This window comes from Sorex araneus, chromosome X (genome assembly GCF_027595985.1).
Source record: "Sorex araneus isolate mSorAra2 chromosome X, mSorAra2.pri, whole genome shotgun sequence".
NCBI lineage: Eukaryota > Metazoa > Chordata > Mammalia > Eulipotyphla > Soricidae > Sorex > Sorex araneus.
The window spans coordinates 291,185,638-291,257,726 of record NC_073313.1 but is presented as its reverse complement, the minus strand read 5'-3'; the positions used below and the strand labels follow the sequence as shown (position 1 = coordinate 291,257,726).

At 42.7% G+C, this 72,089-nt stretch overlaps 1 protein-coding gene across 4 annotated transcripts; it reads left to right on the top strand.

Annotated features, from left to right (window-relative positions):
* The first annotated feature begins 21,363 nt into the window (after positions 1–21,363).
* SOCS5 (suppressor of cytokine signaling 5) lies at positions 21,364–70,917 on the top strand. Of its 4 annotated transcripts, none has more exons than XM_055121417.1 (3): positions 21,364–21,531; positions 44,347–44,459; positions 66,667–70,917. In XM_055121417.1, the coding sequence occupies exon 3, from the start codon at positions 66,679–66,681 to the stop codon at positions 68,281–68,283; it is 1,605 nt and encodes a 534-aa protein (XP_054977392.1). In that variant the 5' UTR covers positions 21,364–21,531; positions 44,347–44,459; positions 66,667–66,678; the 3' UTR covers positions 68,284–70,917. The 4 variants fall into 4 exon arrangements, with proteins under 4 accessions (XP_054977392.1, XP_054977394.1, XP_054977391.1 ...); XM_055121416.1 differs by lacking the exon at positions 21,364–21,531 and adding an exon at positions 21,599–21,793; XM_055121419.1 differs by lacking the exon at positions 44,347–44,459.
* Positions 70,918–72,089: the final 1,172 nt, after the last annotated feature.

Genomic DNA, 72,089 nt, shown 5'->3' with positions numbered 1-72,089 from the left:
TTATGCCCACAAACTGCTTCCGGGCACATCAATGTCCTTGGTCCAAGGACTACAAATGAATCTCAAAATGGATTAGCTCCTTACAGAGATGTCTCCAGACCCCGATTATCTACAATTTTAGGAACACACGGCCACTTTTGTGGCTGTGCAACCTCTCATGATATTCATAATAAATAACAGAAAATAAATTATCTAGCATCTGCCTGTGGGGCAGGCCTGAATGGTGGTGGGAAAATTCAAAATAATGGTGGTGGGAAGGTGTAATGGTGGTGGGATTGATGTTGAAATATTGAATGTAATCAATGTTAACAACCTTTTAAGAATAAAATTTTAAAATTAAAAAAAATAAACACTTAGAGGCTGGAGAGTGAATATAGTAATAAGGTAGCTTGCCTCACATGTGGCTGAGCCAGCTTTGATACACTCCAGATGGTCCGTAGTCTCACCAGCCACGACCCCTGAACAGAGGCAGGAGTAAGCCCTGAGCACAACCAGGTATGACTCAAAACCCCCAAATAAGTAAATATTTACAACCCACCAAAGTTGAGGTGGAAGAACAGAGTAAGCTAGAAGTATGAGTCTATACTAACACAAGAGATTCTGGTGTCAATAAAATCTCCAAGATTAAAAAAAAAATGACCCAAGGATTATTTTGACTATCAAGGATATAGTGTTTAAAGCCATAAACAAACTACAAGGGTTAAAGCACTTGCCTTGTTTGAGACTGACCTGGGTACAATTCCCAGCAGCACCTTATAAGGCCCCACAGGCCCCCTCAGGAATGATCCCTGAATCCAAATCTAGGAGTAAACCCTAAGCACAGCCAATTATGGTCGCCAAGAACTACAGATAGTCAAGAATACAAGCCGTCTAAATTATGTGTTTTTCTCTCTATATAACAACATAAATATTTATATAAACATAACTTAAAAGAACATACAATACAAAAGAATAACGAAAGAGACAAAAATATTTTACTTTCTTCCAAATATTTAAAGAGCAAATAAGCCATCACACACAAAAAGGAGTGTGATGAGAAAATCATGGCAATTTATGTTTTTGACCCAAAAAGACCCAGGAAACACCATCCAAATGTGCTTTCGGAGGTCAGAACACTGGCAGTCTGTCCTAAAAGGTTTCCATCTACTGTCAGCATTTCCTGATCCACACTCCTTAAACAATTATTGGGCCATTCCCCCATCAAACAACAGCAGAAACAACAAGGCAAATCAGTTAAAAATTTTTTTTTAATTTTTAAGTTCATTGTGTTTTGTTTTGCTTATTTTATTAACAGCTCCAAAGAGGTACATGGTTGCTGACAAGTGACTCTACCCTCTAGTTCTGGGGGTTATTCTGACTGGCTTCCTGGGGATGTGAGCTTTATATATTTGTACTGGGAGGTAAAAAATACTCTTTTCCAGCTTCGAAGAAAATATCTAGGAGCTTGAAAGAGGGCACAGGATATTGTTCAAAGGACCAGCAGCCTTTCTCAGTAAAACATCCCCAAGGAGAAAAACCTGGGGCCAGAAGCGACTGATGTAGGGGAAAGTCCAAAAACAGCAGCCAGAGTCATTTTGTGGAGGCCACTTCCAAGAAAACAGATCTACAATGGACAAGACGTACTTAGGCTTCGTTCTAATAAACATCCCAGAGACACAGATTAAACTAATGGTTGCCTTACCACTTCTGGGTCCTGAGAGTTTTTGAAAAGTATCATCATTTGTTTTAAACTTTCTGCCCCCTACCCCATGCTCTTGAGTGGACAGGAAATTCAGCAGGGGTCATTTGTCCAGTTTCTGTGTGCGCTAACCCAGGGCTCTGGCAGGACTGAAACTTCTTAACAAGCACCAGAACATCTGGAGGCCTTTCCCATGTAATTCCACCAGAGTGAGACCCAATCTGCATGGTCCCTTGGGACTGAGCCCGCTGTTCTTTTCTGAAAATGAGAAACTCAGGGAAGGGGGAGGGGGAGGAGAAAAGGAAGAAGGAAAAGGGAAAAAAAAAAAACAAACCCTGCTTCCCTGCCCCAAATTGAGTAAAAATATTTCCAAGAAGCCCAGCGTCATCAGTGAAAAAAACAGAATCTTTCAAGTCTGGGAAACACTACCTTCTTCAAATTCCCTTCCCAGTGAGTTCACCTTAAATTAAACATGGAATTCCAGCTATCCTTCTCTCCTGAGGTGAAGACGCACAAAATCAGATGAGTGAGAAAAAGGAAAAAATACAAAGAACACCCATTGCTGTTTCAAAAGCGTTTCTCACCAAATTGAGTTCATTTTAAGTGAGTTGAGGGGACTGAAATCCGGAATAGTGATGGAGGCATGCCACAGTTCCTTGGCAGGGCTGGCTTTTTCTGCCCTAGTACAGGGCTTCTTTCCTAATTTCCAGCCTCTGTCCTATTCCAGATTGCCCTGGTTAATTGGCACTGAAATCTCTGCACCTAGAGTTTTAGATATATTTGGAAATTTCTTGAAGCACGCTGATCCCATCAGGGCTTGGGTTATTTGTGACAAGAAGAGTAACTCCACCCTGGGGGATATCCAGCTAGATGAGCTATTCCAAGAAAAAGCTTTTTGTGTGCCACTCTTCCTGGCTCTCAACGTTTACACACAGGAGAAATCAGGTTCCTGAGAGTGTAAGAGAGTCCCCAAAAGACCATCCTGAGGGTGTCTGCAGAGGAAGGCAAGCAAGACTCCCATGGGCCTATCCACCCTGAAAGCACAAACGTTAGGATGACCTTGGGGAGCCTGATTCCTCCTGCTGCAGTGTTGTGTGTGTAGGCTGGGTGATTCTGAGGAGGCAGGGTAATGAGCTCTTTGTGTTGTTAAGTCTTGGGTCTTTCTTGGCACCAGCTGGTAAGATTCTGCCCGTCTATCTTTGCAAGTCCAGGAGGGGAGGGAAAGAAGGGAGTGGGGTGGTATCTAATTTTAAGAGTAGTCATTACTGTTTCACTGTGCAGATGACATCTTCCAACGGGTAAGGCAGGGGTGTCGGAGATTAGTGAGATGCCGTGTGTATCAGAAGCATTCCCTAGTACTTCCTCAGGTTCTTTCTTCAAATGATGAATTGCAAGAGAACCAGATGTTCTGTCGTGCTTTATAATTCAGGCAAACAATACAGAGATTGGCTAGCATGGTTTGACATGATTGGCCGCCTTTTTTTTTTTTTCAAGTCACTCTGGCAGAAAAATCATTAAGCTATTGTGAGAGTTGCATTGGTCCTTCCAAAATTTTTCTGTCTAGTCCATGAATCAGCAGCAAAATAGTCAAGGGATCACATGAATGCCCAGACTGGGAACAAAGCTCCATCATTCCCTTTCTGATAGATTAAAGTGAAAGTCAGTGTTCAATAACGCTTAACACTCCGGGTGCCCACAGATTACTCAGTAGGAGAATAAGGACTATGTTAAGCAAACAGGGACCTTGGAACACTTTTTTTTCCTTGTACTGGGAGGATGGTGAAGGTAGGGAGAGAAAAACTAAATCTCTATGTAAAAGCTAAAAGAAAATTATTGCCATTTGGGCCCTCTTGTCACGGGACACTTTCATTTCCTGATGCCTTTGCCTCTTCTCTGTCTTTGTTTGCAAGTCAGGTTGCCTCAGAAAGCCACCTCTGGTCACTCTCTCCTAGCACCCTTTGCCTAACCCCCCCTCCCCACTTCCTGCCTTTACAGATTTTATGAGCAGTAGAAGTTTTTGCCTTTTCAGATTGCTCAAACCTCCCTCTCTCAAAGATTGTGAACCCAAATCCACCAACACTCTGAATGGTTTGTTTCTAGCAAAATACACTCCACAATATTCCCCTGTCACTTTCTCTGCATATCTCCTTTCCAAGACTCCCCGATTTCAAGTGTTCCCATGAAGAAAAAGATAACACTCTTCCATGCAGAGTAGATAGCCTTCCATGGCAAGTATCATTCTCAATCGGGAAAAACTGAAAGCCTTCCCTCTAAGATCGGGCACAAGGCAAGGTTGCCTGCTTTCACCACTCCTATTCAATATAGTACTGGAAGTCCTGGCCATAGCAGTTAGACAGGAAAAAGATATCAAGGGCATACAGATAGGAAAGGAAAAGGTCAAGTTATCACTATTTGCAGATGATATGATACTATACTTGAAAAACGCTAAAGACTCTATAGAAATGCTCTTAGAAACAATAAGTTGATATAGTAAAGTGGCAGGCTACAAAATCAACACCCAAAAGTCCATGGCTTTCTTATACACAAATAATGAAAGAGAAGAAAGAGACATTTTAAAAAAAATCCCATTCACGGAGCCCTGGCGACACTGAGCAGCAACTAACACGGCTCCGGGATTCGGGACTGGGACACATCCAAGCCGCTAGGCCGCTAGTGCACCCGCTCGACCTTTTCTAAAACCTGAAAACATACAATCTTTTAATGGAAAACTAATTATCAAACGCTTCCTTAGTAGGGTTATCTTGTTTGGGGGTATAACTCCCACAACAATAGTGAGTTTTGTGTTGAAATATGGAACGTAATCAAGGTGAAGAGAAAATGAAGTGAAATTCATCAGTTATACAGTTGGGGTGGGGGGCGGGGGGTATACCGGGGATTTTGGTGATGGAATATGGGCACTGGTGAAGGGATGATGTTTGAATATGGTATAACTGAGACATAAACCTGAGAACTTTGTAACTTTCCACATGGTGATAAATAAATAAATAAATAAATAAAACAAAAAAAAGATGTGATAAAGGAAAATAAAAATAAATAAATAAAATAAAATTGGAACATCAAAAAAAAATCCCATTCACAATAGTACCTCAGAAAATCAAGTACCTTGGAATCAGCTTGACCAAAGAAGTGAAGAACCTATAAGGAAAATTACAAAACACCACTTCAAGAAATAAAGGAGGACACTAGGAAATGGAGACACATCCTCTGCTCATGGATAGGGAGAATCAACATTATCAAAATGGCAATACTGCCCAAAGCACTATACAAATTTAATGCAGTCCCTATCAGGATACCCATGACATTTTTTAAAGAAATAGACAAAACACTCCTGAAATTTATATGGAACAATAAACCCCCATGAATAGCTGAAGCAATGCTTGGAAAAAAGAAGATGGGTGGCATCACCTTCCCCAACTTCAAACTCTACTACAAAGCAGTAGTAATTAAAACATCATGGTATTGGGATAAAAACAGACCTGCAGACCAATGGAACAGAGTTGAATATCCTGTCACAGACCCCCAGATATACGGCCACTTAATCTTTGACAAAGGAGCAAAAAAATGCAAAGTGGAACAAGGAAAGCCTCTTCAACAAGTGGTGCTGGGAAAACTGGATAGCTACCTGCAAAAAATGAACTCTGACCTCTGTCTAATGACAGGCACAAAAGTCAGATCAGATCAAAGTGTATTCAAGACCTCAATATCAGACATGAGTCTATAAAGTACATAGAGGAAAATGTAGGCAGAACTCTCCATGACATTGAAGCTAAAAGCATCTTTAAGGACGAAACAGCACTGACCATGCAAGTGGAAGCAAACATAAACAAATGGGACTACATCAAACTAAGAAGCTTCTGCACTTCAAAAGAAACAGTGACCAAAATACAGAAAGAGCCCACAGAATGGGAAAGAATATTTACCCAATACCCATCTGACAAGGGATTAATATCCAGGATATCCAAGACACTAGTAGTAGAATTGTATAAGAAAAAACCCTCCAACCCCATCAAAAAATGGGGAGAAGAAATGAACAGAAGGTTCCTCAAAAAAGAAATACAAATGGCCAAAAGGCACATGAAAAAATGCTCCACATCGCTAGTCATCAGGGAGATGCAAATCAAAACAACAATGAGATATCATCTCACACCACAGAGACTGGCACACATTCAAAGGAACAAAAGCAACCAGTGCTGGCATGGATGTGGGGGAAAAGGGATGCTCCTTCACTGTTGGTGGGAATGCCGACTGGTCCAGCCTTTCTGGAAAACAATATGGACAGTCCTTCAAAAACTAGAAATTGAGCTTCCATATGACCCCACAATACCATTTCTGGGAATATATCCCGAGGATGCAAAAGAGCACAGTAGAAATGACGTCTGTACCTATGTATCGATTGCAGCACTGTTCACAATAGCCAAAATCTGGAAACAGCCCGAGTGCCCTAAAACAGATGACTGGTTAAAGAAACTTTGGTACATCTACACAATGGAATACTATGCAGCTGTTAGGAGAGATGAAGTCATGAAATTTGCTTACAAATGGATAGACATGGAGAGTATCATGCTAAGTGAAATGATTCAGAAAGAGAGGGACAGACATAGAAGAACTACACTCATTTGTGGAGTATAGAATAACATCACATGAGGCTGCAGTAGTTACAAGGGCCAGGGGGATTGCCCCATAGCTGGAAGACAGCTTCATGAGCAGAGGGGAGAAGACAGATGTAATAGAGAAGCGATCACTAAGAAAATGATAGCTGGAGGAACCAGTTGGGATGGGAGATGCATGCTGAAAGTAGATAATGGACCAAACATGATGACCTCTTAGTGTCTATGTTGCAAGCTATAATGCCCAAAAGTAGAGAGAGAGTATGAGGAATATGGGGGTATACCCAGGATATTGGTGGTGAGAAATGTGCACTATTGGAAGGATGGTTGTTTGATCATTGTGAGATTGTAACCCACACATGAAAGTTTGTAACTATCTCAATGGTGATTCAATAAAATTTAAAAAATTTAAAAAAAAAAAGAGTTGCTGGCCTTTGCAAAAGTTTCATTTTATTTCCACTCATCTAATCCCGGACAGAGCAGGCAGGATATTAGAATCAGACGAGTGTTTTGGACAATATCAATTCTTTTTCTTTTTTTTTTTTTTTGCTTTTTGGGTCACACCTGGCAATGCGCAGGGGTTACTTCTGGCTCTCCACTCAGGAATTACTCCTGGCAGTGCTCAGGGGACCATATGGGATGCTGGGAATCGAATCCGGGTTGGCTTCGTGCAAGGCAAACACCCCACCCATTGTACTATTGTTCCAGTTCCCGATATCAAATCTAAATATTGTTTATCTGTTGGTGATCCTTTGAGGCACTCCAAACTGCTCAAGGGGAGTGTGAGGGGATTTTAAGTTTTAAAACGAGTTTTAAGTGAGCTCTGATTCTTTCAGTGTCAGTGACCTTGAACAGTGCTTCTTGCTAACTTTCCACTTGGTAGAAGGTGCTTCCTAAAGATGAAGTCAGAGCAATAATAGATGAAGTCAAATCATGATTAAAATTCTTGCTGGCTGCTGTTTTCGCCAGTAGAAGTCTGTGTTTCCACTTGTTGGACATCAAAATGTTGGATAATGTGTGAAAATGGCCAGATTTCTTTTTTGATATTACAAACTCATATAGTGATCTTTAAAAATTTGTATTGTTTAAGGTTCAAACATTCAAGAAATAAAAGCAATCGAATTTTTATTTATTTGAAATGGTAATAGTATTTCAAATTACTAGTAATAGTAATATTACATAGATAGAAAATCTAAGGTGTGACTTGACAATCACATGATTTCTGCCTCCAAAAATGGGTCCTTCTTAATTTATGCCTGTATATTCGCCCCAAACCATGCTTTCAACATACTTCTAACTTTGAACAACTTCTTTCTTGTCCCAGCCATTTTGATTGATTGCTACTTTGCAGAAATTTATAGAAGATTGACTTGAAGGAAAATGTTTCCAAACTTAGTACATTATAATTTATTACTTGGAGGAAAAGCACTCAAAGTTGCAACATCTCCTACAAGTACTTTTAAAAAAATTTTCTAGATATGGCAAATAAAAATTTATGAGGTGTTATTTCACAAGGAGAAAAGGCATTTTGGTGAGAACTCTTTTGTGGTTAAAATAAGAAATTACAAGTGTAAAGAGCTGAGCTTTGGTGGAAATCATCTCACTTAACTGAGCAAATTAAATCCACCAAATTCTAGAATGACCAAAATGTGTGCTTATTATTTAGTTCATAGTATGGAATTCTTGTTTTTCTAGAGATTATTTGTGTGTTCTCATATTTGTAACACCTGCTACTTAATCACAGGTTGTTTATCTTGGCCCTAATAATGTGACACAAGGGCATTGGCTAAGCCTGATTTCCATTCTCCCTCTGCTATTCATGTCTGTGACTACAGTCACTTTCCTGTGATATTTTGGACCTTTATTTTATCATCTGTTTAACAAGAATTAGATACACGTGATCTCCTTGCTGTTTCACACTGCTATGTGGATCAAAAAGGTTCTAGTCATTACATCACTTTGAAACTATGAAGTGCTCTACAATTTTAAGGCATTCTACTCGTTATCACCTCAGAATTCCTCTCAGATTACATTGCCTCAAATGCATTATTTAGGAAAAGTACAAACTTGAATGCCATATGGAGTCCTTGTTGACACTGCAGATGTTGGTTAATTTTAGATTCTGAAAGAACAAAAGAACAGAAGCACTACCAAGCAAATTAGCCTCTTTCGGTTTTTTCTTCAAAATCTCCTATTAGACGAATACCAAACTAAAAATGGCAGGCTAAATATTATAGAAAATTACATCATTTGAAGCATTGAAATTCTGTATAGGCAAGCCTTTTTTTGCAGAGCTTGAGTTTATTCTCTCCAAAGAACGTTGCCCATGAATTTAACGTTGTAAGTGTAACGATGGCTCTACCTTCTAGGAATAGAAAGAAGAATTTGAATCTTTAGTACTGACCCGGGGGGGGGGGGTGGACAAAAATGTGTCTAAAGAATCACAAAAAGGTATGAAACGCATCTTGGTGGCCAGAGTCTTTCTAGAACAAAAAGATAATGGATTCAAGAGCAGCCAGCAGTGGAATCTGATTCTGAAGACCCATATTTAAAGTGGAAATGTTTTTGCAAAACAGGTGCAGCAGGCAGCACTCAGGAAAACTGCCTTTACAGTTCCATCAATTTTGGAAGCCTAGTCCTCTTTGTGCCATCTGTAAGACATCGCTTTGCATCTTGTCAAATCTGATTTCCTGCTTGCACACACATAAGCAAAAGGTGTTTTTGTAAAATATGTAGATGACATCTGTCATTTTATCTCTTGTTTGCATACCACCCACTAGGAAAAAAATTGTACTGGAACTAGCTGAGCATTTTTCAAGTCTTGAAATTATATTATTGAAATCACATGGGAAGTTCATTAGATAACAAGTCTCACAATGGTGATGTTACTGGTGCCCGCTTGAGCAAATTGATGAACAACAGGACAACAGTGCTAGATTATCTTAAGCAGTTTAAACATGGTATAGTTGGTATTCTTGGTTTGGGGTGTGAATGTACCTGGATGTGCTCAGTACTTACTCCTGGCTCTGTGCTTGTGGGTCACTGCTGGCAGTGCCTGGGGGACATAGGTGGTGCTTGGGATTGAACCTAGGTAGACCACATACAAGGCAAGTGCCTCACCTGCTGTACTATCTCTCCAACATTAATAACATTTTCCAGAAAATCATCGTGTCTTCAAACTGTTTGCTATGTCTTAGTGCATTAAGACACTGAGGGACTGGAGCGGGCACAGGGAGGATGGCAAATGCCTTGAATGTAGCTGCTGCTATTTTGATTCCCAGAACCACACATGGTCCCAAAAGCACCTCCAGGAGTGCTCAAGCATATAGTCAGTAGTAAGCCCTGAGCACAGCCAGATGTGAACTCAAAAACAAATAAACAAAATACAGTAACTGAATATCACTGTAAAGATTCATAATTTTCAGGGGCCATAATTCTTTTGCCTATGAGATACTTATTCCTTTAAAAGAGAAAAATAGTTTGAAACATGTATCAACCATTGGGTCAGTGATTTGATGGATACTATCTGGTATATATTTCAAAGGGTGTTCTCATGTGTATTAGGAATATTTAAATTTGGGGCTGGAGCAATAGCACAGCGGGTAGGGCATTTGCCTTGCATGCGGCCAACCCGGGTTCGATTGCCAGCATCCCATATGGTCCCCTGAGCACTGCCAGGGGTGATTCCTGAGTGCGGAGCCAGGAGTAGCCCCTGTGCATCGCCAGGTGTGGCCTAAAAAGAAAAATCAAAAAGAAATATTTAAATTTGATCCATAAGGTAGATTAAGTCTAGGATAATTATTTTGGTGTTCTATGTACTGTTTATTCGAAGTCTAGGGTGATTCTCTGAGTATTCTGCATAGTGTTAATTATCTCCCTACTCTGCCATATTCTACCTTGTTTGTTAGCACAAAACCTAATGAGAAAGGTACAGCTGGACTCCATGTTATATCATTCTCTTAAAGTAGAGTAAAAGTTTAGACACCACCCCCCCACTCCTGCGCCAAATATTTTTCCTATGTGAAGAGCATCAGATTAGTACATATGGTGACAAGGTTGAGTCAGATAAAGATTCAGACAACTTTCATTCACTGGTGAAAGTGAATTGGACCTGTACCCCTCACCCCTCCCACACAATAAATTGGCTTTATTCCCTGCAAGAGGAATATGAACCAGTTGCCATCTTTTCCCTTCCTTCTTTAACTTCACAGACAGGAGTGGTTTAAGCACAGAACTAGAGTCCTTGGTGGAAGCAGAGGAGAAATCTAACATGCCGTTTTGTTTGAGAAGATGCAACAATTGTAGAGTCATTCATTCATGCCAAGAGCAAGAAAAGAGGACTCTGGGAATCAACTGAGGGAATCACATACTCACATGCCTTGTGAAGCTAGGGGAATGACATAAATATTATTATTATTATTACTACTACTATTATTATTATCGACTGGAGCGATAGCACAGCGGATAGGGCATTTGCCTTGCATGCACCTGACCTGGGTTCAATTCCTCCATCCCTCTCGGAGAGCCCAGCGAGCTATTGAGAGTATCCTGCCCACACGGCAGAGCCTGGCAAGCTACAAGTGGGGTATTCTATATGCCAAAAACAGTAACAACAAGTATCAGAATGGAGCCTGCTCGAACAAATCGAACAACTCGAACAACTGGACGACAGTGCTACAGTGTTGTTGTTATTATTATTATTATTATTATTATTTTGGTTTGGGGGCCACACCCAGCTGTACTTAGGACTTCTCCTGGCTCTGGGCATAGAGATTATTCCTGGAGAGCCTTGAGGGACCATATGCCTTGCTGGATTCTAAACTGGATTAGGCACATGCAAAGAAAGAGCTTTAACGCTTATATGACTTCTCTGATCTCTGATTTATGTCGTTTTGTTTGAAGATATTCAACAACAAATTCTTTGCCTGTTTGCCAAAGATGAAAAAAATGATTCAAGGTAACTTAATAAAAAAGGTAAATTTGTTGGCTCATGTATTGTGTCATTTAGAGTACCTGGCTCAGGTGAAGCTTTATTCACAGCTCAGTGTGATTTGGGATTTGATTTCTCTACTTCTCAGTTTAGCAATTTTAATATTGGCCCATTTGGGGAAGCTCTCACCTCGTCTACCTAGTTTAGGATAGAGCTCCTGCAGAGACTTTTGTACACAGAGCCAAATCCAGAGCAGATTTTCTAGGAGTTCCAGAATGGACTGCTATGGTCAGGGGACTCATATAGATTAGATGACCTAGAATAAAGTCATATTTTATCCTTGGAGGTGGGAGGTGGGGATCCGGAGATAGCAAAAAACATTCTTCTCTCCAGGATCATGGGTTAAGAGAAAGGGATGACCACAGGCACTAGAACAAAACAAGTTTCTTCATTAGAACTGATATTCTCTACATACACTCAGGGATCAGCCACATGAATAATTTCAACCAATATTGTTCTCCTTGCTTTTTTTTCAGGGGGGGGAGTGCTAAGGGATTCTGGCTCTATCCTATTATTAGAGTTTACCTTCTGGAAAAATAAAAAGGTTCTGGTAAAAAGGAAGACTGTAAAATCCTATGTGAGACATCTTAAAAATGCAAGATAGTTCAGCCAGAACTGGGAGCGGATATTCTTCAGAGATTGGACAGTTTTACAATTCTAGATTTTGTGATTCCCAAGGGAGAGAGCGTGAGAGCTAATAAAAGCTTTCTGCATGGCTATTTGCTGTACCTTGTCAGCCTCAGGGTTTATTTTTAAACACTCATGCTATAATTAAAAAAGGAAAGAAAAAAGGCTTCACACAGAGACTAGAACTGGAGAGAAGTACTATGTGAGAAATAATTTTAAAAAAATAATAAAAGTAACAAGCCTTAGCTAGTTTTTAAGATGTCACTTTGAAAAAAAAATGTCAATCAGGAATATTTTTTAAATAATAGTACCAGAAATAGGGGGCTTACTTTGCAGTGGCCCATCCAGATTCAATCCCCAGCACCAAATATGATCCCAGGAGCCCCACCAGGAGTGACTCCTGAGCTCAGAGACTGGAGTAAGCCCTGAGCATCACTGGATGAAGGTCAGATAGATCTATCACTGCCTGATCACAGTTCTGTCTGCAACTGTATCTTTAACCCAAAAGTCTCATCTAAGTTAAATGTCTAGGTTAAAATTCTAGTTAAAATTCTTCCAGCCCGCTCTGCTGCTGATTGACCATGATCCGGAGGCCAGCTAGACTACTTTTGGTACCAGCAGCTACCTGCAGAAATGTCTCTAGACTGTGAACTAAGCCATGCCCCATGCTTCCCCAGGAAGGGAAATGATGCAATTTCTAACATAAATCTCCCTGGACTTAGTTACTAAAACACTAAAATACAGAAATCCCAAACCGTGCGGCCGCGATAGCCAACTTTGTATCTCTTCATTCTCAGCAATGGAAAACTAATTATCAAAATCTTCCTTTTCAGCAGGGCTGCTTTTTTGGGGGAAACTCCAACAACAATAGTGAGTTTTGTGTTGAAATATGGAACGTAATCAAGGTAAAGAGAAAGTGAAGTGAAATTTAACAGCTACACAGGCGGGGGTGGGGGGTTGGGAGGTATACTGGGGTTTTTGGTGGTGGAATATGTGCACTGGTGAAGGGATGGGTGTTCAAGCATTGTATAACCGAGACATAAGCCTGAAAGCTCTGTAACTTTCCACATGGTGATTCATTAAAATAAATAAATTAAAAAAAATTCTTCCAGCCCCGTCTCGTGTGTCTGGAATAAGATAAGGAACAATTTTGAGAGGGAAAACTGAAGTAAAGGTAAAATACTTACCTCACATTTATAAAGCATAGCTATCAAAGTCTACTCTTTTCATCACACCCTTAAACCAAAGCAACTCTGGGACAATAAAGAATTACTAAACAAAAGGAAAAGCGATGCTAATTTAAAAAAATGGCCAAGGGGTCTTTGGCTTTAGGATGAGGATGCAGCACTGAAGCTATTTGGAGCAGTATGGATCATCCATGTCATCAACTCCAAACTCAGCATCCTGTCCGAGACTTTATTCTGAAGAAGTATCTATGTATGAAGACTCAAGTCATTTCTAAAACTTGGAATTTGTAACTGAGATATCATCTAGCTGAAGTTTATCCTCTTCATTTCCCCCTTTCTTTAAAAAAAAAAAACAAATTCCATGCCAACTATTGTTGGTTACATGAGAGGCAGATTAAATATATTTTAAAATTCTTATTGGAAAAAAATACAAAGATATAATGTATAGACCAAAGAATGAGGAACTATTTCTAACGGAATGTGTGTTAGTCCTTGGAAATCCGAGGTACTCAGTTAAAAACCCTTTCAAAACAGTTCAGAATATTCCTTTGGAAGGTTTTAGAAAAAGTATTTGGGAAATTTCTGGAGATTTATCCTTTGGCCGTACCTGCAGGAATATGTACTGGGTTACTCATTATGGCATTGTTTGTAATAAATATCAAAGATTGGAAACAGCTCAAATGTTCATTGCTAGGGGAATGGTTAAATAAACTGTGGCTTATCATGCAGTATAATGCTATGCAGCTGGTTAGAAGAATGAGGAAGCTCTCAGTGCTGATACAAAAGATTTCCAAGATACGATGTTAGATAGAAAAGCAAGATGCAGATGGGGGACATAACAGGTCAACCCTTGTGTAAGAAGAGAGGGGAGAGAAAAAATACAAGGGCTTACTGGTTTTGCATGCAGCCTAGTGGACAGACGTATGGAGAAGATAATGTAAATTATTTTAATAGTATAAGTCATCTCGCACCTAAGAGGGTGAAAGGTATGAGAGGGAGGAACAGGATAGGGAAGAGGCTTTCATTATGAACCTTTTCTTTTTATTTTTAAAATGCAAACCTATCAGCTTGTTAAATATAAATAAAGAGCAGAAAGGAAGAGCCTGAGAGAAGTCATTCAGGAGTCACATGGCAATTACAGAACAATGTCAGTTCCAATTATCATGAAAAGAAATGGAATCCGTCTTCACCCAGAGGTGTACTGATCCAGAGTGTGAGGTGTGGCTCCAGCAGGTCACCAGCCTCAGCTGACTCTCGGCCTTTGAAGCAGAGGATGACCTCTCTTCCAGACCCTTCTCTTATCTTCTTTCAAAAAAAAAAAAAAAACACCAGCAGTCAGAGGCCCCGGGCGATGCTACTTTAGTAGGGAAGACTTACTTAGAATGTGGATTAACACACATTCACAAGAGCAATGAAAATTCCCTATTTATTTAGCAGTGAGTGGACTCTCTTTTCTGAGCTGGGCTGGGGACGCCTAAATTTTATTGGAAGGAGACCCCCAAGCAGTGCTCAGTAAGTCAGGGCCACTCACTGGGATGCTTAGCCAAGTGTACAGGCCTGCTAACTCAATGTGGCTCAGGGCCCGAGCTAGTGGGGGGGTCATAGGACCACATCCGGTGGTTCTTAGACAGCTGCGCAGTGTCAGGGGTCAAACTGGAGCCAGGAAAGTGAGTTATTTGAACTATCTCACTGGTTCAGGACTCTACTGATTTGGTTTGTTTGTTTTTAGAATTTTCTAAAAGATTTTCAGAAGAAAAGAACGGTTTCATTGTATTCCCCCAAGACCAAAATTATATTATTGAAGGTGCCTGGGTGATAGCACAGTGGGTAAAGCACATAGCTTGCATGTGGACTCCCAGGTTTGAAGCCCAGCACCCCATCTGGTCCCCTGACCACAGAGAAAGCAGTAAGACCCAAACAAAGAAAATAAAACCAATGATACTCTTGGAATAATGTTAGGCACACTCTTTTGAACTCTGGGATTCTTTCTTTGTATTCTTCATCTAGGGAGTGAGTCCACATCCACAGGTGCTGAAGAAGTTAGCATACAAATTTTCGAGTAAGTTGCTTGCTGCCCCTGGTGCCCCTTCTAATGCAGTCCTTGTTGATCTCTGAGGTATAGGGGCTTCTTTAGCTTCACTCCAGATCTGTAGGTTGACTTCTCTCAGGGCGATGGGGTTCCTGAAGCATCTTTAGCTGTTCCTCTCTTTCTTGACTCTGTAACCTCCATATCACCCTGTCATTGGATACAGCATGACACAGCATGACCAGTCTTCCCCCCTAATCTGAAGGCCATGGACCGTGGGACTCCTGCAGACAAACACCGAATTTCTCAACGAGCGGGGCACATGTGTACTGGGGCTCTGGGCAAAGTTGGTGAACTGAAACTTCACCCACCCACTTGTGCAGACCACTTCCAAAGAGTCTTCTTACATGTATTGTCCTCACTCACAATCATTAAGTCCTTCCATTAGATCTGCGACTTCTATCTCAAAATGTACCTAAAAGGCCAGAGTGATAGTACGGTGGGAAGGGTGCTTGCCTTGCAAGGGGCCTGCCCAGGTTGGCTCCCTGGCATCCCATAGGGTCCCCAAAACCCCACCGGGAGTGATCCCCGGATACATATCCAGAAGTGACCCCAGAGCATCCATCAGATATGGCCCTCAAAACAAATAAGTAAAATGCACCTAGCAACTGACTACTCTTCATCATCTTCAGTACAACCATCTTCCTTCTTACACCAGTATCTATTATTTTCTGTCCTATCACCTCTAGGATGCATTCTCCAGATGCAGTCAGGACCAACATTACTTTTTTTTTTTTGCATTCTGGGTCACACTCAGCAATGCACAGGGGTTACTCCTGGCTCTGCACTCAGGAATTACCCCTGGTGGTGCTCAGGGGACCATGAGATGTGGGAATCGAACCCAGGTCGGCAGGGTACAAGGCAAACGCCCTACCTGCTATGCTATTGTTCCAGCCCCCTCCCCCCTTTTTTTAACCACTGTGTCTAGTTGGTGTGATAAGGTATTTGCTATAAGCCAGTGTTTCTCAACCTTTTACCGACCATGCCCGCTTCCTGTAACCCTCCTCTCCTGCTGTGGTCCCTCCACTTATGTGATTTTTAAAAAAATCTGTGTCCCCCTTGAAATAGCCGGTGGAGGGGGGAGGCATGTGATCCCTGGTTGAGAAATGCTGCTATAGGTTATGGGAGAACAAATGCAGCTGAGAGACAATTTTTATCTGGAGTAGTCTGGGGAGGCTTCCCTGAGGAAAAGCTCAATGAATGGGGCTGTGAAGTGTGAGCAAGAGTTTTCCAGAGTCACATTTCAGACAGGTCTGATGGAAATCACAGAAAGATGAAGCAGGTAGCAGCTGCTCTGTGGCGAGGACCAGAGGAGTCCAGGAAGGAAGGCTGGGGCCGCACTGTGAAAAGCTAGCGGGGTCATTTTGTGTGCAGTTGTGCAGCGCCTGGAAGCAGAGTATTAGAGCCATCAGATCTGGGTTTCCCAAAGAAAACTAGAGTGGCAAATTGGTGGATGAATTAGAGCATGAAGAAACAAGTTCAGATGTGTGTGTGTGTGTGTGTGTGTGTGTGTGTGTGATTATGCAAGGCACCTAAGTCTCAGAACAGTCAGTGGTAATGAAAAGAACCAATGACATGTTTCTGTGAGTGGAGGGTGAAAAGAGAAGGGAATAAAAAATTATTTGTAATAGTCTAGTTCACCTGACTGGGTTCATGACGATTACCTCAACCAAACTGGAAAATATAGAAAGAAAAAGATCATTTAAAAAGGGAATGGGACTGGGAGATCTGTGGGGTTTTGTAGTTGAATAGCTTTTGCCGTAGCTATACTAGATTTCAGGTGGCCCTTTATAATATCTAGGTCAGGCAGGTAGCTGAAATACAGGGATAGCTATTGAAAACAAGGTTGAAGCTAGATATTTAGATTTGGGAGTCACCAAAATTTAATTTGTATTAAATTGATACTGAAAAGGGGCATAAGGGAACATGTTGTGAGGGTGATAGAAACGTGAAATTGATAAATATTATTACGATAGTGATTCTAGTGCATACACATCCCAGAAAAGATCAAACTGTATATGTAATATTGGTGAATTTTATTGAATCTTAAATACCTTAAGAAATTGAAAATCAACTTATATAACATGGTGAGTGCTAAATAAACTGCTACTAATTTTAACTGTTTTGGTGGGGGAGGACCTTGAGAGAGCTTGATATGCAAAAACAGTAACAAGAAGTCTCACAGTGGAGATGTTACTGGTGCCCGCTCGAGCAAACTGATGAATAACGGGATGGGGATGACAGTGGCAGTTAGTGGGGGAGGGAATGTGAAATTTTTCTTTTCCTTTGAATTGTTTTATTGAATCACAGTAAGATAGATCCTTACAAAACTGCTGATGATTAGGTTTCAGTCATACAGTGTTCTGACACCCATCCCTCCACCATCAGCACGTGTCCCCAGTTTCCCTTCCATTGACATCCCCCTAGCCTCCTACCTCACCGCCTCCCCTTCCCCCGCACAGAGCTGCCTCTATGGCATATGGCAGGTGTTTTACTTCTCTCTCTCTCTCCTTTTGGGCAATACAGATACTGAAAGGTTATCAGGTATATCCCTTTACCTACTTTACCTACTCAGTCCTTGAGAATGGGAAATTTTTTAGCAGGGAAAGTTATGCCATAGTTTCAGTGGTTCTAGCAGCCAGATCAAGATGTGCCAGTTCATTGATCATTTGGGTGTTCTCCATTCAAGAATATATCCCATACCCAAACAGTCCCCTTCCATCCTTAGCTCACCTTTGTATCACCTTGGTTGACTTTTGCATATATGAGACAATAAAGGTACTTGAAAAATATAATATGACTTATTGCTGAACACGAAGTCTTTCCTTATTGATTGATTTTAGGCTTATGGCCAACTTGGCCTACTCACTTGGCACCATTCCCTCAGTATCACTTCTCAATTGTCATTTCAAAGCTCAGCTTAAAATATACTTTGTACCCCAAATGTTGTATTTGATAGTGACGAACTCTGAGACCTACAGTCGTTTGCCAGCATGGACATAATCACTTAAGAGACAATCACCACATTTATTTATGTATGTGAGAATCTCAGTTTCAGATTTTCTGGCCTTGAAAAAAAAAATAAGGATGATAAACCCTATCTTAAAGAGAAATGTGGATTATAAAAAAAAATCAAAGAAAAAAACCAAACCCAAACAAACAACCCCCAGAAGGTGAAAATGCCAAATAGGGCATTGAGAAAGTGTTCAATAAAAGGCGGATTTCTTGTTGAGCCGGATGATATATTCTGAATTATTTAGTCTATACCATAAGTGTCCTGAAAGGAAAAGCACTCTTTCCTGTACTGTTATCTCACCCCGTAGAATCCATCTGCAGAGACAAGGGGGAAGGATATCTGCTTAGGAAGTTGATTGGTCAAGGATGAAATTGTAAAACACTTTCACAATAAATACAAGATGAGAAAAAGATCATTTTTGGCGAGATGCAATAAAAAAAAATTCAATTCAGAGGCAGTGGCAAAGGTCTTCCTTTACATTTTCTCTTTCCATTTACTTGGAGTTTCATCTTGCCAGAGAGAGGGGACAGAAAATCTTATGTTGATGAGTGGCACTGCAAGACTGTGCCAATATACCTGGTATTGATTCATGCCAGCTGGGAGAGGAGCTTGGCTTCTCAGTGTTTTACTACTGTGGTTTCCTGGGCTGGGCAGCTGGGTGCCTAATAATGATAAAAACCATAATAATACTTCATAATTATGTATTGCCCTTTGCCAGAACTTGGATTTAATTACAATGACTGTGATGGAACTGGCAACATCTCCCTCCCTGCTGGGGAGCAATACCCAAAGGCCTGGAAAATCAAACTGAAGTGGCCACCCCAACCTTCTTCTGCAGGGCCTGTCCTGGTAATCCACCTAGAGTTTTCTGAGTTTGAAGCTCATCATGAGACACAGAGTACTTTTAAATTGTTCACATGCACTTGGCACTGTCACGGAAGTAGTTTATGGAGCAGCTAATGTCACCCGTGAGGCACAACTTCATGGAATCCAAGTGCCCGGTGATCTCATTCATGACTACCATGTCCCCTGCACGTGGCATCATTGCCACCACACTCTACCACCTTGCTTTCGCTTCCTGATTTCAGCTGGATGCTCTGGCAGCAGTCTGTGTCAGATATTGGGGGGATTCTGTTCATTGATCATTCATTTTGTGAAGCACTTATTCTGAGCCAAGGTGCTATTGAGGCCCAAAGATTTAGACCTTATGATCCCTGGTTTCAAAGTAGTTGTGATTCTAGTAGAGAGAAGAGGATGAAGACGATGATTTTGACGAGGAGGATGGTCATGTGCAGAGATTTGAAATCAGGACCTTATGCATGAAAGGTCAGGGCTCTGCTGCAGTCTCCCTACTTGGGGATTTGGATTCCCAAACAGAGGGAAGTCCTGGCAAATAAAAGCAAGTTCCCAGGTGAAAGGATCAGGGTCATCTCTTCAAGGATAAAAAGGGTGGGGGACTGATGCTCTAAGATGCTCTTACAAGTTTTCTGTTTTATTTTGGTCTTAGCCTAAATTATGTAGCTTATTCACTAATTTGCTCACATGGTTTTTGTCTTACCCAACACAGGAAACTTATTACCACTTTATCCTGGGCATTTCAAACAATATCCGGTGCATGGTTCTCAGTAAATATTGGATTAATGAATGAATGGCCCAGGACTGTAGAGCGGGGAGGAAAAAACATTTAGTAAAAAGGACAACGATTGAAGGGGTAGGTGGGAACAGCCTTGAGGATTCTGATTTGAGTGAGCCAGGGGGATGGTGGTAAGAAGGTAAGGGGGTGGGGGAGGGGACAGTACAGTGGAGAGGGTGTACTTGCACGCCTTGCAAGGCAGACAAAAGTTCAACTCAGGGCATCATTTGTGGCCCCCAACCCCCACTAGGAGTGATTCCAGAGCAGAACCAGGAGTAAGCTTTGAGCACAGCTGGGTGTGGTCCCAAAACAAAAGCAAAGAACAAAAAAGAAGGTAAGACAAGAAGAATCAGGTTTTGCACTGAGTTTCAACTTGCTTAGGTCATGAGGAGGCTCAAGTGAGGATGTCCAGAGCATTTATTTGTTCAGAACTACATCTCATAAAGTCATTCAGTCATCAACATTTCAAGTGATCCGGTGCATAGGATGATTACATAACTACCCGAGAGAGGGGTGAGGATCAGATTCTGAGACTTGCCCCCAGAAAACACATTTAGAAAGATGAATAGAAGGGAACTGCCACCTGAGGATTTATGGTCTTAGGGAACAGGGATGAGGTTTTGAGAAGAGAAAGTCTGAAGGATGTAGTCTACGCGATCTACTGCAATGGAGAAAACGACAACAAAACCCACCAAGGCAAGCAAGCCTTCAACAGTCCCCCGAACGCCAGTTTTGAAAGCCCCTTGCCTGGACCATAAGGGAGTAACTTAGCTCAGAGTTCCCTTTCCGACCTTGCGCCCTTTCCCCCAGTCTCCCCACCCAGCCCTGACTCACATGACTTCCACGGGTGGCCCCCTTGGACTATGGAGCTGGGCCAGAAGGCTTCCGGCTGAGCACTGCTGGCCCAGCCAGTGTCCGAGGCGAGGATGGACCCCCCAGATGTGGAATACTTGGGGTCCCGTGCGTCTGGAGGCACTGGAACACTGTCTTGGGTCCCCAGATTTGTGAATGACGACAGGTTCCCCCAAGGCCTTCTGGAAGGAGTCTTGCCTACGGCGGGGGCCCTGGGAGGGACGGACTCCCCCCTCCTCGCTGAGGCACGCGTGGTGACCGGCAGTAGGAACGAGCAGCCTTGGACGCTCGGACAAACGAGCCGCCCAGTTTCCCGCGGACCCTGGACTCTGTAAGGGCGGCCGCGCGCTGGAGCAGCGGGACTCATTCACATTTTCCTACCCAGGAGCCACGCTCCCCATTCATGTTCTCCCTGCCCGGCTCCCCCCAACCGAGGGACAATGGCACCTCCCTCGCCCCACCTAGGTCTGACCTTCCCCCCACCTCCGCAGCCCACCGGGGCCCTTTCGGCCCCACGTGACTCGCCCTCGCCCCCGTGACTCGCCGCGGCCAAGCCTTCCCCTCGGGCCGCGGCCCGCTTGGCCCCGCCTCCCGGCGCTCGTGACCGCGTCTCTCCGTCCTGACTGGCTCCGGCTTCCCCGCCCCTCCCCTTCGCCGCTGCCCGACTCCAATATGGCGGCCGCGCCCGGTGCGCTCGCGAGCGGCCGGACCTCCCCGACTCCCGGGCCGCCCCCAGCTCGCTCCCGGCCGCCCTCCTCCGGCCTCGCCCGAAACGCCTCCGGATTGGCTGGCGGGAAGCCCGCCCCCCGCAGGCCCCGCCTGCCATTGGTCACGGTAGGCTGCCCTTCAGGGAGGCGTGTCCGGCGCCCCCCGCCCCGGGAGGTATTTTCCACTCGCTGGGGGCTGGGGGGCGGGGGGAAGGGGTGGGGGCCTGGCGGGGGCATCCGGCCGAGCTGGGGTCCCCAGCCTCAGTCCGGAGGAAGCGGGACGGCGCTGGCCGCGGCGCCAGAGAGGACGGGCCGATTCGCAGGCAGGGACTGCGCCGCGCGGGCCCGTCCAGCCCGGCCGCAGGTGCCCTGGTCGGCCGCCCCGGCCGGTGAGTGTCCCCTCGGCTCCGGCGGGCGGGTAGGGGGGCGTGGGGGCTTCCCGAAGGCGGGCTTCTGATGCATTTGCTCAAAAATAGTAATGTTGGTGGTCAAGGAGGGGGTGGCCTCTGCGGGAGCGCGGACCCCGGGAGCGGGGGCTCGCCCCAGGCTTGCAGCTGGCGGTCGGGGCGGGGGGCGGGTGCGCACGCTGTAGGGGAGGGGGCGCGCGGCGCTCAGACGCTCGGCTCCGGGGGTCCCACGAGGTGGGCGGGAGGAGGTCCGCGCCGGAACCTCGGGAACCCGAGCCGCTATGGGGGATGTGGCTGCAGCATCCCGTGTCCGGGGCCGGCGGGGATGCCCCGGGGCTTGAGGCTCGCCGCTGGACCAGGCGCAGTGGGTCTGTTCTGGAGAGGAAGTTGCTCTTGGAGAAAGAAGGGTGCGAGGAAATGATACCTTTCGGTTTGGTTCTGAACTTGGGAAGCCCGGGAGGATTAAGTTCCCAGGTGATGGATTGATTGATTTAGGACTTTCCCCCCCGCCCCCCCTTCTCTTTTCCTGTCGGCGGTCCAACCCAAAGGTGGCTCGCTGGGGGCCCTGACGGTTTTCTTTTATTTATTTATTTATTTATTTATTTATTTATTTATTTATTTATTTATTTATTTATTTTAAGTGTTGGGTAGGTGTTGGATGGTTCTTGATCCGTTAGGAGCTTTGCTGGGAATTCTGTGCACCTTCAAATGATTGTTGCAGCACGCCTGACCATCTGCCTTTCCCCGTCCTTCCCCCCCATCGAGAGCCGGGGCGTCTTTCTAATCCAATACTTAGGCTGATCTATACTATTACAGTTTGCTGCGGAAAATTATTCTGCAAGATTAATAAGGGGTTCACACGCTGGCTTTCCTTTGCAATTGTTTCTTTACAAGGTCATGCCAAGTTAAAACAAATTCTATAGAAGTTTTAAGCTGTTTTAACTTGAAGTGTTAAACTGGAAACAGTGGTTATTGCTCAAGAAAGCAATACGAAAGTCAGATTGAGGTTTTTCTTTTCCAGTTGGCAATTTTGATGTCAGATGCTGAGTTTAATTTTAATAGTGTAGTTTGCATAATAGGCTGGAGAATGGGCTGGGAACCTAGGAAAGGCGTCTCAGGGTTAGGCAGTGGGGGTGGACCCAATCCATCTCTTTGGCAGTCCCTGGGGAGTCATCCCATAGCTAAGAGAAGAGAAGAACTGCACAACTACATCTTTATCCTTAAATATTTAAATATTTTTAAAAATTATGTACATACGTATCTTACTAACAATTTTCAGGATGAAAACTTGCTTTCTTTTAAGGGAGTACTTAGATATATTAGAAAATTTTGCAGATATATTTTTGCACCTTAATGTACTTGATCAGAGAAAATGTTTCTTCAGGAATGTATTAACCTATTCACTTGGATAGGTTAATAATCGATCAATACCTTCTTGGTTCTTGAAGAACTACGGGATAATTCTATTTCCCCCTCCCTCTTGTCCTTGAATTTTACTATATGTCCTTAGGTAGAATATACTGGCACACAGCAGCCTAAAATATTGAAACTTAACACCTTTGCGTACTGTAACAACTTCTGTATTAATCGCCTTGAGAATCATAGCAAAACAGCTGTCAGGATAGCTTTTCCCTGTGGCCTTTGTTTAGGTAGTTCAGTTTTCTCCTTTTATAGAACCAAAGGAAAATAATGCGTAATGGCTGCAAAGTAATAGTAATAACTAACTAGAAGAAGAATTGGGACGCTTGGGAAAAAGATGTATGTGTGTTAGTCACATATCTTAGAGCTGGAAGAAGAGATCACAGAGATTATTCTGAAGATAGGAAACCAAGGTCTAGAGCAGAGAAGGGGAAGGATTTGCTACTTGGTCAAGGAGCCAGAATAGATGGGCAGGACTCTGGCCTCTAGTCCAGGATTTTTTTCTGCTTTATCACATCTACTTTGTTTATTTCTAAAACATTAGTACTGACTGTAAATGTTTTGGATTATTTGTGATCGGATTTCTTTAAGGATAGAGGAATTTGAGTTGATTACTTTTATAAGTGAACTAACGTAAACCTGAATGAGCATTGATTGAAAAACTTAAACACAGATATGTTGTGTCGTTAATATAAGTGCTTATATTTTCTACTCACTGGATACAAACTGTCCTTAAGATGAATATGTCAACTGACCTGAGTAGCTTAGTATTCTGTAAGTTTTTTCATTAAAAATTAAAACTAGGGGCCAGAGAGATAGTACAGGGGTTAAGAGCTTGCTTTGGACACAGCTGACCAAGTTCAATCCCTGATACCAGGTGAGCACCACCTAGAGAACTGCATAGTACAGAGCCTGACCACCACCAAGTGTGGCCCCCCAACTCAGAAGGATAATTGAAAATAAAACTAATTGCTTACAAGATTTTTAGAATTCTAAGAATTGTGCTGGGCTCTCTGAGAGGGGCGGAGGAATCGAACCCAGGTGGGCCGCGTGCAAGGCCAGCGCCCTACCTGCTGTGCTATAGGTAGTTGTAAGGATGAAAAATGGCTTCTCGAACATAGTAACCTAACCATGCAACAAATAGTAAATGTTTCTCGATAGTTCATTAGGTCTGTATAGGCACTTATATACCCATTTTTTAAAAAGATATTATTGAATCACTGTGAGCCAGATCAGTACAAAGCTGTTCATGATTTGGTTTCAGTCATACAGTGTTCCAACACCCATCCCCCCACCAGTGTACATTTCCCAGCACCAGTGACCCCAGTTTCCCTCCCATCTCCTCCCCCGCAACCTTCGTTTGTGTTTTTGCTGTTAACAAAATCACTTCAAGGCTATAAAACTGTTCTAGATACTGTGGCACTGGTGAAGGGATGAGGTGTTGGAACATTGTATCATGAAAACAATCATGAAAAACTTTGTAATTGTATCTCATGGTGATTCAGCTAAAGACAAATTTCCTAGATAAATATGTGCTTAAATTATTAGCCTGACCTCAGAGGGATGGTTAGTGCAAAGATGCCCTGGTGTTTTGGGACTTTTCTCCTTGCTCTGCTCACCTTGGACCTTTATGACATGTGCATATCTCATAAGTTAGAGTCAATGTGTCCATTTTTCTGAATGTCATTGGGATTGCAGCTTCATTTTTCTAAAGCCAAAATATTAGTAATTGATTTACACATATTCTGGTGAAAAATCTATTGAATTCTAGAGACCTGGCATATAATCCTAGATAAAGAAATCAGCTATTTGTAAGTTCTATTAATAAAAGCTTTTTCTGCCAATGGAACCATGAAAAAAAAATCAATAACTTTATTATGTGAATGTTTTGATGACTTCATCCATTGAAGTGTCAGATTTTTGTGATAAAATTTGTGTAACTTGAGTTTTTAATTATGTGTTTATAATGCAGGTCCAGTTACTGCTGTGAATGTGTGGTTTAGCAAATTTGTGTGTGTGTGTGGGGGGGGGGGGTTGGGGTCACATTCAGTGATGATATCAGGCTTTTCTCCTGGCTTTGTACTCAGAAATCTCTCCTTGCAAGCTCCCGTGGGGATGGAACCCTGGTCAGCCCTGTGCAAGGAGTTGCTCCAACCCACCGTTTTTTTTTTTTTTAAATAGTGACAGGTGGATTTCTTTTCCTGGATACTTTTAGGTTCTAACTTTTCGGGTTCTTCTGTTGAAGTGTTTTCCAAAGTGGGATATCTCCCTGCTGGGGGTGGGGGGGGTGTCGGTATGATCCTGGGGAAGGGAGAAGCCTTCCTGCAGCTGGAGACACTTTATTCTCTTTGAGAGGCGGTTTCTGGGGGTGCTGAGATAGGAATCATTGCTTTTTCATTTTTCCTTCTCACATCTTTACCTCCCATTTCAACATCTAATTTCTTGCCATCTGTCATACGAATTACTTTTTATACATCTATATGTAACTTGAATTACTTAAAAATGTATCGTCATAATATCTTTTTTTGTATTTTTAGAGATTTATTCAGTTAAGTCCATTTTACAGGTTAGAGATTGAAATCGTTGTTGACAGGTTACAATTTAAAAGCATTATTATGATGGTTGTAGAATTTGACTATTTTGTTTTAGATCTCAGGCAGGAATTTTCTGGTACTAATGCAGATGATGGATACATGGGTCATCCTTTAATCTGAAATAATGTTATTACGGCTATGACAATTACATTGGGACATCAAAAGTCTCCAGGGTTATACTTTTCTATCATAATAGAGAACTTTAATGCTTGAAAAATGGTTGCTGCTCTTCATTAGCTATTATAATTAAGATTATGCATTTATTGCAATCTGTTGAGCAGTTACTGGATGTATGACATACTTTTAGGAGCTTTCTAGAATTTAGATATGCAGAACCTTCATGTTTATTACATAATCTAATTATGTAAATAAAATACTCAATCCAGTAGTTTCAGAAGACATCAGATATACCATATAAAGTATTATCATTCCTAATTTGGGGAATTTTCATGGGTACACAGACTAAGTATAGATCATACAGATTCTTTTCTTTGCTCTGTGTGGATATTAGAGATTAAAACAGGTAAAATATGAATCATTTGCCTTGCCCACAATAATAAAATCCTGGGGAAGGGAGAAGCCTTTCAGTTTCAGTTGTCCTACTTTTAAAGGGAGAAAAGATTAGAGTATCAATCTGATTAGAGAAGTAATCTTGAAGGATAATTTGGCAAGACTGTGGCTCGTGTTAATGTTGGCTAAGCTTGCCATAGTGTAGTTTAACTGAGAATTTGTTGCTGCCTTTACTTCGATGAAAAATTCTAATGAGTGACTTAGGCATGAGCACCCTAACGACTCTTGTTACCAAATAAAGAATAGCAAGAATGTATTTCCACAATTTTTCTAGTAGTCCAAGAGCATTTTTTTTGGGGGGGAGTGTCACACCTGGTGATGCACAGGGGTTACTCCTGGCTTTGCACTCAGGAATTACTCCTGGCGGTGCTCAGGGGACCATATGAGATGCTGGGAATCGTACACGGGTTGGCTGCGTGCAAGGCATACGCCCTACCCTGCTGTACTATCATTCCAGCCCCTCTGAGAGCAATTTACTTATAATTTTCTAACTAAAAATTAAATTTACTTTGATGATTTATCATAGAGGAATTTTCATCAGTGCTAACAAGAAGCAGTGATAAAGATAATTTTTGAAAAATAGCTCCTTTGAAATGTGTTTTTTGTAAAGAATTATTTGCTATGAATTTTCTTAAAATGATGATTTATTTGGTTTGAACACTGCTATGATAGTAATAGTATCTACTCTTTCTAGTATAAACAAGATGTTTCAGAGTAGAGGAGGTGGTGATCAAGTATTGATCAGTTATTTTTTTCTAACAACTTGAAAGGACATAAACTCTAAAAATAGACATTTAAGAGAGACTGTGAGATTTGTATTAATGAATTAAAATTGAATTTCAGACCAGACATACACAGGAAGTCAAAGAAAATAGGATAAGAATTGGAGTAACAGTATAGCCCTGGTAGGATGTTTGCTTTGCATGCAGCTTACACTGGTTCAATCCCCAGCATCCCTTACGGTCCCCACTCCACCCCAGCTGTGATTCCTGGGTGCAGAGGCAGTAGTAACCCGTGAGCACCACGGGGTGTGGCCCAAAACAAACGAACTTAAGAATTGGAAGTTCAGTGAAGAAAATGAGTATATTATAGGAGTTTAGCCCAAGAATAGATGCTGGGCTCTACAGATTAGCTTATCTGTGTCAGAAAAATTGTTCAAATATATTTTAAAACAAATGAAAACTAAACATTAAATACAATCTGTTTGAAAAAGTCCTATACAATTAAGGGTTAAAATATGCATATAACCAAAAGAAAATAATTTATCTGATTATTTCAGTCTTTAACTTTGGTTATTATTTTGAGACAACAACTGTCCAACTTCATTACTGTTCAGGTGATTAGTGTTGTGGCCAGTTTCATTTAACATTTTTAAAATGTTTAAAAGAAATGTTTTAAAAGACAGACTTGCAGTGAAAGCTGTCAGACTTGCATCTGACTCTGTGTACTGTTCAGGTAGTTAAGAGCAAAGCCAACAAACCGAAGCTTTGGGACCGTCTTTGGATGAGTTTCTTGTGGCAGACAATAGAAATGATATATTTAGGAGCAGGTTTTCCAAATGCTGTTTACAGGCCTCCGTTTACCCAGCTAGGGTCCTAGTAGGCACGGAGATGACTTCTTCCAGGCATTTATTGAACTTGCTGCTGGGCTGTTGGGCTTGGTTCTGGGGGGAAAAAATAGTGAAGTACCTTAAGTGAATTATAAAAGGATTTGGGGGGCGAGGGGAGAGAGAGAGTGTGGTAGAGTTGTGGGGTCAAACCCAGGGCCAACCCGGGGCCTGTTAGGTGAAGCATAAGCTCCATGGCTCAGCCCAGTGCTGCCACTCTTAGTGGTGTTACCTTGGCCCTGTGTAAACAATTTTTGACGACTTTTTTCAGTCCAAGTGATTTGCAGACATTCGTTTAGTTCTCAGTTCTGAAAGGAATGAATTTTTGTTCCATTATTTCAATTAGGACATCTAATTCAAGGAAGTCTGGGGTCAGAGCTATAGTACAGCAGGTAGGGCACGTGTCCTGAGACCCCCAAGAGTGATTCCTGAGCACCACCAGGTATGACCCAGAAACGAAAGCAAAGCAAAACCAAACCAAACCAAAGGTGAGGTAGGTTCCAGGTTAGCCAGTATGTAATGGTGGTGTGACTTGGCCCTGTTCTTTCTGTGTCTGACACCCTTGATTTTAGAAGGTGTCTCCTGACATTTGTAACAGTTCAATTTAGGGTTTATTAAATGTTTACTTTCTGTGGAAGTTGTAGACATCATTACCACAAGAGTTGGTATCTAGATCTTTTCAGAGGGTTTGGAGACATCCCTTAAGTTCTTGAATTTTTAAGGAAGATTAGGAATGTTTTGGGTGTACTATCTTTGAGATGTGTAAATTAGTTTTGGCCATCCATTTTTGTTTCTCCTGTTAATTTAATAAAATGTTGGGTCATTAGCTGGGTCATTAATAGTCATTATGAAAAGAACATTAATTTTTAAGGAAAATGTTGTTTGGTAGAAGAGATCTGGATTCTTCTAGTGTGTGAAGTAGTGGTGCAATAAAATGTAATGGTTCATAACATTCCTGCTGTCAGAGTAGGGGAAGGCTTGGTCTGTGTTCAGAGAGTAAGCGGTAAAAAAGGGTTTGTGGAGTTCTATAAGACAGCAGTATATTAAATGAGCAACTGGACTTTTTTGAACTGCTCTTTTCTCAAATTTGAATGTCAGAAAGCATTGTACTTACTTACAATGGCAGTATCAGCTCTATATGGATTGTTCACACACACCCCTATTATTTGTTGAAATATATACAAGGCGCGCACCCTACCCTCTGTACTGTTGCTCTGGCCCACTTATTTGTTGATTTTGATGTTTAGGGAACTGTAAGTTCTCTCCCTCTTTTTAAGAGAAAAGTGTTAAAGAAGAGGAGGGCTGGAGAGATAGTGCAGGAGTTAGGTGCTGACCTTGTGTGCAGGCAAGTCTCATCCAGGCACTGCAGAGGGTTCCCCAAGCACCAGGAGTGAGCCCTGAGCACAGCGCTGGGAGGAAGCCCTATATGGCCGGATGTGACCCTGAGAGAAAATAAGATGAAATAAAGGAAGAGAGTAGATGTGAAGAAATGCATTAGAAGTCCTCCAGCCTCTGTCCATCAGGAGGAAGAGAATAGGTTTGCCCTTGAAGATTTTTAGCCTTTACTGTAAGGAAGAAGCTCAGCAGATAGTTAATGTTTATTTGCTTTTTCATTTGGTAACATGACCGTGTTAATTTTAAGACTGTGAAAATGAAGGAGGTCAAGAATTTTGTAGTCAAGTGGATGGGCATGAAAAGTTTCATGCTGAGTGAAATGAGTCAGAAAGAGAGAGAAAGACATAGAAAGATTGCACTCATCTATGGTATATAGAATAACAGAGTGGGAGACTAACACCCAAGAACTGTAGAAATAAGTACCAGGAGGTTGACTCCATGGCTTCGAGGCTGGCCTCACGTTCCGGGGAAAGGTCAACTCAGAGAAGCGATCACCAACTACATTGTAGTCGAAGGCCATGTGGGGGAAGGGAGTTGCGGGCTGAATGAGGGCTAGAGACTGAGCACAGCGGCCACTCAACACCTTTATTGCAAACCACAACAGCTAATTAGAGAGAGAAAACAGAAGGGAATGCCTTGCCACAGTGGCAGGGTGGGGTGGGGGGGAGATGGGTTTGGGGAGGGTGGGAGGGACACTGGGTTTACGGGTGGTGGAGAATGGGCACTGGTGAAGGGATGGGTTCCCAAACTTTGTATGAGGGAAGTATAAGCACAAAAGTGTATAAATCTGTAACTGTACCCTCACGGTGATTCTCTAATTAAAAATAAATAAATTTAAGACTGTGAAAATGCGATTGAGAATGGGCTGTTGCTTCTGATTGCTCCTTTACACAATACTTGTGTCCAGATTTTACTAGTGTCTTGAAATGGTGGTAGAATTAGGGTTTTTAAAAATGGTGAACTGAGTCACTATTCCAGATGATTGAAAGTGACATATTATGTTTAAGGAGAATGGTGAAGGTTTTTTGGGGTTTTTTTGGCCACACCCAGTAATACTCAGGAATTACTCCTGGTGGTGCATGGGGGATGGGACCTTGGGCCCTCGTGTGTAAGGCAAACCACCTACCCTCTGTACTGCCTATCTCCCAGCCCCAGGAATGATGAAGTTTTATTTGCCTAAATGTATGAGAAAAATTAGAAAGTCAGACTAGAACTAAAAAAGGGGGAAAATTGTGCTTTTTAAAAATTCCTTGTTTGATGGCACACCCAGAGGTGTCAAGGGCTCCCCCCAGCCCCGTTGAGGTCACTGGTAGTGCCCATGGTATCCAGCTGGGCCAGGGATTGAACCCGCTGTGTGCATGGCACGCGCTTGGCTCATTGAGCTGTCTCTCCAGCCCCCAAAAGGAAACAAGTTATTGAAGAGTCTTGTGTGCCATACGAGGAATTTGGAATATATTTATTTCATTGGTGGGGATTTTCTTAAATAGTTTGATGTTGAGAGACATTGATTATAGCAGTGATAAAGGAAGAGTTTGGAAGAAGATAGGTTGGAGACATTTATATGGATAAGGTGAGTGAATTGGGCGTCCCCTCTCACCTCTGGTAAGTAGATCACAGACCAGGGAAGCTGTTAAGGAAAGATTCTGATGATCTGAATTAAGAAACTTGTGTGGATGGAAATAAAGGCACCGGTTTCAGAGACATTCAGAGTTTAAGTTCTTCGATTTGGTTGTGTTGTTTGGAGGGTAGCGGAAGTGGCAGGTGAACAAAAGGTTTCTCTGGATGTAAGCTTTCTGACTTGGCAGTAGAATGTATGTACCAGTTTGAGGGCGTGGGGAGACTGATTTTGCCCTCAGATAAGTAGTTGTACCTTTTTGATAAGTAGTAAGTACAAAGATAAGAGTTGGAGATGGCGAATCTACTCGGGAGTGTGGTCAGGTTATAGAGGTAGTTTGAATGGCATAAAGTTTCTTGTTGAGAGACATAAACTTAGATGGAATGATTACGTCTATAGTTCCTAAATAGTGATGGGTGCGGAACAGAAAGTGACTGTTAGCGTTAGCCCTTAATTCAAGAGAAGAGGGAGTTTAAAGTATTTACTTGTTCCCTCCCTCTAATCAAACTCCCACCTAGCCTTACAGAAAGCATGTAGAAATATTTGCTGCCAGAAATATCTGGGTGCCGTCGAGTATACCTCATCTCTGCACAAATGCATTTCCTATTCCTCACCTTGAACTCTGTTTGTTTGTTTCCCTGGTCTGGAGAGGTAATCTGTGTAGTCTGTGAAGCGTCTTCTTTAGACCGAGGCCTGAGCAGCTGTGATCTACCATCTCTCTTTCCTGGCCCTCCAGTTCTAGAGATCTTATTATTGCCCCTGCAAATCAAATGCACTCAGAAGAGGGAAAGTAAACACAACACCAGAGAAAGAACTTGGAAGAACACTAATCTTTTCACTTCTCCCTCAAAGGTTATACTTTCTAAGCTAGGGGATGGAGTTAGTGAGTCATTAAGAAGAGATGCCCAAATTCAATAAAATAAATATATCTATTAGGAGCAAGATCTTCAAGTGCTGAGGGAAATTGGAAGGAATTTGAGGTGGTTTAGCACTTAGTGGAAAAGATGAGTTTTGGGTTCAGTTTTAAAGGAGAAAGACAAGTCTGTACAGTAAAAATGAACAATAATACTATTACAAAGTATGGAAAACTACTCAGGAAGTAGAACATTGAGAACAAGCAGATTGGTTTCTGATCTAAAATGTACAGGTTGACTTGGGATTAATGCAAATTTGGGGTAATCACATAATTGAAAACTGAAGTTTGGAATTGGAATTATTTGAAGCACATCAGTAGAAAATTGAACATAGAAGAGTATTACTACATGATTAAATGGTAATTAAACTTCTATGGAAAATGACAACTGTTCCATATAGTTTACAGTGTATATAGAACTGGTCACTTAATTTTTATGCTGCTTCAGTCTTGTGGGGTTGTTTTGCTTTTTTTCTGTTGTGTACTTCTATAAGAGTAGTTCTCAAATGTTTCAGGACTTCTTATTTACATAATTTATTTTTTTAAATATAAGTCCATCCATTTATGTATAATTCATCCCTTTCACTCGCTGACTGGTATTTCACCATATAAATATAGTTTGTTGTTATGGTTGTTTCCACTTTTCAATTTTTATGACCAAAGCTGCTATAAATGTTTTTTGTACAAGCCTTTTTGTATTTTTTTCTCCACCTAGAAGTGGATTTGTTGGGTTATAGGGTTGATGTATGTTAACATAATGAGGATCTGACAAAATATTCCCAGTTGAAGGTTTTAGCTGTTTACATTTCTACCAACAATATTCTCTTCCTCTCATGGGTTCATTTGACGTTCTTCCTTAAATATTTAGGAGAATTCACCACTGAAGACATCTGGGTCTATAGTTTTCTTTGTGGGAAGGTTCTTAACTAAAGATTCTGTTTTAAAGATAGAAACGGTTTGGGGCCAGAGCAGTAGCTTGCCTTTGCACACGGCCAATCCAGGTTCAACCCTGGCTTAAGTGCAGTTCCCCGAGCTCAGACAGAAGTAGCCCCGAGCACCACCAGGAGAGCACCAAACCAAACCAGCAAACAAAAGAAATGATTATGAAAAGTTAGCGTTTTGCATGTTGATATTTTTTTAAATAAAACTGAAAACCAGTGATCTAAAGCTGATATTTCCTAAGGTGGGTAGTACTGCCCCCAGGCAGGAGGTTCTGGAAAGATCCTTTACCTTTCTCCGTAAGATGTATTTGCTGTCTCCTATCCCTGGGATCTTGAGCTTTGGGACCTGGTACTCTTTAGGAACTCATTCTAGTGACTTCACTTTGCATTTTTCTGCTATATATAGAACATGTTAGAAATCCAGTGGAGAGAATTAATATTCAAAAGAAGAGACAAAGGAATGTTGTGGTTAATAAACAAATAGCATTGTCCTCCAGGGAGGTGCCACATTCCAGACCTCAGAGGATGAATGACCTTTACTTGAGCAGTCTGGTCCTTAGCAATTGCAAATCCAGAAGCCCATTTGGGCATCGGAACTAATTTGATATCTAAGCAAATTTACAAGAAGGCAAATGTAGAAAACAAAATTAATTTCTTATTTTGCATTAAGAAACAATATCAGGCCCTGAGGTTTTGACAGTACCTGTCTTCACTGGAAGGGACAGCACAGGGATATGAATGGTTGGGCCATAGGTCAGTGCTCTGGCACTTCAAGACAATAGGCATGCTTCTTTGACTGTTTTTAATGCTTTGTGAAAGACTCGCTGTGGGCAAATTTCTTAACCTCCTGAGTCTTGAATTTCTCATTATTAAAATTGCAATAATAACTACCTCATCGGATTATTGTGAGAACTAAGTAAGATAATCCACTTAAAGTGGCCACAGTGCCTAGAACGTAGTTGCCATTCAGTAATTAGGATGATTTATTTTCTACTTCTGTTTAAGATTTGAGAGCTGTTAAGGGTTCTGGGTCTTCTCTTACTATTTTCTGCAGCCATTACTGGAAACGCTGCTGTAGTTGGTATTATAGAGACACTCATGCAAGATTTACAGAAATACTGTTCGGAACAGGGACCCTAAATTTGGCCTAGCAAAGGTCTGTGATGAAGCTTGGCAGTAGTTATATCTAGCTTTCTCAAAATTTCAAAACTAAGGTAAGCCTCACTTAAGGAATCTAGTAGTATTTTGCTTTTTCAATTTGGCGTTTCTGAAAGAGCTTAATAGTTCTCGTATCACTGTCGTCCCATTGTTCATTGATTTGCTCAAGCGGGCACCAGTAAGTAACGTCTTCATTGTGAGGCTTCTTGCTACTGTATTTGGCATGTAATATGCCACGGGTAGCTTGCCAGGCTCTGCCGTGAGGGTGGGATACTCTCAGTAGCTAGCTGGGCTCTCCGAGAGAGACAGAGGAATCAAACCCGGGTCGGCCTCGTGCAAGGCAAACCAAGCAAACACCAGATAACAGAGTAAGCTATTTTTACTTTTTCAAGGAAGGTCTCTGTTTTGTGGTTAGTATTTTCAGTTTATTATATTCATAGATGGGGGTGTTTAAAAGACCTGGTTCAGTTCCCGCTCCAGATGAGGTTACTGTGACCCAGAGGCCCAGACAGAATCTGAGTCAGGGATTCCTGAGGACAGTGAGATGACGGTGCTGCTGGTCCGGGAGAGTGTTCGCTCCCAGGGAGCTTGGTCAGCCCTGCCTTCTGGGGTCAGTGTCCTTCTCTCCCGTGCTTCTGAGAGGGTGATGGTGAGTTAAAGCGGCAGGCCCTCTTCCCGGGCCCGGTGTGCTTCCTCTGAGAAGGACCCCGGCCCCGCTCCTCCCTGCCTGGCCAGATCTTTCCAAACCCAAGGGGAAGAAGCTGGAGTTGTTTTTGTGTTGGGTACTGACCTGAGGAGGCACCAGGAAGCGTGGGCTCATCCTCAGCGCTTTCCTGACCCCCACACATGTCTCTTCACTGTACCCCAATCTTCCTGGCAGCAGATACATTTATTCTCTTTTGAATTGCCACTGGGTTTATATTAGGTTGATAAAGAATGTCTTAGCACGTATTTATATCATTTTCTAATTATTCTATTAAATACATTCTGATTCACAGCTCAGGTTTCTGATTGTATTGTGGATCTGTTTGTCTCTTTTCCCTGAAGACCTCCACCCTTTCAGCCTTTCTTTTTTTTTTGGGGGGGTCACACCCGACGATGCACAGGGGTTACTCCTGGCTCATGTATTCAGGAATTACTCCTGGCGGTGCCTGGAGGACCATATAAGATGCTGGGAATCGAACCCGGGTTGGCGCGTGCAAAGTAAACGCCCTACCCACTGTGCTATCTCTCCCGCCCTCAGCCTTTCTTATTTGACCTTTAAGGCTGGGAATATTCTAAGCATTTATGAATTAACTGTTGATCATGTGAAAGTACTTGTTGAGGAGCTGGAAGGGTAGTACAGCAGGTAGGGCGTTTGCCTTGCACGAAACTGACCAGGGTTCGATCCCCAGCATTCCACATGGTCCCCAAGCACTGCCAGGAGTAATTCCTGAGTGCAGAGCCAGGAGTAACCCCTGAGCATTGCTGGGTGTGACCCCAAAAGACCAAAAAAACAAGTGCTTGTTGATTGGGTGGGGGGGGGGTCTGGGGATAGCCCTGGCTCTGTAGGAGTGCCCCCTGGTGGTGCTCAGAGACCATGCAGCATGCAGGGATTAGAGCTGGGTCAGCAGCGCCCACGGTGGGTGCCTTAGTCCCTGTACTTACTACTCTTTCCAGCCGTGCTTGCTGATTGTTGTTTTAAGTCCACCAAATTTTACACTTCACCATACGTTTCAGCTCTAGAAAGACCAGTTTTTGCTGCTTACAGCTCATATCCTCAAAGGTTTAATCACTGACCGTATCACTGTCATCCAGTTGTTCATCAATTTACTCAAGCGGGCGCCAGTAACATCTTCATTTGTCCCAGCCCTGAGATTTTAGCAGCCTCTCCTTACTCGTCTTTCCCAATGATTGGAGGCTCTTTTCAGTCAGGGGAATGAGACTGTTATTGTTACTGTATTTGGCATATCGAATGGGGAGCTTGCCAGGCTTATAGTGAAAAGATTTAATAGTGAAAAGAATTATAAAATTATGAAAGTGTTGTTGTTTGAAAGGAATCTCACTCCCCCAAATATAAAGGAGCAGTGATCTTTAAGAACTGAGGAAGATTAAGGGTGATGAGTTTGGACTCTTATTTAAATAAGTGACTTTTGGTCATATGGTTATTATTACTGTGGGGGGGGATTTTTTCTTTTCTCTCGTGATTTTTTTGAAAGTGCAATCTAAGAAGATCTTTAATGGCACTGTCCAGATATGTACACAGTTAAAGGGAATGAGTGGCTGTCTTAAATTATGATTTAGTGTGGGTGTTGGTGGACTGCTTTGCTATGGGTTTATCTCTTGGGAGGGGAAAAAAGGAAATATTCATGTTTGCTTAGGATGGTTTATAGAATGGTGCAATTACAACCAATCTTAGTACTTCGTTACAGTAAGTATCTTCATCTTCCTCCTCCCACTAGCTTTGAGAGAAAAAAATATGTGTAACAATATTTCATGTAAGTATAAGATGTGAAAATTGGGGCTGGAGTGATAGCACAGAGGATAGGGCGTTTGCTTGCACATGACCAACCCGGGTTCAATCCCCAGCATCCTGTTTGGTCCCCTGAGCACCACCAGGAGTAATTCCTGAGTGCAGAGCCAGAAGTAACCCCTCTGCATCACCGGGTGTGACCCAAAATGAAAAAAAAAAAAGATGTAAAAATTATTGCCACGATTAAACCAGCTTACGTATTTGTAAGCTGGCATAATTACCATTTTTGGCGTGATGGAGGTGGGTAGGTGAGCATACTTAAGAATACTCCCAGGAAATTTCAGATGTACACATCGTGGCACCTCTAGTCACTGTGCAGTACTTACGTCCCCAGAACTCACGGGTTTTAGAATGAATGTCCCCGGGAGCAGCAGCATCCGTGTGCTCCACCCCCACTCCTTCCGACAGCCGTTTCATTCTCTGCTGCTCTTGGTCGTACTCGTAGAATCTGTGTATGAGATGTGCTGAACCTTGGCTTTCTGTGTCTGGTTTTATTTCACTTGGTTGACTATTCTCTGGGTTCATCCATATTGTCACAAATGGCAGAATTTCTCTTTTTGTGACTAATACTCCATTTAGATTTATCCTACATTATTTATCCTCTCAGTTTTCTTAAAAGTACATCATTTTTAGTGTCAGATGAATGTGGATAACCCTTTGTAAATCTGTAACTGGTATTAGAAAAATAGTATTGATGAATGAACAGTATTCTCTTTCTAAAGGCCAAATGCATATATGTAGTATAAATGTGAAACCTTTATAAACTTTCTTTTTTTTTATAAACTTTCTTTTGATTTGACACTTATGCTAGATTTATTTTGTCTCAAATTATCTTTTTCGCCTAGTAATGTTAAATACTTGTGTTGAGTTGCTGCTAATAGGTATTAGTAACGTATATTCTTGTTCTCCAACCTGTGGTCTATGGACTGGTGCCTGTCTGGAAATTTCCTCTAAACCCCACCCCTCACCCCTTCGCCAAGTCTTGTACCAGCTAAGCAGTAGCAGATGTTGTACTAGCTAAAAGTGGTGAGTGTATAGCATTGGATTTGATAAATAAAATACTGTCTTCACTGGTTTTTGTTCTATCTAGCTATCACCTGGTCCATGAAATATTTCTCCTGCTTCCCTTGGTTTCCAGGTGTAAAAATGTTGAAGAACATAGGCCTATGTGATAGAGGAATATAGTTGGTTTTGAGTCTAGAATCCATAATTTTGCAATAACTTTATAAGTAGTTTCCAAATACTTGTCACTTGTCAGCTATTCCTTCCTACTCCCATCACATTATTTTAATTTATTCATTTATTTTTGGCTTTTTGGGTCACACCCGGCAATGCTTACTCCTGGCTCTGCACTCAGGAATCACGCCTGGCAGTGCCTTGAGGGGGCCGTATGGGATGCCGGGGATCAAACCCAGGTTGGCTGCTTGCAAGGCAAACCCCTTCCCCTCCCTCCCCGTACTATCGCTCCAACCCCTCATATCACATTAATGTACAATGCACAATAGTGAAAACATTTATTTTGAACGTGAACTGGAAAATAATTTGGAAGTTCTGAGATAGCTTTATACTTTGTATTTTTCAAAAGTTAAAATAATTAAAAGTTAATGGTAAAGCTGATTTGGGGTATATAGTTATGTGTATTTTCCATGATGTAGATCTCCATAATTACCACTCCCACAGTCAAGATACAAAACATTTATGTTACCCCCACCAAAACAAAAAACAGTTGATCACCTTCTGCTCTCTGTGCTGTCCGCCTCACCCCCGGCAATCCCATCTTAACTTTGGCAGCACCCTATAAACGATATTGTAAAGGATATAGCTTTTAAAATTTCTCACTTCTTCAGCATAATGTATCCAGGTTGTTGCATGTGTGAACAGTTCATTCCATTTTCATTTGTCCAGAGTATTCCCATTGATAGACTGGTTTATTTGCCTGTTGAAGGACATCAGGTAAATTCCAGTTTGGATGATTATATTTGAAGTATCCTAAACATTTTTTATATTGGTTTTTGTATGAAGACAAGTTTTCTTTCCTCTCCGGCAGATACATGATTGCTGGGTCGCTTGGTTTTAAGTGTGTATTGAATTGTGTTTTTTTTATTGGGCCTTCCCCAGCAGTGCTTTGGGGATCAGAGCGGAAGGGAAGCCTGGAGGTCCCAAGGACCTGACCCAGAAGCAGAACAGCCTGGGCTCCAGCCCTTGGAGCCCCGAGTGTGACGTAGTAGACACCATTAGGCAGTTCCAGAGTGTCCCTCCCAATTTGCACCCTTGATAACATACTAGGAAGTTGGACTTATTCTGCATCTTCTCCAGTATGTCCTTTTTTATTTTCTTTCTCTTTTTGCGGGGGTGGGGGAGAGGCCACACCCAGCAGTGCTTGGGTCTTACTCCTGGCCCTGCACTCAGGAATTACTCCTGGTGCTCAAAAGGCCCATATGGAGTGCCGGGGGTGGAACCCAGGTGCATGACAAGTGCCCTGCCCACTCTACTGTCCGTTCCCCCTCCCATATTTGTAGTATCACTTTTTAAAAAGTTTTTTAGGGGCTGGAGCGATAGCACAGCGGGTAGGGCATTTGCCTGGCACGCGGCCGACCCGGGTTCGATTCCCAGCATCCCATATGGTCGGTCCCAGGATCACTACCAGGAGTAATTCCTGATTGCAGAGCCAGGACTACCTGTGCATTGCCAGGCGTGACCCAAAAAGAAAAAAAAAGTTTTTTTTTAAAGTTTTTTTTAAGTTCCTCTAATATCATGATTTTAATTTGAATTTCCCTGTACCAAAAATGTTGAGCATTTTTTCATTTAGTCAGTTTCCTTTCATTTACTTTTTTCCCTGATTTTTTTGCTCAAGTCTTTAGTCTAATTGAGTCTATGTTTTGTCACCGTAGAGTTTCTTGAATCTTTTACATCATCTGGATTACAAATCATGTGTGTCATTAGTAAATATTTTCCCTCAGTGTCTAACTTACTTTTCTTTATCTTTTATATGTTTTTTAATGAAATAACAGTTTAAGTCCTTTTTAGAATGGAACTTTTTTCTTTTGTGAATAATGCTTTTAGTGTAGTGTCTGAAAATTCTTTGCCAACTGTCTCAACAGTAGGTTCTACAGTTTGAAAGTTTTGTAAGTTTGTACATTTAGATCTGTAGTTCACTTTAAGTTAACGTTTGCCAGCTTTTATTTTTCACATTTGGATGCCCAGTTCTGACATCTTTGGGAGAATGATCTTTCTCTCCATTGAATTGTCATTTTAACTTTGTCTCGAGTCAGGAAACCCTATTGTTTATTTGGTATGTTTCTTGCTGTTTCTCTGTCCTGCTGATTTATTTTCATCTTCTTCCCAGTATCATACTATGTTAATTTCTGTACCTTAGTACTAAATTTTAAAATCAGTTAGTATGGGGCGTCGGGAGTCATAGTTCAGTGTGTAGGTGCTTATGTTGCATGCAGCCAACCGGGTTCGATCTCAAGGTCAAACACATAGTTCCGGAATGCTGTCAGGAGTGAGCCCTAAGCACAGAGCCAGGAGGGAACCCTGAGCACAGCTGGGAGTGAGCCCCTGGGCACAGCCAGGTGTAGCCCCTGTCCTGAACAAACCAAACAAAAAATCTTAGTTGTTCTTTTTCATTCTCCAGAATTGTTTTTGATTTAAAAAATAAGTTTTGACATTTCTACAAAAATCCTTCCAAGTGGGTATTGACTTGATCTTTTTTAATCCAAGGATCAAAGTGGTGGAATTTGACATCCTTACTTTGTTTTTCTCCCAGTTCATTAATATCTTCCATTTGTTCAGATCCTTCTTATTTCTTCAGTGTTGAAGTTTTCATCTTAAAGTTCTTGTGTATATTTATTAGATTTATACCTTAATATTTCAGTCTATGTACTTATTTCATTTGAAGATTTTACTTTTTAATTGTTCATTGGCCTGGTATAAAATTATAATTGATTTGTGTGTGTGTTGACTTGATGTTCTGTGACCTTTTCACTTTACTAGCTCTAACATTTATTGAAGATTACTTGAGATTTTTATCTATATATTCATGGCTGTCTTCAGATAGGGACGTTTTTTCATTTTGCAGTTAATGCTTCTTCCCCCCTCTTACTGTCTCACATGGACTAGAACTTCGGCAACAATATTGTTAAATTCCAACTGAATAGAAGCAACGGAGTAGATATTACTGCCTTGTAGTCAACATGGTAGCTGGCTTTTGGAATGATCAGATATTAATTTTTTTATTACAGAAATGGATTTTATAGAAGGTAGCACTGTAGCACTGTCATCCTGTTTATCGATTTGCTCAAGCGGGCACCAGTAACGTCTCCATTATGAGACTTGTTACTGTTTTTGGCATATCGAATACGCCACGGGTAGCTTCAGGAAATCAGTAAATATTGCATACAATCAGTTCTGCTATAATGGGACATGTGCATTCTTTTTTTTTTTTTTTTGCTTTTTGGGTCACACCCAGCGATGCTCAGGGGTTACTCCTGGCTTTGCACTCAGGAGTTACTCCTGGCGGTGCTTGGGGGACCATATGGGATGCCGGGGATCGAACCCGGGTCGGCCGCGTGCAAGGCAAACGCCCTACCAGCTGTGCTCCGGCCCCGGACATGTGCATTCTTAAGAGTGACCAAGTTGAGGAGAAAATGGGATTGGGGTGCAGCATGCGAAAAGAAAACTTCCTCAGCAGTGTGTGGCGAGCGAGTACAAAGGACTGAGTGTGTTGCTTTGCACGCAGGCCAGGTTCAAACCCAGCTCTGCATGGTTGCTGAACGCTGCGCCAGCGGCCCCGAACACATCCTCAGTGATGGAAGGAAAGGGTAGAACCTAATTATTAAAGACGAGAGTGCAGGTTTTCGGAACTGTTAGATACAATATCAGCGTCGTGATGCTTTACCTTTAGTTTGTGGAGGGACCTGGGAAAGGTGAAAGGAAGGATGTGGAGCACCTGGGGAAAGGTCACAGCCAAGGGTACTCCCAGCCTCCCAACCGAGGAAGCGGGAGGCCCTGGGGGGGGCCCAGGTGTGTCCTGTGTGCTGAGCAGGCTCACCTGCTTAACGGCTCCTGGTCCAGTGGGGGCTTCGCTGTGCACAGGGTCCCTGGAAGGAGCCCACTGAAACAGACTTCTTTTTCCAGAACAGACGATCGAGCCGACCGTGTCAGGGCTGGTTTCTCTAGTAAGGCTCTGGAGAAGTGGGTCTTCAATCAGCAGAGGTATCCCGGTCGGACTGTCACATGAATGAGCACAGTCACTTGACGCCTGTAGTAAGGCGGGGAGGGCATGCCAGGTAGCCAGAACCGCAGCCTGTGAGACAGGCATGTAGATGGAAGCCTGGTGTATTCAGGAAACTGATACTCTTGTGTTTAAAGAAGATTAGAACTTGGAAGGAAGGAACCGGAAACCCCGTTAATAAAACAATACTAGACAGGGGCCAGATTCTTAATGACCTTATTTGCTACTTGGAAGCGTTTGTATTCTGTCTTTCCAGAGATGAGAACCACTGAAAAAAATTAAACAGAGAATTATATTTTCTAGCATTGTTTTTGTTTTTTTCGTTTGCTTGGGGGCCACACCCAGCAGTGCTCGGGGCTTACTCTGGCTCTGCACTCAGGGATCACTCCTGGCAGGCTCCAGGGCCCATATGGGGTGCCAAGGGCCAAGCCCAGGTCAGTCTGCAAGGCAAGTGCCCTGCCCACTATACTGTCTCTTCAGCCCACTTGCATGGTTTCATATCCCCCTCATGGGTGACGTAGGAAGGGTAGATCGAAGGTGATCTAGCTGGAATATGGAAATCGAGTGAGTTAAGGGTGTCTCTTTCATAGGCTTCACAACCCTTTGAGGATATTATAAAAGCTCTGGGCCAGCAGCTGTAGTGTTCTAGAAGTCAAGAGTATTTTAACCCTTTTTCTTGATTTTTTTTTTTAAGGGCCAAGACCATGTAGTTTCCTAGATGGCAACAAATTGGGCACATTTATAGCTAAGCTTTCACAGTAACTCCTTTCATCCATGCCCTCACTGTTCAGTGTAAAAGTGAGTGTGAGAGAGAAAGCAGTGGTGTTCGGCGTTCTGTGGGGGCTGGAGAGGTGGTAGAGGGGTTAGGGTGCTTGCCTCAGGCAGCTGGCCCAGGTTCAGTCCCTGGCATGTGGCCTCCCCTCCCCTCAGCACCACCAGGAGTGATCCCTGAGCACTGCCAGCTGTGACCTCCAAAGAACAAAAATAGTGTGCTGAATACAATTGGAGAAAGTTTATAATGTAATGTGCTTTCATTAAAAATTATAGTAAAAGTAATGATTAGAGGAAATGAATAAATACCAGGTGAAGCTCAGGGATGAAAAAAAATGATATAGCTATTTTTTTTTTCAGGTACAATTTAGATACAGGGGGTGCTGGACAGTACAGCAGAGGACACTTGGCTGGCATAAGGACAACTGGGGTTCAATCCCCAGCACCTCACAGGGTCCCCTGTGCCCACGGGGAGTGATCCCCAAGTGCAGAGCCAGGAGTAAGCTCTGAGCCACTCTGAGAGAGAGCTCTTAAAGCTTAGAAAGTAAAATCAACATATTATGATTCACGGAGGTCATTTACTCGCCATTGTTTTGCTTCATACTTCTATAAAGTATTAGTGCTCTTCAGTTCACTTTTTGACGGGACACTATTTTGGGACCATATCTGGCGGTGCTCAGAATTCACTCCAGTCTTTACTCAGGGATCGAACCCAGTCAGCAGTGTGCAGGGAAAACACCCTATTCCTGTATTAACTCTCCAGCCCCTAATAGGACACTGTTGCTTTATTCATTTGAAACTGAATATTTGCACAATATGTGATTATTTCAGGAAAATTGAAGAGTGCTACTTGCTTGAATAAGAATTAACTCTTTTATTTGCTTTAAAGAACGTTTTTCTATTTTTTGGTGGGGGAGACCACGCCCAGCAGTACCCAGGGGCTCTTCCTGGCTTTGTGCTCAGGTGTCAGGTGCCGAGGGACCATTTGTGGTGCTGGGGGTTTGAACCAGGGTCACTTCTACACAGGCAGTGCTTTCCTTCCTGTGCAGTGTCTGGGCCCCACCTCTTTTCTTCCTCCTCAGTCATGGGTGTATGTATGTGTGTAACTAACTCTTCTTAACAGAGAAAAGTATCTGATCCAATTCCAAGTTCTACTCTGTGCCAGGTGCTATTTAGCTATTACTTCTGGCATACCTCTGTCAAAGGAAACTATTGTATAGTTAAAAAAAAAGTATTCTATTCAGATAGTAATAGTTATTCTGAAATTAATAACTAGTTCATTGACCCTAGTTCATTTAAAATTCAGGTATCTTCAACTGTATATACAAACGCTGCCAGTTTACATATTGTGGCTGCTTTTATATTACTGGTCAATGCTCTCTATCCGTCATTGGAGCAGTGCCTCCTCCCTGGAGAGCCAGACCCTTTCCTGGCTCCGTGCCGGGGCGTGAGCTCGGCCTGGAATGCCTTTGTCCACCTGACATGTCACTAAGTGTTCTTCAAAATCGAGTTCAAAGTCACCTTTTCTCTAACTTCCTCCCTGACCCTTTAAGACAGGATTAGGTGCAGTGGCACCTGAAACCTCAAAATAACATTAAACAAAAGAGTATTTATTTCTGGCAAGAGATAATTTGTTTCTCTACTGCAGATGTTCAGGCTGGAAGTATATAGTCACTGCCTGCATGGTTGGTGTTCTCACAGTACTTCCAATTCTTGTCTAAATTGTGTCATAATTTGTTTGCTGTCTTCATGGGATTGTGGACTTCTCAGAGACACAATTATGTTTTTTGTCTTTCCATCTCCAGGTCTTTATACAAAGTTACAAAGTGTAGAATGCATGGATTTAAGACACTTGGGAAGACTAGATCGAAAACTTCGGAGATACAAACTGGTAACTTACATGCTTTTGAGAACACAGGTAATTGCTGTGTAGACATTGGTGTTTTTGTCTCTTTCTCCCCCATCTTTTCCTCCATTTTATGGATATAAGTGGGCATTGCCAATAATAGAGGTCATCACTTCTCTTCTCCAATTCTATTTTAAAATTGATTGACCAAACCTTTTAAAGACCTTTAAAAGATTGTGTGTGTATGTGGAGGGTGGGGGCGTGGCTTGAGGTGGTGGTGGTGGTGGTGGTAAATATGCATATAGTTTACTATTTTGGTGGACAGAGGTTTGGTTACAAGACTTATTCCTGGCTCTGTCTTGGGGGCACTCCTGCTCTTGGCTCAGGGCACCATGTGTGGTGCTGGGGAGCAAACCCAGGCCGGCCATGTTTCCAATTTTCATGGGTACTCTCTCTGGCCCACAATTTATCATTTTAATCATTTTTTAATAAACATTAGGTCTTTTATTTATTCATTGGGTTTTGGGGTCACACCCAGTGATGCTCAGGAGTTACTCCTGACTCTGCACTCAGGAATTACTCTCCTGGTGGTGCTCAGGGGACCATATGGGATTCTGGGGATTGGGCCCTGGCTGGCTGCATGCAAGGCAAGTGCCCTCCCTGCTGTACTGTCACTCTGACCCCGTTTTAATCATTTTTAATTGTATAGTTCTGTGGCATTAAAAGTACATTCACTTTGCAGGTAGTCATTAACTACTATTTGCATCAGATTTTTAAAAAAATCTTTTTAGCTGAAATTTGTATGCAATAAACACTCATTTCTAGTTCTCTTTTCCTAGGCCTCTGATTCCATGTGGTTCCTATGGATTTTACAGGAATATCATATAAGAGTAATCAGAAAATAGTTTATTCATTTGTCAACAAACAGGTTCCTGGTTTTTTGCTAGGTTTTTGTAGTCTCAGCACAACTGGTGGCTTAATTGAAGTTTCGATACTGCAAATATGAGTACAGTCCAGCATAATTATATACCTTTTTAAAGATAAATGTCCATGCACACAGAAGATGAAAGGGGTCACCTACAGGGAGCTGTATTTTTTAAGATGTGACTGCCCCTCTCCCAGTCACAGTTTCTAAAGTGTAAACAAGAAAAAATGTTTAGTTAAGAAAAGCATCATTATGTTGTCAAATCTTGATAACAGATAACAGGTACAGGGAGCAAATAGAGTATCTTTTCACAAGAAAACTCTAGATTTTTTTTTTCTTTTTGGGTCACCCCGGTGATGCACAGGGGTTACTCCTGGCTCTGCACTCAGGAATTAACCCCTGACAGTGCTCAGGGGACCATATGGGATGCTGGGATTTGAACCCGGGTCGGCTGAGTGCAAGGCAAATGCCCCACCCACTGTGCTATCCCTCCAGCCCTGAAAACTCTAGATTTTGTTTTGATTAAGACAGGAGAATACAATTTTTTAAGATTAAAATGTAGGAGAATCCATATGTGTTCAAAATCAGGAGATTTTGATTCTAACTAGACAATGAGAAAAATTAAAACTTTTCCTGGTGGTTTTGGTTTTGTGCAGTTTTTCTAGCATTGAAGGAAAGAAGGTAGAGTAAAGAAAGACTTTTTTTTTTTTTTAAAGCTTTTTTTGGGTCACACCCAGTGATGCACAGGGGTTACTCCTGGCGGTGCTCACGGGACCATATGGAATGCTGGGAATTGAACCTGGGTCGGCTGCGTGCAAGGCAAAAGCCCTACCTGCTGTACTATCACTCCAGCCCCAAGAAAGACTCTTATTCCTGTCATCTGACTTCCTTCCATCTGATAAGGATGGAAGTTAATTTAATTAGCATTGGATGCCATACAATGACAGATGCCTAGAAAGTTCTGGATTTATTTTTTAGTCCACTGGACATCATATTTAAGTGAATGTCTTTTCAGTAGAATGAAAATTCTCTAACCAAACTTTTAGGTAATTGAGGAGAATTCATGTCCACTAGTTTAAATAGAATATCATAGATCCCATCTCACTGAAGCTGATAATTAGGTCGGTTTGATGGTGATTGAGATGGTGGTTCATCTGTCATTAACTCACTTGCACACCACCTGGTTGTTTACTCAGTTACTTGAACCAAGATTGAAGCACCAGTATTTAAAAGAGAGTGCTTTGACTGACATTGCCATTTTACCTTTTTCTTAAAAATCACGAATCACGAAATCCCATTGATTGTCAAGTAGCTCGAGCAGTCTCAGTAACCTCTGCATTTGTCCTATCCCTGAGATTTTTAGAAGCCAATCTCCACTCGGCCTTCCCAACGATGCCGCATTGGAGGCTCTTTCAGGGTCAGGGGAATGAGATTCAGCTAGTTACTGGCTTTGGCATATAGATACACCATGGGAAGCTTGCAAGGCTGTCCCATGTGGGCAGGAAGCTCTCAGTAGCTTGCTAGTTTCTCCCAGATGGAAAAGTAGGTTGTAGGATATTGCACAGCCAGGAAGCAGCCGAGCTCTTCTGAGAGCTTGCTTTTAAGTCTCTGGATGTTGGCCGTAGATGGGATTACGCACACCTGGGTTCCTCTGCTGGTACCTTCATGCCTGAAGCTTGTCTGAACGTGTGGAGAGGGGCCTTGAGCATGGCTATGGCTAGGTTCTGGTGGTCTTCGGCTATATTTTTCAAAAATATAGATAAAATTTTAACTCTTCCTTCAGTGTTTGGATTACAAAACAGCAGTATCACAAATTAACCCCATCCTTTTGTCTTCCTACCCTTCGCTCACCTCCCCCCTAAAAAAATCACTTGTCTTTTACAGAACAAGTTTTATAGGACATTTGTAGAGATAAAGTTGACCTGTCTAAAATAGAAGAGAACAAAATTGTGGTGTTAGAAGTAAACCCCTTTAGGGAAATTAGCACCTGACCTAGACCTTGAAAATAAAAGTACTGAGTGGCAGAGATCAGAGTCGTGGAGATGTTTCAGGGGAGGAGAATCAAGTTTGAGTAATATGGGACCTAAGTAAGTCTGCAGTCAGTGAAAGGAGTCTGGCTATGGCAGAACTCTGGGAAGAAAGAGAGTGAGGTGGTATAGAAATCTAGGGATGAGGCAGTAGAAATCTGGCAGTGGAAATGTAGACAGAAGGTAAATTTGAGAGCCATTCTGAAAGAAACAGTCGAGCTTTAAGTAACTATCACTATTACTATCATCCAATTGTTTATCGATTGCTGGAGCTGGTACCAGTGACGTCTTCACTCATCCCTGTTGCGTGCCAGTGCAGCCCAATGGCATCTGCTCGGTCCATAACACGAAGAGCACGTTATTGTTACTGTTACTGTTTTTGGCATATCAGATACATCATGGTTAGCTTGCCAGGCTCTTCGGTGCAGGCAGGATATCCTCGGTAGCTTGCTGGGCTATCTGAGAGGGATGGAGGCTTTTGGGGTGGCCTCTAATCGTCCTTATGGGGGTTTGCAATCTTCCGAAAGTTAAGCTTTTGGTCAACTGGCATGTAGTAATGATTTGCACACTGACAAACATGCACCTGCCTGCATCTCTGGGCAGCACCTGGAACATCTGTGGCCACAGGTTGATCTCCTTGAGATTGATGGAGGGTGCCCCGAGGCTGTTGAGCAGCTGGCAGAGCAGGACCCTAGTGCGGAGGGTCTGTGCCAGGTTGAACACCCACACCGAGTCCCAGGTCACCCGGTGGCCGGCCGGCAACACCCTGTAGTGGATGTGCCACTGTGCGCACTACCACCACGGTTCCATGTCCGATGGCGCTGTGACTCTGCCCAGCTGCAGTCCCTCTGTGCCCTGCCGACGCCACTCCATCTGAATCTTACAAAAAACAGCCAGCGATGTCCAGCAGGGGTCACACACAGAGTTCCCTTGCCCGGCATGTTGCACCAGTTATATCCAAGATAGCGAGATGCCGCGTGAACCCCTCGCACTCTCCTGAACCCAGCTCACCATCTCCCTTAGACAGAGCTCTAAGTAACACTGTAGCATTGTCTACAGCACTGTCCTGTTCATCCGTTTGCTCGAGCAGGCACCAGTAACGTCTCCATTGTGAGACTTGTTGTTACTGTTTTTGGCATATCGAATACACCATGGGGAGCTTGCCAGGCTCTGCCGTGCGAGCGGGATACTCTTGGTAGCTTGCCAGGCTTTCCAAGAGGGGTGGAGGAATCGAAACCAGGTCGGCCACGTGTAAGGCAAACGCCCAACCCACTGTGTTATCGCTCCAGTCCAAAGAGCTCTAAGTAGTAACATAAATATGATGATGTTGTTGGGCTAAGATTTTTCAAAGTTTTTCATAGAAACATGGTACTGACAATCTAATTGGGGAGAATGCAAGTTATGTTTGTGGTACCTTGTGTATTTATATATGTTGGGTGTTAGGGTTCTGCCCAGCAGCTGCTCAAGGCTAGTCCTGGCTCTGTGCTCAGGAGTGACCCCTGGTGATGTTCAGGGACCACGTACGGTGCTGGCATTGGACCATGCGTGGCTGGAAGGGGCTGCTTGCTGTATGAGTGCCTTACCTCCTGTGCTAGCTCCCCAGCCCTTGTTAATTTTTAAATCTTATTTTTATAAAGTTGTTCACAATATTTGATTACATTTAATATTCGAGCACCAATCTTAACTACCTTCCCACCACCATATTTCAAATATTTCCATCCCAAACCCTGTCCCCGAAATAATTCATTTTTTTATTGCTCGTTAGGAATAATCTGCTAAAAATGATCCAAAAAAGGTGTATGTGAAGGAAAGTGTGTGAAGGTTGTTGTATTTCACCCTGGAGCCATGAAGCCCTTCTATAAGAGATTAGTAACATGTTGTTAAAGGTTGAGCCTTGTGTGCTTATATCTATATCTGTATAAATATATTTTCCCCTAAGATTGGTTGCCTACCTGATCAAACGTGATGCGCTACTCTTGATATATTGGTGCTGTACAGTATGAGATGTCCAGGAATAGATTCACTCCTGGGTGAGGCCTGTCTTGAGTGTGTGGAGAGTGGCCGTGAGTCTGGTGGCGGTTGAGTTCTGGGGATTTTCAGCTGCTGGGGCTGGGAGGGGCCTCACCCGACCCCCTCTCTGGGTTCACTCCTTGAATGAAACATCCTGGAGCGGAGTCTGGAGGCTTATCTATGGTGTATTGCTCTCCTTAAGTTAATTTTTTTAAATTTTATTTTCACAAGGTTATTCACATTAATTGATTACACTCAATATTTCAACAGTAATCCCTCCACCATTACACCTTCCCACCCCCACCACCATTATTTCAAATTTTCCCACCACCGTTCAAGCCTGCCTGCCAGAGGCAGATTCTAGATAATTTATTTTCTATTGCTTATTATGAATATCATAAGAGGTCCTGGAATTCTAAATACGTAAATGATTGGGGTCCAGAGACATTTCTGTAGGAAGCTAATCCATTTTGAGATTCCTTATGAGTCTCTGGATCAAGGTTGGTGGCACCTCTGCCACTGCCATGTGGCCCGGTGTCTTCAGACTCTGTTTCCGTGTATCTAGGTTTTTCTCCTGAAAGTTTGTGGCCACCGGGGATTCATCTGGAGCAGGTGGAGAGGAGACACCTCATCCATCTGAGGAGCCCCAGTGGAATCAGCTGGGCTCGGGGTCCAGAGAGATTCTCTGGTGAGCTGCTCTCTTCCAGGATACACTGCTGCGTCTCTCTTAAGTTAGTTTTTAAGTCAAGTGAATCTGAAGTTTAGTGAGGCAGTAGCCTAATTGAGAGGTTTTTTGGGTTTTTTTTTGGGGTCACACCCAGCAATGCTCAGGGGTTACTCCTGGCTCTGCACTCAGGAATTACTCCTGGTTGTGCTTGGGGGACCATATGGGATGCCGGGGATCGAACCCGGGTCGGGCGCATGCAAGGCAAACGCCCTACCCGCTGTGCTATCGCTCCAGCCCCTGAGATAGATTTTTTTAGACATATTAGTGACTTGGAAAGTCTGTAGAATGTATGGACTAGTGTGCTTCCTGCTTCTCATACATGAGTTAAGTATGGTTGGTTTTAGAAAATAATCTCTTAATAAGTGATGGCAAAATGGAATGAAATTGGTAATTTGTATTAAACTTGCACGCGGCCAAGCCAGGTTCGAGTCCTCCCTCTTGGAGAGCCTGGCAGGCTACCGAGAGTATCCTGCCTGCACGGCAGAGCCTGGCAAGCCACCCGAGGCGTATTCAACATGCCAAAAACAGTAACAACAAGTCTCACAGTAAAGATGTTACTGGTGCCCACTCGAGCAAATCTATGAGCAGTGGGACGACAGTGCTACAATTCATATTAAACATAGCATGTAGACAGGAGCAGATCCTAGTTTTCAAAACAAACATCTTGCCTTAAGTTCTTGTGAATTCTGCATATATGTAAAACTCTTAAAAATCAAATGTTTCGCCATTAGCTTCATTTCATCTGAAGGAACTATGTTAGTTAAATGGCATTCATAAGTCATAAATTCATAATTCATATGAATTATTATGAATCATATGAATCATAATGAATTCATATGAATCATAATTCATAAATTTACTCTACTTACACACTTAAGTAAAAGTCTCTTCAGATTGTCCAATATTGATAGGGACATGCAGAACCAACCCCCAAACAGATTCTTGCATACAGAGCAGCATCTTAGAAGACAGGCGTTGTTCCAGAAGGCCGTGCCAAGGAACGGTATCTCCCAAACATTGTCGTTTAAATTGCTGAAATAACCGTCATGGAGTTTCATTCCACCACATTGGAACCAGCCTACAGTACCTAACGGAATGGCTTATGTTCCCCTTTAGTGAAACATTTATCTGGCTCTGCTGTGCCAGATGTTTGCGGCTTTCTCTCAAAATGACAAAAGACATTGTCACTATGTAACTCTTTGAAACTGTTTAGAGTTTAACAGAGAAAAAAGCCTTGGCAGAAAAACAAGTCATCTTAAAGCCTGGTAGGTTCCAGTAACGGGAGGGGAGCTGCAGGCTGAGCGTGGTCTAGCGTGAGATGGCTTCTTGGCTGCCACTGGGACCTGAGCTGCTGGTAACACACTGCTCCTGCTTTGCTTTTCGCTCTCGTTGGCCTGTGGTGACTGACACACAACAAGTGCAGGGTCTTGGTACTGAGTATTAGGTAGGGCGCTGCCAGGGGTGTGGCAGCCCAGGCCTTGGCGGGGACTCAGCCTGGGCCTCCTGCATACGTGCCAGTCCGTTGAACCATCTCTCCGGCCCTCCTGAATGATTTTTAGGAAGTTTTTGTGTTTTGGTCTTTTTTTTTTTAAATTTTATTTTATTGAATCACCATGTGGAAAATTACAATGCTTTCAGGCTTAAGTCTTAGTCATACAATGCTGAAACAACAATCCCTTCACCAGTGCCCATATATACCACCACCGAAGACAAAAAAAAAAAACCACACCACCGTACACCTCCCGTCCCCCCCCTCCCGCCTTGTAACTGATAAATTTCACTTTACTTTCTATTTACTTTGGTTACATTCAGTATTTCAACACAAACCTCACCATTATTATTAGGAGCACCCCACTAGAGTCAGACCTGTTGTGAAGAGAAATGAGGTCGCGTGGCCGCTACTGCGCAGTAGCAATTCGATCATTGCAAGCTTGTAAACCCCATCTGTGGTCATCATAATATGGCGTCCCCACTCCCTTCATCCCCGGGAGGGGACAGACGAGAGAGTGAAATACCTTTCCCCTCCCAGGCGGGCATGGGGTTGCGGCTTAGTTCTCTGGCTGGAGACAATCTGCAAGGAGCAGTCCATGTTGAAGTTGGTTCAGCTGGGTCTGGATTCACGCTCGTGCAGCTGTGGAGGAGCCGCACACGCGTGCAGCCCCCGGGGTCACATCTCTGTGTTTTGGTTTTTAATAGTTTTTGGTGTTGAGATGGTGTTCCTTGTGTTCTTTATTGAGAATTCAATTGAATAGAATTGAATTCAATTTTAATTGAATTATGATTAGATGCACAGTTACAAAACTGCTAACTGTTGGGTTTCACTCATACAATGTTCCAACACCCGTCCCTTCCCCAGTGTACATTTGCTACCACCAATGTCCCAGTTTCCCTCCTGCCACCATCACCCCCATCCTACCCCGCTCCCGCCCCAGCCTGGCTCTCTGGCAGGCAGACACTTTTCTTCTTTCTCAGTCAAGAAGTTCTCAGTTAATCCATCTGGATCTGGGCTTTTGTTTTTGGGAAGACTTTTGATTACAGTTTCAATTTCCTTGATAGTAATGGGTCTATTCAGGTATTCCAAGTCTTCTTGGTTCAGTCTTGGGAGATTGTAGGAATCCAGGAATTTATCCATTTCTTTTAGGTTCTCTTGTTTTGTGGCATACAGACTTTCAAAGTAGTCTCTGATGATCTTTTGAATTTCATTGGTTCTGTTGTGATGTCCCCCTTTTGATTTCTGATTCGGTTTATTAGGGTTTATTCTCTCTCTCTCTCTCTCTCTCTCTCTCTCTCTCTCTCTCTCTCTCTCTCTCTCTCTCTCTCTCTCTCTCTCTCTCTGTGAGTCTTGCTAGTGATTTATCAATCTTGTTTATATTCTCAAAGAACCAGCTTTTGGTTTCATTGACCTTTTGGATTGTTTTTTGGGTTTCCATGTCATTAATTTCTGCTCTACATTTTATTATTTCTTTACTTCTTTCTGGTTTGGGTTCCTTTTGCTGGTCCTTTTCTTGAGCTGTGTAGGCCCTTTCTTCCTTCCTGAGGAATGCTTGCAGTTCTTCCCCTTAACACAGCTTCCAAACATTTAAAGAGAACCCTTTGCCAGTTCTTCTCAAGCTTTTCCAGGAAATTGAAGAAACAGGAACTCTCCCAAACAGTTTCTATGAGGCACATATCTCCCTAATACCAAAAGCAAACAAAGAAAACTGTAGACCAATATCCCTGATGAACACCGATGCAAAGATCCTCAACAAAATATTAGCAAATAGAATCAAACAACTCACAAAAAAAGATCATACACCACGACCAAGTGGGATTTATTCTGGGGGTGCAAGGATGGTTTAACATTCAGAAATCAATCAGCATAATTCATCATATCAACAAAAGTAAAGATAAAAACCATATGATCATATCAGTAGATGCAGAGAAAGCATTTGACAAGATCCAATACCTGTTTATGATGAAAACTCTCGCCAAATGAGTTTTGAAGGAAATTTCCTTAAGATAGTCAAAGCTATCTACCACAAACCCATGGCAAGCATTATCCTCAATGGGGAAAAACTAAGGGCCTTTCATCTAAGATCAGGGACAAGACAAGGATGCCCACTCTCACCACTTCTGTTCAATATAGTACTGGAAGTACTTGCAATAGCTGTTAGGCAAGAAAAAGACATTAAGGGCATCCAGATAGGAAAGGAAGAAATCAAACTCTCACTACTTGCAGATGATAATGATACTATATCTAGAGAATCCTAAAGCCTCTACCAAGAAACTCTTAGAAACAATAGACTTGTACAGTAAAGTCGCAGGCTATAAAATCAGTACCCAGAAGTCCTTGGCCTTCTTATACACAAATAATTAGACAGAGGAAATCTACATGAAAAAAAGCAATCCCATTCACAGTAATGCCCCAGAAAATCAAATATCTCGGAATCAGCTTAAATAAGGATATAAAGGACCTCTACAAAAAAAGTATAAAACACTACTCCACGAAATAGGACATGAGGAAATTGAAACATATCACCTGCTCATGGATTGGGAGAGTCAACATTGTCAAAATGGTGATACTCCCCAAAGCGTTACAAAATTCAATGCGATCCCTATAAGGATACCCATGAAATTCTTCAAAGAAATGGATCAAGCAATCCTGAAATTCATACAGAACCACAAATGCCCACAATTCTTGGAAAAAGACAATGGGAGGCATCACCTTTCCCAACCTTAAACTCTACTACAAAGTGGTAACAAAACAGCATGGTACTGGATCAAAGGCAGAGCCGCAGACCAATGGAACAGGGTGGAATAACCCTACACACAACCCCAAATGTATGGTCATCTAATCTTTGATAAGAGAGCAAGAAATGTGAAGTGGAGAAAGGAAAGCCTTTTTAACACATGGTGCTGGCATAATTGGACAACCACATGCAAAAGAATAGGCTTAGACCTCAACCTAACACCATGCACCAAAGTCAGATCAAAATGGATTAGAGACCTCAACATCAGACCGCAATCTACAAGGTACATCGAAGACAAGGTCTGGAAAACCCTCCACGATATTGAAGCTAAAGGTATCTTCAAAGATGACATGCAACTGACCAACCAAGTGGAAGCAGAGATAAACAAATGGGACTGTATTAAACTAAGAAGCTTCTGCACCACAAAAGATACAGTGACCAGAATACAAAGACAGTCTACAGAATGGGAAAGGATATTCACCCAATACCCATCCGATAAGGGATTGATATCAAGGGTATATAAGGCACTGGTTGAACTCTACAAGAAGAAAAATCCAAGACCATCAAAAAATGGGGTGAAGAAATGAACAGAAACTTTCTCAAGGAAGAAATACGAATGGCCAAAAGGCACATGAAAATATGCTCTTCATCACTAATCATCAGGGAAATGCAGATTAAAACAACTATGAGATACCACCTCACACCACAGAGATGGACACACATCCAAAAGAACAAAAGCAATCGCTGTTGGCGTAGATGTAGGAAGAAAGGGACCCTCCTACACTGCTGGAGGGAATGCCGACTTGTTCAGCCCTTCTATTTTTATTTATTTTATTTATTTATTTTGGTTCATCCCTTTTAAAATTAGAAATTGAGCTCCCATTTGACCCATCAGTACCACTTCTGGGAATATATCCCGGAGAGGCAAAAATGTATAGTAGAAATGACATCTGCACTTGTATGTTTATCGCAGCACTGTTTACGATAGCCAGAATCTGGGAAAAAACTAGTGCCTGAGAAGATATGACTGGTTATAGAAACTTTGGTACATCTACACAATGGAATACTATGCAGCTGTTAGAAAAGATGAAGTCATGACCTGTGCATATAAGTGGATCAACATGGAAAGCATCATGCTAAGTGAAATGAGTCAGAAAGAGAGAGACAGACATAGATTGCACTCATCTGTGGAATATAAAATAACAGAATGGGAGACTAGCACCCAAGAATAGTAGAAATAAGTACCAGGAGTTTTGCTCCATTGCTTGGAAGCTGGCCTCACATGCTGGGGGAAAAGACAGCTGAGATAGAGAAGGGAACACCAAGTAAAGTGTGGTTGAATGACCTGCTTGGAATGGGAGATGTGTGCTGAAACTAGACTATAGATTGAACACTGTGGCCACTCAATACCTCTATTGCAAACCACAACATCCCAAATGAGAGAGAAAGAACAAAAGGGAATGCCCTGCCACAGAGGTGGGTAGGGGGGATGAAGTGGGGAGGGGGCGGATACAGGGATCATCAGTGGAGGAGAATGGGCACTGGTGGAGGGATGGGTACTCGAGCATTGTATGACTGAAACACAAGCACGAAAATATATAAATCTGTAACTGTACTTTCTCAATGATTCATTAATTAAAAAATAATTAAAAGTTCTTGGTTTTAATGTAATGTAGTTTATCGTTCATCGTTCTTACAGATTATGCATCTATTATTGTTTGTATAAAAATTTATAGATCCTTTTGTTAGATATTTTCCTAGGTGTTTCATATCATTGATGCTTGTTGCAAATGGTTTACTTTTTTTGTTGTTGCTTTTTGTTTGGGGGCCACACCCAACTGTGTTTTGGACTTACTCCTGGCTCTGTGCTCAGGAATTTATTTTTCTTTTATGTTCCTAAAAGGATGAAGGAAATAGCCAAAGTTTATTTACTTGTTCTTAGGTGCTAGAAAGCATAGAATCAGTGCTTTTCAGTACCTTAGAATCAGTAAGATGTAGATCAAAGGCTTCTGGTCTTCATTATGGTGACGAGACTGAATGCACCAGTGAGATGGAGGGAAGCCGAGGTGCTGTGGGGAGGTTGGGCTCAGGTTCTTAGAGTTCTCACAAAGGCGAGCGTCTAGCACACCCCACCAGCAGCTCCCCAAGAGTTGAATTCCATCCTTCTGGAGTGCATTGGAATCTTAGGATCTAACCATTTTTTTCCTGAGTGTTTTAATTGGTAGTGGTCTCCTCCCTTTTGAATCCTTACCTGCTTGTTCTCCCTTTCATTTAAATTTAACAAATAGAAGTGATTTTCTGTAACAAGGGAAAATAGGAATGTTGCTAACTTATGTGAAAGAAATGTCTGTCATCCTATCTTTTATATTCTTTGTTGTGTTTTTAAATTGCATTTTCTTGCTTGTTATGCTGGCTGTCACACCTCTCTTGACTGTGACTTCTTGTTCTGGCCATCCATGATTAGAAATCCTTGTTGTCAGATTTGAGCTCTTCCTACCACACTTGTCTCAGAGGTTTCTGTTCTGTGCCGAGCTGATTAATTATGATTCAGAGTGGCTAGAGGTTATGGGGTATTGATTTTTTTTTCTTTCTTCTTGAGTCAGTCTTGGAACTTTTTCTAAGGATCTACCCATTTTTTCCCTGAGTGTTTTAATTGATAGTGGTCCCCTCCCTTGTGAATCCTTCTCCGCGTATTCTCCCTCTGCCCTCTCTCCTGTATGCGTCGGTGCTGTCCTTGGCCTCGGCTGCTGCGCCAAGGACGGTTCTGGTCTCTGCTTCTCTGCTCGGTGAGCAGCTGAGACACAGAGCACTTGTCCCTCGCTGCCCCCCACGCACACACCCTTTGGTAAATTTGCAGTTTCCAAGCTACTCTGTGCACTCCGTGTCTTCAAAGAATAAAGTTTACTTAAACCTTGGCTCATTTTAGAGTAAATATGTATAGAGGAAGGGATTTGAAGAATTTCCAGCCAAGAACTTGAGTCTTAGGATGTCTTCCTCTTCTCATATCACTAAATGTTAAAGTAAATACAGTTTTTAATCATCCTTTCCCCTTGTTTCTCAGCTTTTGATACTTGGGGGATTTATTTCATTTCTCTTAAAATAAGGAAGTTTTTCTGATAGCCCCATTTTAATCATTAAGAATTGGGGGAGATAGCTGAACTGGCACACTGAATTCAGTTCCCGGCAAGGCATGAGTTTATGTTGCATGTTATTATATAAGCCCAAACTGTGGTGAATCACTTTGGATCCCTAGTGTGTACCTTTGAAGTTCTTCTCTTGACCTTTGAGTTTCCTTTTAATTTTTTTTTTTGCTTTTTTGTTTTCAACATGGACCTGCACAGCTACCATTTTATGTCCTATCCATATTTTCAGCTAGAAGTGAAAATAGAAATTTAAATAGAAGTGATTTTCTGTAACAAGGGAAAATAGGAATCTTGCTAACTTATGTGAAAGAATTGTCTGTCATCCTATCTTTTATATTCTTTGTTGTGTTTTTACAACAATAATATATACAGTAATATATTTAGCTCTGATTCCTTATGTCATGTTATCCTCTTAAATCCATCAGTAAGAGAGTGGTGATTGTTCTTATTTTTTAGTGTAAAAACTGAGACTTAGATTTCTCACAGTGAGTGAGCACTTAGACTTGCTTTTGGGACTCTTTGAAGTTAAGGCACGTGCTCGTTCCTTGACTTCACTCCAGTCTGCCAATGATGCTGGCAAGGTCAGAAACGCTTCAGTGAGCAGTATATATTTGTTAGCATATTGCACAGATGTTTCTCTCTAGAAAAGGAACTACGTGTTAAGATTTCTTGCTTCTGCTATGCAGTATCTATATGTTAAAATTTTAAATCATAACTGTTTTCTTGACAAATAGTTTAAAGCTAAAAAAAAAAAAAAGAAGAAGAAGAAGAAATAGAGGGCTTTGTTGCTGGGTCTTGTTCCTGCTTAGTTCAGGTCCTAAATATGCTAGGAACAGTGAAATCCTGCGTGTTCCCTGGAAAGCCATAGGTTTCAGTGATTGCGGTCTGGCGGGTTTTGTAGAGAGGAAGATAATGACATTTATGGTACAATCCAGAACTGAGATGAAAAAAAATTTTCTTTTAAGTTCAAGATTTATGCTAGATAGTACAGTAACATTTGTAAAGCTCCTGCCTTTTTGATAAGTGTCCCCTATGTGTGTATGGCCTTGGCTTTGTAGATCTAGCTTCTCATCCTCAACCCCTGAGGTATAAGCAGGGTTATCCTTCTTACCTAAGAGTAGCAAATTTACCTTCATTAATGTAAAGAAATACGTGCACGGGTGCACCATGTTCTTAAGTGGCGAGACTGGAATTCAGTCTCCTCTGCTTGCCTCCTCTCCTATCATTGCAAGCCCTTGCCCTTTTAAAAAAAGTTTGCTGACCTTACTAAGCTGCAGACAATGTCTCTTCAGGTAATTGGGGTATGGATGGTGGAACAAGATTTTTACATCATGGATCACCTTCCTGGATGACACTAAGAGTTAGAAGTACATAAATAAAATGCAAGAATTAGGGGACGGGGTTACACATGTCAGATGCTGGCTTTTTTTTTTTTTTTTTGGCTTTTTGGGTCACACTCGGCGATGCTCAGGGGTTACTCCTGGCTCTTCACTCAGGAATCACTCCTGGTGGTGCTCAGGGGACCATATGGGATGCTGGGATTCGAACCCAAGTTGGCTGCATGCAAGGCAAACGCCCTACCCTCTGTGCTATATTGCTCCAGCCCTGAGATGCTGGCTTTCTTATTAGAAAGTAAATTGTTCAGTTGTTCTGGGGGAGTTTGAACATAACAGTGACTCTTAGTGCCCTCTTCTGAGTTACAGCGTTTCCCTTAGTGTGCAAAAAGAAATAGAAGCCCAGTCTGCCTATTGTCCGTTGTCTACAAGTTGTTCACTCAAGTCATCCTGAATAGAATAAGCAGAACACTAGATGAAAGACAACCATGCGAGCAAGCCGGGTTCCGAAAAGGATTCAGCACGATGGACCATATCCACACAGTGACCAAGCTCATTGAAGTTTTGCGAGAATTCAAGAAGCCTCTCTAACATTCATTGATTTAAAGAAGGCTTTTAATTTTGTTGAGATTGAAGCAGTCATTGAAGCCCTAGTAAAACAGGGCGTTCAAACTCAGTACATCAGGATCCTCCGAGAGCTGTATTACGGATTCACCACGAGGATCTCACCATTCTACAAGGAAGTGATCATTGACGTAAAGAGAGGGTTTCGGCTGGGTGATACCATTTCACCAAAACTTTTAAGTGCCACCCTCGAGAACGTCATGTGACAACTGGAATGGGAAGGAATGGGAGTGAAGATAGATGGTTGGCAACTATACTACCTCCGCTTAACTGATGACATAGTTCTAGTAACATTAGCCAGGTGGCACAAATGCTGGCCGACTTTGACCGTGAGTGTGGAATGGTCGTACTGCAGCTGAATCTCATCAAGACAGTGTTCATGAAAAACGAACTAGTCCCTGACATTCCATTTGCTCTCAATGGAACAAACATCTATCTCGGAATGCAGCAGCTATGTGTACCTGGGTTGAGAACTAAACATGAGGAACAACTTGGCACCAGAACTGCACAGGAGGAAGGGAGCAGCATGGAACGCCTTCAAGAGCATTGAAGAAGTGGCTAAGAGGACAAAGGATTTCCGGCTCCAGGCACATCTTTTCGACTCCACCGTTCTTCCTGCACTAACGTATGTCTCAGAGACCTGGGCTCTATGAAAACAGATTGAGAACGCTCTTCCGGGTATCCCAAAGAGGAATCGAAAGAGCTGTGCTTGGAGTATCATGTTTCACTCAAACGAGAGAAGGAATCCGGAGTTCTGACCTCCATCGACAGATCAAGAATCAGGGACGCTGTCACGTTTGCCAAGGTGTCGAAAATCAGATGGGTTGGACACGTAATGTGATTTAGAGATGACCGCTGGATTAGAGCTGTTACTGACTGGATTCCACGGGACATCAAAAGACCTTGTGGCCGCCCACCTACGAGATGGTCAGACTTCTTCGTCAAAATCCTGAACAAAACGTTTGAGGCTCTTCCTGTTCCTGGAGCGAGCAGACGCCATTGGGCTACACTAACATGTGACAGGGACGAATGGAGACGTTACTGGCACCCACTCGAGCAAATCAAAGATCAAAGGAATGACAAGTGATGATGACATAAAACTTAAAATTTTAATTGTTAATTCAGATAAAATATTGTATGCTTTAAACATGTCAGATTTTATGGCTTCCTTCAGACTCCATGGCTCACAAAACCTTAAATATGTACTAAACTGTGTTGCATTTTTCAGAAAGGAAGTTTGCTTGACCTCTGTATGCCATTAGAGAACAGTGTTCTGGTTTTTCAGTGTTCTTTTTGTTTGTTTGCTTTTTGTCAATGCCGGGAATTGGACCCTACGCTTCATAGATGATACAAGGCAAGTAGTCTGCCCCAGAACTATATCCTTTATACCCGCTGTTGCTTTTATTGTTAGTTTTTGTTTTGTTTATTTAATATTGCCAGCTAGCATAGGCCATGTCATTTTAACTTTAAGAGCGTTTTGATAAATACCACCAAATTGCCATGCAGAAGAAAAATTTTTCCAAATATTAATATGTGATTTCTAAATATTTCATAATTTTCAGTTGTAAATTTCTTTTTTGTCTTAAAGTTATGAAAGCTTTTTATTTTCCTAGTGATTTTTAGTTTAATATTTGGTTATTAGTTCCCATGGTGGTCAAGATGTAGTCTTTATAATTTTTAAATTGCATTATGCAGGAATGGTTGTATAAAATCTTAAGAGCAGTCTAAGCAGAAATCATGTAGTCATTACCCAGAATAAGAAATAGAAAATTACCAGTGTTTTTTAAAAATTATTATATTTTTGTAAACCCAAGAGTTGTTACCAAATTCAAGCAGAAGAAAATTACCAGTGTTTTAGAAACTTCCCATATGCCTTTTCCTAATGTGTTCTCTCTCTCTCTCTCTCTCTCTTTCTCTCTCTCTCTCTCTCTCTCTCTCTCTCTCTCTCTCTCTCTCTCTCCCCCACAACAGGTGGCCATTTCCTTGGTTTTTATATTTTTACTTGAAATGTATATATACCTAAACAATCTGTCCTAGGGTTTACAAAGTAAATTGACTCATATTTATCTGTCATTTCTTTTTCTCAGCATTGTTTAGAATTTGTGCATGGAGATGCAAGGAACTAGTTTATCATTCCTGCCGTCTGTCATAAATATACACTAATGGAGTAATGAGGCTTCACTGGGGTGTTTCTAAATTGAACTTACTGACTCACTCCTGCCCCTCACTTCCCAAAACTGCTGTTTATTTTCTTCTCTTAAGTAGTAGCTCTTCTGCACATCTGCTAAAGCCAGACATTTGGTAGTGGTTTGGGATGCCTCCCTCTTCCTCTTTCCCCATTTCCAGTCAGTGCTCAGTCCTGTAGATTTTACTCCTAAGCATCTATGCATGTCTCCACCATCAGGACTTTGATTCACTGATGTGGCTCCACAGTACCCTGGGGTGCAAGCAAGCTGGCGTTCCTCTTTTCCTGGTGCTCCCTCTCACTGCAAAGGTGGCTAACTTCAGCCATTGTTTGTTCTCACTCCTTCCTGCCTCAGAGCCTTCGGAAATACTCTTCCCCTCTGCCTATAGAACACTGTTCTTACTCATTCTTGCTCATCTTTCAGAACAGAAAGTCTTCCTTGCCCATCAGCCCTTAAATGAGGTCATAGCTCTCATAGCTCCTTTTTGTTACTCATATTTTGTGCCACTCTCTCCTGCCCCTACTTAAAATATTAATCGTCAGTTGTGGAAGAGCTCGTACCTACTTCCGTCAGAATCAGCAGTCGATGAAGTCTAATAAAGCCAGCAACCTCAATAGGGATGCGTACTGTAAATATTTCTATTTTACGCTTAAAAGTATAACTGCAGGGGTCAGAGAGATAGTACTGGGATAAAGGTCTTCTTGCCTTCCAGTCAGCCAACCCCAGTTTGATATCAAGCACCATAGGTCCGTCTGTCCCCCAGCCCCCACCAAACCATGAGTTATGGTTCCAAAACAACAACAACAAAATAAGATAGCTGCTTGTTCAGCTGTCAGTTATCTGGTTAAGGGACCAATACCTTTTCATGGAGAGTATGCTCGTTTCTTCATTGCACTTCTGTCTTGCTTATCTCATAGTTCTTACATTGCTTCTTTTATTTCTGTAACCTCCCTCTCCCCCCCTCCAAAAAAAAAACTTTACACAGTGTATCATCTCATATATCCAGCTTGGATTTTTTTTTTTAAAACTAAAACAAGAATTTAGATCCATCTGGTTAATCTTCAGTTTGGAGTCCTTATAGATCTTTGTGATATTTTTCCCAATTTTTGGAACATTTTTCTTCCATGTGGTTAATCCGTAAGTAACTCTTTTTCTGTTTATTGAGAGGGGGTGGGGTTCAGCAGTGCTTAGGGGCTCCTCAGGTCTCAGTGCTCAGGTGACCTTGTGCCAGGGAGTAGACGCTGGGCTCCCGCACATACACATGCACCCTAGCCCTTTGAAAAACCTCTTGTCATTACTCAGGTGTTGTGCCACTCTCTCCTGCGCGTTCCAAGATGACTCTTTTTGAAGGAGTTCCAAGTTACTCGGCCCAGTTTTCCCCACCCATGGTTAATTAACAATTAAGTGACATCATGACAATAGCTTTTCAGGACCAGGCTGAGAAGCTAACCTAATTCAGTGAAAGTATGGCTTGCCGGTAGTAGACATCAATAGCCTGGCTGGAGCAGTGGCTGCGCATTGCTCTAAGTTCACTGTACGTGGTGTGCTGTTTTAGTGTACTATTATATGGTAATGCCAAAATTAAATCACATGACCATTTAATATCCCAAAACACTCAGCTCTCAAAGCGTCCTCTCTTGCCACTCTCTGGGTTCTTGCTGATGTTTGTTTTTAAATCTAGTTACAAGGATTTAAAAAAAAAAAAAGACATGAGTAATCTAGATCATACAATGACATACTGAAGTACCATTTACGTACATATATTAACCTAATGGTACTCAGATTCTTTTAAAGGACTGGAGCTAGGACAACTATGGACTGGACTCCTGGGTCAGTCTTAATATTCAACACCTTAGGGGCTGGAGCAATAGTACAGCGGGTAGGGCGTTTGCCTTGCACGCGGCCGACCCGGGTTCGATTCCCAGCATCCCATATGGACCCTTGAGCACTGCCAGGACTGATTCCTGAGTGTAGAGCCAGGAGTAACCCCTGAGCATTGTCGGGTGTGACCCAAAAACCAAAAAAAAAAAAAAATCAACACCATGTTATCTTTTAAAAGTTGCTGAAATGCCACTAAAGTATCAGTCAAAATTTTGATGCCTTCCAAATGTGTTCCAGCTTTGGTTACAGTAACTGAACAAGTGTCTGTTGGAAAGATACTGCCATAGCCCAGGAATCTGGATCAGTGTTTCTTAATTAGGGGGCATGAGGCCTCCCTATTAGCTTCCAGGATATCCAAGGGGGTGCTTATGTGAAAGGTTCATAAATGGGGGCCACAGCCCTGGACTAGTGGGCCAGAACAAGGGCAGGGGGTCCCAGGAAGGAAGCGGCACTGGCCGGATGGCTGGGCAGTAGGACAGGGCAGCTGTTTCTGGGTCATGGTCTTTCGCCTCACTCCTGGGGGCATGAGGCCCAGACTTGATGGATTTCATCTATTTCTTTAAATCATGGATCAAGGGATTGAGAGAGAGACAGAGAGCACACAGTGCTTGCTCTCCCTGTGGCCAACCCCTGTTTGATCCCCACGCCATGTGGTCCTCCTGGGTGGCCTGAGACACCCCCCCAACACTCTGCACCCACAGGCCCTGGTGTGAGCGCTGGCCAGTGAGCCAGGAATCTTGAGTGGTCTCTAGGACTCCTGAGCACCATTTGGGGAGACCCCCCCCAAATAAAAGTTACGTACCATTGAAATGAATTGCTGGAACTGGAATGGTTTCACTTACTTCATTTTATGGGGATTTTGTAATGGGCAGTTTGCCATAAAGGGGCTGCTGACAGTAGTTTTGACAGTCTGCATATGTAAATTTTAACGCAGTTAAACCTCAGTTTTTTCATAATTCTAATGTGGTTTATCATGGTTAGTACAGTTTTTCAAATCGGTGCAGTAGTTCAAAGGGCTGGCACATGAGCTTGTCCTGCCATTGCAGGTTAAGTGCTGGATCCCGAGTGGTCCTTCCGGCACTTGGGGGTGTGTTCTCGGGCACTAGTCCTGACGCTGTGGACTCGCAGATATCGGGGTGCCTCCTTGGTCCTTGTGCGGACTCTCCTATGGAGTACATCTGCGTTCTTCCCCGTGTGACAACCTCCCATGTCGTGTTCCCGTCCCAGGAAGCCCGCGTCCTCCGGGAGCTCGGAGACAAGCAGTCCCAAGTCTGTCTTCAGACTCTTGTGTCTTGCTAACAGTGCAGCCTCACGGTAGATCAGAAATAGATGCGTTAGTTAATGTCTTGCAAAAAACGGCGGCCATTTCTGCTTGCTCTGCTTGTTTGTACAACTGGCAAAGGGCTGTCTAAGGAGGTAAGTGGCCTTGAGTTTGGTTGCTTTTTGGAGCAGGCATTCTTTAGGTATGATTTACTTGTCAGATAAATATCTTCAAATAGTTACAAAATGTATCATAAACATAGAGAAAAGAGGCTTTTTTGAAAATTACTCCTTGGTAGAGTTTATAGTCTTATTTTCTAGTAAGAGCCAGATAAGGAAGCATTTTAAGCTGGGCCAGCTACATACAGTTTCAATCAGGTGTTTGGGGTGGATTGTTTTGTTTGTTTGGGGGCTGTTTGGGTTTGGGAGGGGAAGGACCTTTTGGTGCTTGGGGGCTACGCACAGCTTTGTGCTCAGAAGTTATTCCTGGTAGTGCTTTAGGGACCCGATGGTCTCAGGAGGGAAGTCGGACCCCCCCACTCAGCCCTCAAAGCTTCCTCTCTCACCGTTCTCTGGGTTCTTATGTTCGTTTTTAAATCCAGTTACAAGGGTTGAAAAAAAAAAAAAGACATTCTCATTGTCCATACAAGCAGGCCACATCCTCTATTTGAGCCTCTGCTCTAGGTTAGTACCACAAATCATGAAATCCCATTGATCATCGATTTCTCGAGCAGTCTCAGTAACCTCTCCATTCGTCCTATCCCTGAGATTTCAGAAGCCTCTCTCCACTCGGCCTTCCCAACAATGCCGCATTGGAGGCTCTTTCAGGGTCAGGGGAATGAGATCCAGCTTGTTACTGGAGAGACTCTTTGGCATATGAATACACCATGGGAAGCTTGCGAGGCTGTCCCATGTGGGCAGGAAACTCTCAGTAGCTTGCTAGTTTCTCCCAGAGGGAGAAGTAGGTTATAAGATATTGCGGAGCCGCAAAGTGGCCACAAGCTTCTGGGAGCTTGCTTTTAAGTCTCTGGGTGTTGGCTGTTGATGGGATTACACACACCTGGGTTCCTCTGCCAGTACCTTCATGTGTGAGGCCTGTCCGAACGTGTGGAGAAGGGCCTTGAGCATGGCTGTGGCTAGGTTCCGGAGGTCTTCGGCCGCCGGGAGCTCTGCTTGGGGCGGGGAGGGAAGCTGGAGCCCATCCCCTCTGAGGGGTCCGAGGGAAGACAGCCAGGCGTGCAGGCAAGAGACTCTTGCGGGCAAGGTTAGTACCATCCGGTAGAAATAGGACTTCAGCCATCTAGGTGACTTTAAATTTTCTAATAGCCACATTAAAATCTGAAAAACATTAAATGGTAAAATGTTTTGTTGTTTTGTTTGGGGGCTGCGCCTGGCTGTGCTCAGGGCTTATGCCCGACCCTGAGCTCAGAGATTACAATCCTGGCGGGCACAGGGACCAGATGGGGGTCGGGTGGAACCCGGCTTAGCTGTGTGCAAGGCAAGTAAGTGCCCTCCTCGCTATACTACATCTGTAGCCCCAAAACTGTAACATTTAAGAAGTTGAATAAAGAACATACTTTTCCTTTTGTAGTATTTGAGGTAGTACTTGAATTCTTTCAGGTAAGGAGGCGGAAATCAGTGTGATGATAAAATAAGGTTGCATGGGCAAAAGAAACCCAAGTTTTTGAGTGGGTTTGTTGCTTTTCTCCTGAGTTCTGAGTATTTTGTTGAAAGGAAATGAAAATTGAGGACCAAGGGTCTGGTGACCATCTTACTACCAAAGGAAATGTTTGCATTGTCCCTGTAGCGGAATTCTTACCCATTATCACTGAAATTCCTAAGGAGAAGGGGAATGTGTACCTGCTAACTATTTGGGCTGTTCACACACAACTCTGAATAACTTACTTTTCTCTTTTTTCCTATTTTGCCTTAGTTCATATAGTCAATGGATAAAGTGGGGAAGATGTGGAATAACTTCAAATACAGGTGTCAGAATCTGTTCGGCCATGAGGGAGGAAACCGGCATGAAAACAAGGACCTGAGCTCCCAGCTCTGCTCGTCTGTCCGGGAGACGCCGGGGAGTGTGGTGGACTCGGCCCCCCAGCAGCAAAGCAGCCCCCTGCGGGAAAGCGTGGCCTTGCAGCTGGCGTTGAGCCCTGCAAAGAATCCTTCAAGGAGAAGCCAAAACTGCGCTGCGGAAATTCCCCAGATTGTGGAGATTAGCATTGAGAAGGATAATGATCCCTTCGTGATCCCTGGAACGAGACTTGCGAGGAGAGACTCCTACTCCCGACATGCCCCGTGGGGTGGGAAGAAAAAACATTCCTGTTCTACAAAGACACAGAGCTCTCTGGACAGTGGCCGCGGCTTGGGCAGGACTCGGGGCGGGCTGCCCCGGAGGGAGCGGCGGCTGGGGGTCAGCTCCCTGCACGACATGGACAGCGCAGCAGGCAGGGCCGCGGGCGCCCGCTCCCTGAGGCAGCGGCTGCAGGACACCGTGGGCCTGTGCTTTCCCGTGAGGACTCACAGCAAGCAGGCCAAGCCCCTGTTCTCCAGCAGACGGAAAATCCACCTCTCCGAGCTGATGCTGGAGAAGTGCCCTTTTCCAGCGGGCTCGGACTTAGCCCAGAAGTGGCACCTCATTAAGCAGCACACGGCACCGGTGAGTCCACACTCGACATTTTTCGATACGTTTGATCCATCCTTGATCTCTACCGAAGACGAAGAAGACCGGCTTCGCGAGAGAAGGCGGCTTAGCATTGAGGAAGGGGTCGACCCCCCTCCCAATGCGCAAATCCATACATTCGAGGCCACCGCACAGGTTAACCCGTTGTATAAACTGGGACCAAAGTTAGCTCCGGGAATGACCGAGATCAGCGGGGACGGCTGTGCGGCTCCTCCCGCCAGCTGTGACCCGGAGGAGGACTCCACCACGCTGTGCTTGCAGTCCCGCCGGCAGAAGCAGCGCCAGGCATTAGGGGACAGCCACCCCGGCAGGCAGGGCGCGTGGAAGGTGCACACGCAGATCGACTATATCCACTGCCTGGTGCCCGATCTGCTGCAGATCACGGGAAACCCCTGCTACTGGGGCGTGATGGACCGCTACGAGGCCGAAGCCCTGCTGGAGGGGAAGCCCGAGGGCACGTTCCTGCTCAGGGACTCGGCGCAGGAGGACTACCTCTTCTCCGTCAGTTTCCGCCGCTACAACCGCTCCCTGCACGCCCGCATCGAGCAGTGGAATCACAACTTCAGCTTCGACGCCCACGACCCGTGCGTCTTCCACTCCTCCACCGTGACGGGCCTCTTGGAGCATTACAAAGACCCCAGCTCCTGCATGTTCTTCGAGCCATTGCTCACCATCTCGCTGAACCGGACCTTCCCCTTCAGCCTGCAGTACATTTGCCGCGCCGTCATCTGCCGCTGCACCACCTACGACGGCATCGACGGGCTGCCGCTCCCCTCCATGCTACAGGACTTCCTCAAGGAGTATCACTACAAGCAGAAAGTCAGGGTCCGCTGGCTGGAGCGGGAGCCCGTCAAGGCCAAGTGAACGCTCCCGGCCGCCCAGCGCCTGGACTCCGCCCCGCTCCCCGTGCACCACACAGTACACGCACGGTGAGCAAGCGGGGCCAATGTCTGGCAGGCGCGCTCTGCGCTCTCCAGACGTGCCTGTGAGGATGAGGGGACAGTGTGACGCTGTCCCGTAAGCAAGCCTGCAGAAATGTCACCGAGGGGTGGGTTTTTGTTGGCTGCAGTAGTTGAGGCAACTCTGGGGCATTTGCTACGAAGAATTCTATTTCTTACTGGAGAACAAATTATTAATATTGGATGAGGATCTCAACAGTGTGACTAATATTTGAAATTATTTTTTCTAAGAATTTTTCTATAACCTTCTGAAAGTAGAATAGTAATGTTTATAGTTTCAATAAATCAAGCTTTGGAAGTAAGAAAAAAAGAATAGACTGCCTTCCTTTTCCGGAGGGGGGGGGGAAATGCAATTTTTTGGCCATAAGGGCATAGTGCAGTTAAGTGTTGATAATAGTTTATAGTCAGTCTCCCTTTCTCTTCTGCAAAAGGTACTTGTTAAGAAAACGAGGTTTTCTAAATAGTAGTTATTACAATTTCAGACTTATGAAAAGTTGGTAGTAGAATTTTATTTAACAGCCTTAGGAGTTTTGTTTTTTTTTTTAACAAGTGCTTTAACTTAAAACACATTTGGAATAGCTGCTGCAATATAGTCCCTGTGTGTGTGTGTGTGTGTGTGTGTGTGTGTGTGTGTGTGTGTGTGTGTGTGTGTGTGTAAGTTAACATGTGTAGTCTTAATTTTCGGTTTGTTAGAGTGGACCTTTTTCTGTATGCCCATGCTGAGTTTGTGAACCATGGAAAAATGAGACTAGAGGATGCCCACCCAAGTCAGAATAACAGCTACAGTGGTTGCTACAGTTGAGATTACTGTTAAGCTGTAATTAGTAATTTGGATGGCAGTATTTATCTCTTTGTTGTAAACTCTCATAGTTGAATTGCTTAAGTACAGCTTACATAGAATTTCAGTGCAGTTAATTTTCAATGGAAAATCTGAAGCCTAATACACAGATTCAAAAGGTACTGTACATTCACGTGTCTGTAAATAACTTTACTTAGCACCTTTTTTTGTCACAATAGAATAGTAGGCAATACTACTGGAGTGAGCCCTTTTGGAAGAAATACCAAGTTCTGGTGTCTGCTTCTTAGTATTGAACTGCATTTACAGTTCTGTGCTAGACATTTGCACTATGGTAGTTGAATCCATCCTTGTGTCTTTTTAAAAATGAGTTCTGTACCACTGGTAAGTGCTCCTTAGTTCCCTTACCTGCTGCTACAGAAAGTTATTTCACACCCTGATGGCTATTGCCAAGGCTTACAAAAAAGAAAAGCTATATTTGTATGCAACACCAACCCTTTGACTGCTAATGTGCGTTTCTGCTTGCTGTGCCTTGTTATGGCTGCTTTTTTGTGCTAATAAAGTATGTTTGGTGTTCTCCTTGCATATTTGCTGTTTTATACATTTGCAACAGTTTCTCTTGTAAATGGTTTGGGTTTTTAAAATAAGCATTACCTGACAACCTACTATAATTAATGCAGAATTACTGTACAGTCTGTTATTGGACTAATTCCAAGTAAGTGAACTTACTCTCATATACTGTGGAGCAGTATGTGTAATTACTTCACATACTGTACAGTCTAGATTATCACAGAGAGCAGAAACATTGGCTCCATCTATTGATTTCTCTGCTCTCCGTGAAAGTGAGACTACCAGTGATATGCTAGAGTAAATGAGTCGTACTTCTCACTGCATCCGAAACAAGTTAACTGTTCTAATGACAGCATCAGCACCACTTATCGGTTAGGGGACCATTTTAATTAATAAATGCCCAAAACGTAGAACTTTTACCAAAGACCTGTCCATTTTAAAGCAAAATGGGGATTGAAGGGACTTCAGTTCCTGTTATTTCTAATGGAAGTCCCTGAAGAACATATACCAAAGTGTTTGAGAACTTCATCAAACCTACTTTAAAGCATATGTGCAATTAAGTTGTTATGATGTAATTATATTGCATAACTGTTGGGTCTGTTTTCTTGAGCTTATAATGTACCTGGAAAATAAACCTCTTGGAAAATAAAAAGTCCATATGATTATTGGAGAAGGACTATATATGCAAACGAGATCTTGTTTTAAAGAGGTAGCTTGAAACTCCAAGAAAGCACTTGATGTTTTATATGCTCGTAGCAAATTGATGTTCTAATTGTAGTTTTATAGAAAGTATTAGTGGTTTTATGTATTTCAGAACTTTCATATGTTACATGGAAATTGTTTTAATGTGTAAATATTTGAGTTTGTGTAAGCATGTATACACTGCGCTAAAAGTCAAGTTTCAATTTGTATGTAATATTAATATGACACTTTAGGTTAAAATTTTTTCTCAAAAAAATTAGTGGCTTAAATTTTTGAAAAGAAGAATCACCAGCATGAACTTGCACCTCAGTCTAACTCACTGTGTGTTTTCTGAATCCTATTGTGGCCTGTCAACTTCATTGGTGATTTCATGGTGTTTTTGAAGTGCAATTTAATACGAACCAAGACATTCTTTGGAACTGTGCACTGGACATATCATCATAGTGGAGTATTAAAGCTAAAGAAAGGTGGTTCTGGTTCACATCATTCTCATCCTTTCCTAGACGTAGTCTCTGTGGTCGGAGATGGCTGCACGCGGACAGTTTCCATTCATTATACAACCATAAACACTATTACTGCCCTTGGATTTAAAATCAGAGGGATTTTAAGTCTGGCGAGATAGTACAGCAGCTAGGGTGTTTGCCTTGCATGGGCTGATTCTGGTTCTAGCCCTGGTGTCCCATATGTTTCCTGAGCCCGCTAGGATTAATTCCTGAGTGTGGAGCCAGGAGTAAGCCCTGAGCATTGTTGGGTTTAGAAAAAAAGTAGAGGGGTCAGAGAGTACAGTGTCAGGCACTCACCTTGCATGTGGCCAGCCTAGGTTTGGTCACTGTCACTGCATATTATCCCCCAGCCCTACTGGGGTATGTCCTGAGCATAGTCAGACATGGCCAAAAAGAAAATCAAGTACATCTCTCTGTTTCCCTTATGCCATTCAGTTTGATTGACCTGTATCTAATGTTGGGTCTTTTTATTCATTTGTATTAATTTACATAGAGAAAACATAGGATCTAGAAACCCATTCTGCCTCAATAAAAAAAATTTTGTTGCCAGACCCATAGTACAGCAGATAGGGTGTTTGCCTTCCACACTGCTAAACTGGGTTCAGTTCCCAGCACCCTCTGTTGCCACCTAAACCCACCAGGAGTGAGCACAGAGACAGGAGTAAGCCCTGAGCATTGCCAGGTGCGACCCCCCCCTCAAAAAGTGTGTGTGTGTTTTTTGAAGCAGTTTGGCTTAAATATGTATTAGTGATAATTCAATTTATATTTCTCGTGCAAGAATTGGGCTTCAATAAATCTTGCTCCACAAACGCTTTAGAAGTTTACACAAAATGGCTAAATTTAATGCTTGAATTCTGAACTTCATTTGGACAAAGTTCAAAGTTTACAAACATTTTTATTTGACGTTTTGGGCTGGTTGCTGTTAATCTTCATCTCAAGCTTCCTGACATTATAAACCCAATATGGGTGGGTCTTGCCATTTCAAACAAAGGAATCTTGTGTTTGAACAAAGGAATCTGATGCAAAAATAAGAGACTTGGGTTCCTTTCCTTTCCTTTCCTTTCCTTTCCTTTCCTTTCCTTTCCTTTCCTTTCCTTTCCTTTCCTTTCCTTTCCTTTCCTTTCCTTTCCTTTCCTTTCC

Bases quoted from the DNA above. Each gene is read 5' to 3' on its own strand.
- SOCS5 (XM_055121419.1), top strand. From the start codon at position 66,679: ATGGATAAAGTGGGGAAGATGTGGAATAACTTCAAATACAGGTGTCAG.